The following is a 72,089-nucleotide window of genomic DNA, read 5'->3' on the forward strand; positions in this document are numbered from 1 at the left end:
TGAATACGTAGTCACTAAGCGATATCAGATGAAACTAACTCAGGATGTGGTTCTTGATGTCTTGATTCGTCGAAAGTTTTTTCACCTTCCCTGGGCATGTGATTGTGTAAACTCAACACCGAGCGCACGCACTGTCGTGACTGTGGAATGACAGGAGTGCCGAGTTACGCACGTACATGTATAGGGAACGAGAGGAGGTGGGAGGAGGCTAGCATGGGAGGCATGGCGGATGTGTTGCCCTGGTAACAATCTTTCAACCGATTAACTATCGATAGAGATGAGATCGTGCCATCCTCAATGAGCCTGTCTGAACACACAGTTAGCCGCCACGTGCTTGACCTTCTTCTCAAGGGAAAGGTAAAACGAGCATCGTGCTCTCAAACTTACATTTTTATTTCTTGCGTTGTTATCGATGACAATGGTATCTGTAAGAGAGTTACCGTTTTCTTTATGTGATGGATTTTATACAAGCTGCTGTATAGTTACGTCGCATTAGTTTCCGTTGAGATTTTCTTGTACTAATGTGCTTGTATACTAGTAGTCTTGTACATCATTATTAATGCTTATGTCGGCTTTGGTCGAGATAAGATATTACGGTAACGTCCGACTGGTTGATAGTTTTCTTCTTCTTCTTCTTCTTCTTCTTCTTCTTCTGCTGATGATGTCGGAATATCATGCCAAAACTGGTCTCAAATTAAGTTCGAAAGATACCATGGTGATGACAGGGACGCATAGCATTCGTCATCAGAGATGGTTTGCCATTCTAACAGATACAATTAAAGATAATTCAAAGCTGTTTTCAATCGATAGATTTTTATGAATATTGTTGCCGCATATCGTCATTTCTCTTGTAGCAGTCTTTGCTTCCACGTCCTCCGAACAGGATATTCATCAAATATCTCACGGGAATCCCGAATGTTCAACCCCGACCCCCCCCCCCCATCACATTAATATAAGAAAATATTAGTTATGAGGTAAATGTGATGCTGTAACCGTGCACATGGTGTATGATATAGGCCTACACAATTATCATGTCGATCGAGACAGTTAATACACATTTTGCATCATGTCGAAGTGCTTATGAGCAAATTTCTGTTACAGACCACCCCCAACAAAAGTTTCTGTGTGCTAAGTTTGCTTTCGAGATGTCTAGATACTGAGCTCTTTCTTATCAGAATGCATGATAGAATGAAAGAATGGTCCTGTGTAAATCTCTTCGATTATCAGTGACTGACATGGCTTCAATTTACAACACCTATAAGCAATCAAAATGCCACTGTTTCAGAGTGGTGCCGTCACCTACCACATTATGCAGATTAAGTGACGTGGTGATGACGTCAGGGCATCAAGTCGCCTATTAACCCTCATTCTGATCTTCACTAAATTTTGCTTTTGAACATGAAATCAAATTTAAAAATGTGTAACCTTCACATCAAATTTCAGTATACTGTATAATATTGCAATAGCCTGATTCAAGTCGGTAAATCATATATAAGACCAAAACGTAAGTTTATATAGGTATTTACATATTTTGTAAATTTTATAACGGAAGAGACTTGTGACTTGATAGCACCATTCCCACATCTTGTTTGCATAATATGAAGAGCTAGCAACGAAAAGGCGCTAAATCCATTGAAATGTTGGATTTAGCGCCTTTTGGAAGCAAGTTCTTCATATAGTGATCGCGACCAGTAACACAATCACTTTGTGGTTGAAAACGTGACTGCGAACATTGTAAATTCTGATTTTGTTTTTCTTGCCATGTACGATTTGGACGAAACTAATTCAATTCTGTTTTCCTTAGTTTACCCTAGTTGCATGTAGCAAACAACTATATAGAACGTACTGGGGAATTGCATTTAACTTCATATGGTATATACATGAATGCATTTCCAGTGATGTCAGCCTGTGTGTAAGTTTGTATGCATGTATAGTGAACATATACGAAATTTGGTCTCAAGACGTGAGGTATGTTTTCAACAGTCTCCCTTTCCTTCAGTGATAAAAAGTATCAAACATCGCGCTGACGCAGTCTCACAAAATCAGTATCACTTATATTCACTTCTACACATCGTCGCTTGACTATATTCACTTAGTTTGTCTCTATGACAAATTATCATCATAATTATTGTAATAAATTTTTGAATTTTTGGTGACACAACATATGCTCCTTCGACAACTGTTGCTCCGGTCTTATTTTCTCCAAGGACTTAAGGTCAGTGTTAGGGTTGTCATGGGTTTTAGGTTTTGTTTGATGTGAGGATTAAAGGGATCGTATAGTCTTGGTTGAGACCTGATTTCAGGTTTCTAACATTCTTTTGGTGAGAATGATAATGAGAAGCCTCTTATGAAATATGAAAGAGCATGTGATTCCATGAGGAATTCAATGTTTATTTGATGAAAATTGGTTTTGAAATGGCTGAGATATCCAAAACAGAGCAATTCTAATAAGACTAGTGTGGGACCCACACTTTATTACGATCGCTTTGTTTTACTTTGTTTTTGGATGTTTCAGTCATTCTAAACCCGATTTTCATAAAATAAACTTTGATTTCCTCTTAAAATGGTATGCTCTGTACTATTTCATAAGTGTTTTCTTGGTATCTCGCAAAAAGTTAAAAGCCCAATTCTCATCTCCACCAATACTGTACCATCCCTTTAAGGTTAGGGTTATGTTTGTTGGTAGGTTTATTTTTGGCTAAGCGTGCAGATATTTCATTGGAACAATTGTCGCAGGAGCAAACTAATGTCATGGAACCGTTGAATTTATGACCTCGATGTCATATTTTGGTTTCAATCAATCTATATAGTTACTTTTATTTGTTTACTTCGACGCGATTTGTAGGTATACGATTGATCACGTATGTGTATTCTATTCATAATTCCTTGCAGTCAGGAAAACGCTTAGTGTACAAATTTGTATATCTGTCTTTTACATTAGCCCATCAAAGTGGTGTTAAGTCATTATTCCTTCACTAAGCTATCTTCGTCCAGATATCATTCTTATTGGGCGCTGCTCCAGCTTGAGATATAACGCCTTCTTGGTTTGCAATCTTAAGCAATCATTTTGTGACCATCCGTTCTGCAAATATGGAGAAGAATCAATAATGGCGTGAGGGGGAAGCTAAGAATATCCTTGTCGAGTCAGAAGAAGAATTGAGGGTATCCTTACGTCCTTAGGACGGATTGTTTTGTTTGCCCCCTAGATGAGCAAATGTTGACCAACTGGACACCTGTACACCATATTGTCGGTAGAGGGCTCAATTTTTTCTATCTTCGTTAGACGCGGTTACGTGCATGCTGGTTTTGCAAGGTTGTGGGGATTCGATATTTGCACAGAATAATACACCGGCAGAGTTTGCTGGACCAGCACGCATCGATTTCTTGTTCCTAACACAACTTTTTGATTGTCTCTGAAATAAGACAACCCGCAACATTCATGAGAAAGAATTGACTGAAAGCCAAAGTTGAACAAAGGATACAAGCTTTGCTTGTTGGTGACCGATCGATTTGTTGATGGTACATTACTGAATAATCGAACACTAAAATGCCCTTGGTTCTGCGCTATATCAACAACATCGATGAGAACTCCAAATAGGTATTCATTATCAAGCAATCACCAGATAGCAACGTGATAGAAATTTGCCAATTCTTATCAATTCGAGGATGGTGCGACAAAGCGTTCCCACTTCCCGAGGTCAACTACTTTAAAATCCGGTGTTTCAATAATTTACTCCCGTTTCTCTCGTCGACAAGTATGAATATCTGACAGACTGAGCATAAATGTGATGGAAATATCGAGTTTTTCCACGGCGTGCCGATTGACTTAATTAATCAAATTACACTTTGGTTGATACGAAACTTTAGTTTTTACACAAAATAAAAGGACTTTTCCATGCCAGTCATGTTGCTTTATCAGCAAAGAAAGTGTAGGCCTAGGAGCAAAATTTGTTAAACTACTTGACATTAATTTTGCTCAGTTATTTTTTTTTTAATAAAGTGGATTGGAAAGGTGAGAAGAGAGAAAACGAGAGAGAATTCAAACTGTGGGAATCTTCTAAAAAGGAAAGGAGATTCGTGCAAAGAAAATAACAATATTTTTGATGTTGAGGAATCGTTAAGCAAGCTGTGGAATTGTCCGAAATGTCCGAGCGGAGTTGGATCAAATGTGTATGTGTGTGTGCGTGCGTGGGGGAGGGGGGGGGGGGGGACAGAATCGATACTTGGACAAGACTGGGCATTAACACGAGAGGAGGTCACCAGAGTGATGAATTTAAATGTCCAGTCTCGTCCCCGGGAATTCATACAGCTTTGGGGCAGAATGTTGACCAGAGGTAATCTGTTTGAAGCTCACTGGTGGGCACGTCACTCACCCATGTCATGTTCTTCTGACATACGATGGCTGGAAATGTTTGAATTCGTCCTGGTGTTAGGTAAACATTGCCCTAAAAGGTAATACAAGAAGTCTTCATTTGTCTAACACCGCAGGCATCTCGAAAGGAATTGAAGCGTTGAATGTTTACTCTCAAGGTAAATTACATCACACCTGCTACCTTTATAGTTATTAATGCAACATCAAGCTAGTTGGCGGGGGGGGGGGGGGTCCTTACGTGGTGACAGTAACATGATTATTTTAACTTAAAAAAAAACCACACGCGACATTACAATATTCCTTTATAGCCATGGACCGGTAGTTTGTTATTATCATTTCAAAGTCGCCTATACAATCAAAGAATCACGTATATAAAAGATGACTGCATGACATGTGATGACATAAGACAAAGGATATAAGTAATTCCATCATCGATTGCTGTGGGCGTAATTGCATTAATTTTTGTATATACGTTAATATGAAACAATTGTACGTCTGAGTGAGTATAGTGGGGTTTTTTTTTCTCATGAACAGTGTCAATCAATGGAAATTTATCAGTCAAAAATTAACCCTTGCCACAGTGCACGATTAGTCTTTGAAGATCGAATTACTACTGGGTCTATCTACTTGAGCCGCTGCTAAGAAACGTTTTCAATACATTTATCGGTGTTTTTTTTAATACAGAGTATGTGATAGGAGGTCTATAAACATGTTAAAGATTTTTGTGTGTGACGACAAACAAAGTCAATGCAACTGATACTACTTCATACCATTTTAGTAAATCAGTTACAGGAGAAATACATGTAGGCTTACGTCTTGTTATGTTAACTGCTATATCTGTTGGAGAAGGGGCGGTAATTGTTGTCTTGGTCGAGTACCGCAGGTAATCGATGAATTCGGTCGAAACAGAATTTCTCTTCGTTGTTACTCACTAATCCTTAGAAACCTGAAGAACGTTGTTTAGTCTGGCAGAGAAAATCGGAGACTAGTCACACAACGCATGAAGTAACTTTTAGTGACAGAACATTGCCGCCACTGTTATAATTGCTAGAAAGTGAGTTTCTATATTATACACATTCATGTATGACAAACACGAGAGAGTTTGACGGTATTGTATTATTTTGCCAGCGTCATTTCTATAACAATGTTTGCATTTAGCAATAGTAAAACGAGCCTTCACGATAATCATTTTCATGTGAGGATTTTAAACTCACCAACAAGGAATAAACGACAATTCTGGAAAAGCAAGAACGAGCCCTTTACTCCGCAAACAAGCCCGCTTTATAGAAATCTCCATATATTTTGGATGAGGTAACCACCAATATCAACTGTTTAGCTGAATTCATTTCCACTTTGTTCATCTTGTCTTCCCCAAAACGGAATACACAATAAATGAAAAAAAAAAATCAAAATACACACGAAATGCTGAACTCTCGCTTTCGGCATGATGATACCCAAAATTTTGAGTAAAAAATTCTACGCAATATATTTTGTGTACAATGATGATATTAATATATCTGGTGGAAAAATGGAACAACACGCGTCTGAACCCGAAGTGCTTGTGCGATTTAGGTCTCCAAAAGACAAAACAAACCTCTAGAGAAACGCTTACATAATGCATAAAAAAATGAGTTTTAACAAAATCAAACAAAACTAGACTTAGAATTTGTCAACACTGACAAATTAGGTGATCCGATTTATTCGGAAATAAATGTTGTGACTACTGACCCTAATTTACCGAGAAAAGACATTGTCTGATGAATCACTTACTTTATGAGAAATATATGTGCTTGACATGTACTAAAATTTCCAGAAAAAATGTACTCCCATAGAGATAATACCTCATTTGCACAACCAAAATGGCGTCAGACCAAATCGTCGTTATTTTATGAGATGATACATCTATCGAGGTCCATGTGTGTGTGGAAAATATTTACATTTGACCTTTGATTCCACTTTACACAGCCAAGATGGCATCTGAGCAAAAAGTTATTTTATGAAATGATTCTTGCAACATGTTCCTTACGTGTGCAAAATGTGGGAAAGATAGGACGTGCATTTATCAAGATACACGATTAGACATTTTTGACCTTTGACCATAATTTACCTACCCAAGATGGTGTCTGATCAAGTAGTTGTTATTTCATGGAATTATGTTCGTGACATGAACTAAACATGTGGAGAATGTGTGGTTGATAGCCATTGTTGTTGTTGATTTATTGCACAGAAAGTGGAAGAAAGAAAGAAAAATAAAGAGCCCTCGGAATAACGAACTTTCGGATATCGAGCTGATCGTAAATTTGAACTGTAGTTAATGGTTAGGAAATACACTCGGCTTGCCATAGTTTGAGCGTTTGTGCGTGACAACGTCTTCAGCCCACAGAACTCCTTGTAAGACTGATGTTCTGTGCTTCCGCCTATGTACCTACCAAACTGCGTGCGCTCTATACACGTACACACATGTTCTCCGATCCCTATACCGTGTACGTGTATACAGTACGCGTGTTTACAGTGGTACGATGTGCTACAGTACTTTGTATGCAATCACGACGTACGTAAAGCTATGGTGTGATGGTAACTGTAAACTTTCTACGACTACTCTACGTCTAATTTCTTCCTAGCCTAAGACACGACCTTTGTTTGACACTGAGTTTTCAGCTCGAGTACCATACCAGGTAGGTGCACAGGCATGTCTAAACACAGACTGTCCCCCTTACTCGATTCTTGGTATCTGGCCCCACCGTATGCACCACATGCAGGCCCCCGCAGCTATTAAAGTAAAATCAAGGGAGATACCTCCCTGAATGTACGTTGTAGTGCGTATGAGGCTGTTGGTCGCAAGCAAGGTTTCTAACGTAGTTACGTAGAATTTAATGTTAGACCATGTTACCTGAATCTATGGGCAAGGTGAGATTTGTAAGAAGCCTAAGTTCCATTCAATTCCAAAGAGATTGTGATTTAGGGGTAGTAGTAGAACTAGACAGAAAGATCCGTCTGTCCGGAGGACTCTTTTATATTTTGCCATTAACGCTGTCCCCCGTAGACAGACGGAAGGTTGCAGTACCCATTGCTGTGTGGATGTTCTTAACCACTGTCTCTATGGAAAATTGGGTGAGGTACCTCACCCTTCTCGATTGCGTCTAATTCACGGCCCTAGGTCGGCAAATTTAAGCTTGTATGGTGAATTTATTTTTTTATGAATAGGTTACACTCACCAGATTAATGAATAATCCCAACATTTTAGGAGAATTTTCAACGTAAAAACACAGCCTGTCGCGTCGTCACATTCAAACTGCAGAAACATACACTATGAATCTATTAGCCAATCACATGCGAGGTAGTTTCTACGTGTTTGTTTTACTAAAACACGTACCTCGCATGTGATTGGCTTAGCAATTGTTACAGATTCAAAATGGCGACTTACTGCTCGCGAACGGCGATGTTGCGATATCGATAAAATTTCTGCATTATAACCGAGGTTATGTGAGTATTTCGATTGCACAATGTGAGAAATTTATCCCAAATATTGCTGCATAATGTGTCATGTCATGTCATACTTGTTTGAATGTAAAAAAGCTGTCTGAAATTTGGTTTATCGTAACGTTTGATCTGTGCGCGACTGCTCCACACAGGAGCCGCAATCATTGACTTCGGTCTGTATACGGAGGGGATCCGTGAAGCCAGACGCAGTCTCCGCGGAACATTCCCCGACGGACAGATACAGACCGATCTTTCGGTCAATAGTAGAACGTACGTCAGTAGGTCCATGGGCGAAATACGGACGCCATTTCTTAGCTAACAGATCGATAGAGGGCGTATTTATGTGGTGTAATAGCAGTGATTTCTGTGCATGATATGAATACAGAGCTACCAAGTCTCACGCATTGTGAGTGAGACTCAAGCATTTAGGGGTCGTCTCACGATCTCACGCATGGCACCCATTTTTCTCACGTATGGGGCAAAGTCTGGAATTAGGGCCCATAATAAGGAGCATGGTTCAAAGGATTAAAGTGATAGTTACAATTGAAGGTAGACATAAGGTCTAGGCCTATATTTTCCTTTTGTCTTTCAAAATAAGTAAAAGAAAAGATGGTCGCTTTATTATGCACCTGATCGTGCCATTAAGACTAGAACGGTCTAAGAGCTAAAAATTGAACTTGGCATCCCTGTGAATAGATGCTCTGTACATATGCACTGCACACACTCCATTATGGTGGAGGGAAATTTATCTTGTACACTGCCACTTGACAAGGGATGCCAAGTTCAAACAATTTTTATGAGTGAGATTTTCATAACTTGGTATCTCGGCGTGCGAATGTGCGCGCGAGTGAGGGTGTGGGAGGGTTTTTCCTTCCTGTGGCCTCCCACGGTAGGGAGCTTTTTCAATTTTTTGCTCTTAATGGTGCGGTCAGGTGCACACTTCAGTGATTATTTTTTTTCTTATTTTGACAGACAAAAGGGAAATATACCCTCAATTGCAACTATCACTTAAATCTTTTGAGCTATGCTCATTATTATAGGTCCAAGTTGCAGACTTCGCCCTATGCGTGAGAAAAATGGGTGTCATGCATGAGATTGTGAGATGGCCCCTAAATTCTAGAGTCTCGCGCAGCATGCGTGAGACTTGGTAGCTCTGCTTGACAGAGGTAGGCACGTAAGCAGAAACCTAGAACAGAGTGAGCGTGACGTGATCAACCTAATATGATGAGCTCAGTCATAGACTCTTTCATGGACTCCTTAGGGTTAGAGGATGACGTGGCGCAGATAATCAGAATGATTTAAAAGTGGTAATAAAATACGAAAAACAACATTTCTCCCTTTCATTTTTCCTTTTTTTTAGGGGGCATACAGGGGAAGAGACTACATTGTACTTAGGTACGAGTTCTTAATTGTCAGAAATGTATCTTTATTGGAATTGGGATAATTACCGTACCTAAGATTCTTTAGGAAATTTGCAAACTCCGTTCCAGTCTTGAACTTCCCCTTTAATGGATAATTAGGGCAGTTTCAGGGTGGTACACAATTTCTTGGTTTTTTTTTTTTTTTTTTGGGGGGGGGGGGGGGGCAATTGCCTGATTAGGCTAGGTAATTTTGATACTTGCAAAACACTTGCCCGAAAATAGATATCATTTGCCCGAATTTTCTTACTGTAAAACAAATTTTTGCGTGCACTTTAATTTCGCGAGCGCCAAGAATCGCGAAATTAAAATGCACGCGAAAGTCCTTGTTTACACTACATGCATTGAACGCCAGTGGCACTTCGCGAAAATTTCATGCCACGAAAAAGGCTGTCGGTTCCAATTCGCGAAAAATTCGTGCCGCCAATATATCATGTTTTACAGTATTTAAATATTATTAATAATTATGAAACAAGGTTTTATTCTTTTCTGTTTCTGTCCTAATATCCTTCAAAATGTTTGACATTATTTAAAGAGTTTTGGACTAGTATTTTTGTTAGGTATCCTATCAAAACTGCACAAATTTTCAGGTAATTTTTCATTGTTTCATGCGAATATTGTCAAGTCAGAAAGGCATGAGTTGCAATACTGTTACTTCATGTGTTTCAGTAGCAAACATTGTAGAAGTTTGGGCCATTCATCATGCGATACATTAGAGACAGTCTGTCAAAACCAAATATGCTGGAATGTTAATTATTTATGATTGTTATGATATTCAAAGATTACTTATGTTTGCATGTTATATTAGAAAAGATATATATTTTATTGCATAATAACATTTTTGTTTTTTGTTTCAGAATTCCTATTCATCATTTGGATCTGTGGAGGATTTGGTTTTTCTTTTTGTGGACGGAGCAAAGTGGTCATTTTCCTGGTATAGTGTTTGGGTAATTCACTTTAGCGGGCTAAATTACTGTGCAATGCCAATTATCTTTAACACTTCAGGTACAAATGTTGTTTTTTGGAAGAGTTGGGATTTGGTAGTCTGCTGTGGAGATAGCAGTATTTTTTTTTTTAGATGATGATCTGATTTTGATGTGAAATGCTTTTTCCTTAGACCCCAGATTGTGTATACTTGGGACTCATCTTCAAGAGGCTAATGTATGAAGGACACAAGTGCAGTTTTGGACTGGGGTACATGTGTTAAAAGACTGAATAAAGCACACAGTGACATCATATTAGGGGTACAGATTTCGATCTGTGTGCAGCAGTTGGATGTTATTTCATCAGTCATCATCCTAGTTGTTTAGGGTGCATTTTGATAATTTCTCATAACTTCTGACGGGCATGTCTGTTTGGATCCAAATTTAGGTGGTATATTGTCAAGTCAGAAAGGCATGAGTTGCAATACTATTACTTCATGTGTTTCAGTAGCAAACAGTGTAGAAGTTTGGGCCATTCAACATGCGATACATTAGAGACAGTCTATGTCAAAACCAAGAATACTGGAATGTTAATTATTCATGATTGTTATGATATTCAAACGTTACTTATGTTTGCATGTTATATTAGAAAAGATATATATTTTATTGAATAATAGCATTTTTGTTTTTTGTTTCAGAATTCCTCATCATCATTTGGATCTGTGGAGGATTCGGGTTTTTTTTTTTTTGTGGACAGAGCAAAGTGGTATAGTGTTTGGGTAATTCACTTTAGCGGGCTAAATTATTGTGCATTGCCGATTACCCTTAACACTTTAGGTACAAATGTTATTTTTTGGCAGGAGTTGGAATTGAGCAGTCTACTGTGGAGATAGCAGTATTTCTTTTATGAAAATGAACTGATATTGATATAAAATGCTTTTTCCTTAGACGCCAGACTGAGTATACTTGGGACTCTTTAGCAGGCTAATGTACCAAGGACACATGTGCAGTTTTGCACTGGGGTGTTAAAAGACTGAATAAACCACACAGGGGTGCAGATTGTGATCTGTGTGCAGCAGTTGGATGTTATTTCATCAGTCATCATCCTAGTGCCAAACTGCAGTAAGGTCTACATGGTAGCTTTAAAATACAGGCAATATGTGACGTAACACTGCGCAATATGTAGTATTCCTGTGAAGGAATATGTCTGCCATTGGTGTTTATGATAACTGGCATTGCACTATAGTATATCCCACTAAAGTAAATACTTGCGTATTGTTGGTAGTGACTAAAGGTTATGCAGGATGTACAATTATTCACTTTAGGAGAATAAGTTATTGCAGTTTTTTTTTTTTTGACAAGAATCAGGCTTGTGTAGTCTATTGTGAGGATACCAGTATCTTCAATAGACTAATAGTGCAGTTTTACCTTGGGTTCATGAGAGATGGAACAGGGCACTGAACGACTTCATTTGAGTTGTACGTGATTGCCTATTGTAGGTTTTTGTTGAGCCCATTGGAGGTGAGGGGCGGGACTAAGGGATTGTGTGCAGCGTCCGACCGTCCATTGTCGGCTTGTCTGTCGTCTGTCTGTAACGCTACAAAAACTGGAATATCTGTACTGAGGGGTTCAATTTTAATGAAATTTGGAGGGTAGAGTGGTTATGGAAAGTTACACATTTTACTAAACAGCAAGGTCACCTTAAGGTCAAAGGTCACAGGCAGGGGTCAATGAACTTTAAGGGCTGAAGACAAGTGTTTGATGGCGTGTTTCGATAATGGCTCATGACTTTTGATGGACATGTCTGGTTTGCAACCAAACTTAGGTGGTAAATGTTTCCTTGGGAGATGAAGGTCACCACAAGGTTGAAGGTCACAGGCAGGGGTCAATGATCTTTTAGGGGGCCAAAGTCATGTTTTTTAGGGTGCATTTTGGTAATTTCTCACAGCTCTTGACGGACATGTCTGTTTGGAACGAATCTTATTTGGTAGATATCTCTTGGAGAGTTGAAGGTCATTACAAGGTTAAAGGTCACAGACATGGGTTACCAAACTTTGAGAGTTAGAATTTTTTCTATTCTGTGCAAACGGACAAGAGACATTTTGGCAATTGTCTTGTTTATAAAGGAAATGTTTCCTTCTTCAAGTTGTTTACGAGGGTTTTAATGTACTCTAAGGACACAAGTGCAAGTTTTGCAGTGGGTGATGACAAATGGAATATAGCACACATTGACATCACTTAAGTGGTGTACACTGTGTTGTGTGTAGGCCCTACACCAGTTGTGCTTGTTTTCATCAATTTTTTATAGCCTACTGCCAAACTACACTACTGTTGTATGGTTGATTCAAATTACTGGCAATGTGTACTGACTTGAGATTACAAAATCCCTTGTTTATAGGGTTAGTATTGCTGTAAAGGAATAGGGAAGACTGGGGTCAAGTGGGACAAAGGGTGAAGTGGGAGACTTGTGTAGCTCTAAAACCATTTGGCTAATTAAAAATTATGTCATATTAATTAGTAAAAAGGTGTGTGTAAGCACAATTCAGAAATATGCCAAGAGTTTGTTCACATTCCTGCTGATATGAGTAGTACAATCCAAATGTATCAGCACACTGCTTCCTAGTTTGCTGTGTGTCACTTTGGATTGTTCAGATCCGTGAAGACTACTGTAGCACTCACAATAGATGCATTGTAAGATGGAATATACTTGCCTTTGCCATTATACCAATACCTTTTCCATTGAGACCAATTACCTTTGCCATTGATACGAATTACCTTTGCCATTGAATTGATACCAGTAACCTCTGCCATTAAATTGATACCAATTACCTTTGTCGTTGATACCAATACCTTTGCCATTGGTACCAAAAACTTTGATTGAATTGTTAAGATTGTGACAAAAGGACCTTATTTTTACTTTATCATTTTGCATAAAAAAGTACTTTGACTTTGTCATGAAATTGGCACTTTGTTTAAGGCCTGTCCTTAGTATTCATAAATTCCATCAAGGTAGCATGTCACCATTCCAGTCTATTCATATATTATTTGAATGTTTATATCTTAAACAACTGTGAGGGGGATGAAAAACAAAAATGTGTTTACGGGGTTAGATTTTGCAATTTTATATAACAAATAATTTTTGCTGGCATTTCCAACAAAAATAATGAAAGCTTCTCTTTGCCATAAAATCAGTTCGCTTGCATGGAATGCGTTGAAAATTACAGAATATAGTCTTCATGTAACTTATGATATTCAGTTGGTAAATTTGTAAATAAGTGCATTGATGTCTTTAAAATATTTTTAAAATACCGTTGAGAGAGGGCGCTAGGGTCTGGAAGACAAACTGTTTCAGTACCTCTCAATTATTTATTTCTGCATGAATCATGTTCTAATGTGGTACGGTTCCATGACATTTGCTCTCGCAACAGTAGCTCCGGTCTACTTTTGCCATGATAACCCTAAACCTAACGCTAACTGTAATGCTAACCCTAATCCTAAACTTTGCATTGTTCTGAACAAAAAATGAAATCATGTCCTTGACCTTACCCTTTAATGTTTCGAGATATGTAGACTGGAGCAAATGTCGTGTCACCCTTGGTACATTGGTATACATGATCATGGTCATTATATCAAGTGTGCTGATGAGGATGAGGAAAAATAGTCATGTTGAGGTCATGTGTTCCCAATTATTTGTTTATTGCTATGTCAATTTTGTTCACAATTGATGAGAGTGATGAAGTCCACATTTAGTGTCCTGCCAGTCAGAAGTCAAATTTATCTATTTTTTTATTTTTGCATCAGATATATGTCAAAACTTTATGCATCTTTTGGTAATACTACATGTATATTGATGAGGAATATATTGTCAAAGGAGATCTAGAAGACAAAACATTATATTGGAAGACAGCAAGTGTTATTGCGTAAGAAAGTCTCGGAAAATTATGCTTCCCTCAGGTCACAAAAGGAAGTAACTTCGAAAGCTAACTTTGAGTGAATGAAGAAAATGATATTAGTTTTTCCGCTCTAATATAATGGCTACCCCTCCCGGTTATATTATAAAAAAAAAAAAAGAAATGAAGAGCAGATATCATCAGTTTGATTTTGCCACCATAATTTCGTTACCCATAGTGACCTCTTAGTAATAGTGCAGTCAAACTTGAAAATTTCAGAGTTTTAGATCGTAGGGCAGCATAATTTTCCCCTGACTTTGGGAGGCAGGATCAGAAACCACAATATAATTTCAACAAAGCTTATGTTCTTTTTGTTTTCTTTCTTTACAGGTCTGTGAAACCCCTGGATAAGAAAACAGGATACAGGTGAAACCCCTGTAAAACAAAACAGGATACAGGTGAAACCCCTGTAAAACAAAACCGGTGAACAGGTGAAACCCCTGACAAACGAGAAAACAGGTGAACAGGTGAAACCCCTGACAAACGAGAAAACAGGTGAACAGGTGAAACCCCTGACAAACGAGAAAACAGGTGAACAGGTGAAACCCCTGACAAACGAGAAAACAGGTGAACAGGTGAAACCCCTGACAAACGAGAAAACAGGTGAACAGGTGAAACCCCTGACAAACGAGAAAACAGGTGAACAGGTGAAACCCCTGAAAAAACGAGAAAACCGGAGAACAGGTGAAACCCCTGTGTATATAACAAGAAAACCGGAGAACAGGTGAAACCCCTGTGTATATAACAAGAAAACCGGAGAACAGGTGAAACCCCTGTGTATATAACAAGAAAACCGGAGAACAGGTGAAACCCCTGTGTATATAACAAGAAAACCGGAGAACAGGTGAAACCCCTGTGTATATAACAAGAAAACCGGAGAACAGGTGAAACCCCTGTGTATATAACAAGAAAACCGGAGAACAGGTGAAACCCCTGTATATAACAAGAAAACCGGAGAACAGGTGAAACCCCTGTATATAACAAGAAAATTGGAAAGTATATATAACAAGAAAATTGGAAAGTATATATAACAAGAAAACCGGAGAACAGGTGAAACCCCTGTATATAACAAGAAAACCGGAGAACAGGTGAAACCCCTGTATATAACAAGAAAATTGGAAAGTATATAAACGAGAGAACAGGTGAAACCCCTGAAAAAACAAGAAAACTGGAGAACAGGTGAAACCCCTGTGTATAACAAGAAAACCGGAGAACAGGTGAAACCCCTGTATATAACAAGAAAATTGGAAAGTATACATACAATCAAGAAAACAAGAAACGAGTGAAACCCCTGTATATAAACTGGAACAGAAGCGCAGAGAGTCATAATAAATAAATGCAAAGAGTGATAGTACACAAAAAGTGCAACCAGTGATTTAACTGAATAAGTAGAAGGGGTGGAATTGCAGAATAAGTGTTAAGAGTAATATTGGAGATTAAATACAAAGAGTGATATTACACTAAAAAGAGGAAAGAGTGATATTAGGGAGAAACAGAGATCTGAAAGTATGAGTACTAAAAAACATTGTCATTTGTGAATTTGTCTTGGGATATAAATTGTGATAGAGAAAAAACGGGCTTGATTAGAGTAAATACAATCTTATAAAATTGCTATTACATACTTTAGAAATAGGCAAATTTGTAAAAAAAAGGGAACCAACCTGGGATATTTAAAGTTGCACAAATAGAAGACTGTGATTACAAAGATAAAACTCTATCTGCTCTAACTGAATTTGAATCTTCAGCAAACCTGAATCTTTGATCCTACTCATCTTGAAAGAACTTGAAATAATTTCAAAGAGAATCAGAGAGAGAGAGTCTCAGAATCAGAGGCAGAAAGAGTCGGAATCAAAGACAGAAAGAGTTAGAATCAAAGAGAGAAAGAGTAATAAGAGAGGAAGAGTCAGAATTGAGGAGAAAAAGAGTCAAAATCTAACAAAAGAGTTTTAAGGAGTGTTGAATAAAGAGTGCATTCTGTAAAGGAGGTGAAAACTATAAAGCAATCAGAATTGAAGAGAATCATAATTGAAAGAGAATTCTCTTACAGGAGGCGAGAAGTTTGCTGAAAATTTAAAAATAGAAATATAGTCTTGCATCACTTCAGAAACGGTGTCTTGAGTGGGGAATTTACGGTAAAAGAGAATTGAAGAGCGCCATCTTAAGACAAAAGCATTATATGTGATAAACGTTATTGCGGTAGACAATACAAGTCTTCTTCTGGTGGCAAGATAGGTGTACACAAAGATAAGCAAAGGTGCGAGTGCTATAATCGCATTCCTGAAATTGCCGCAGTAGCCATTACTAGCAGGTAATAGACAAAGAGCGCCACCTGTTGGTAGAAAACAATTAAGAATACACACATTGCACAAAATAATTTTTCTTGGCAGACAAAAAGCGACACCTGTTGGTAGTAACTAATTAAACAACACACCTTGTACAAATAATTTTTCTCGGTAGATAAGAAGCGCCACCTGTTGGTAGAAACATTATAAGGACTGGTGTCACAGCCTCATTGCAAGTACATTGTACAGTGTAATACAGTTCACGTATATATTAGCTTTCAAGGCAATACAATTCTACAATTTTGTTGTCAATTGCAATACAGAGTACCAGGGGTAGACCTGATTCATATAAGTATAGTGATTCAAGGAATATATTGATTGAACAGTACATTTATTTGGTAATAGGTACCTACTTTCAAAGCCCTGTAGTTTGACAATGGAAGCAAGTGAATTCAAGAATGTTATTGGTGATATCCTAGATATCCTCCATAGTTGTGACTTGAGAAATCTAGAGGTCAGTGAATGTGATGCATGTTGTAATGTGATCAATGAAAATGAAAGCAGAGTACCATGTGAGGATTGTGGCAAGCAGTTTCATGTGATGTGTACAGGAACTATTTCTGAGGCTAGACTGTGTGATGCAAGGTTGATTTGGATATGTTCAGCATGTGGAAGCAATAATATTGCCCATCGCATCTTTGACAAAATTGGCATTCCCTGTCATTTCAACAGATACGAGCTTCTCAAAGACATTGGTGATGAAGATTCTGGTGCTGATGTTTCACATTCATCATGCAAGAGCTGCAACCAGAGAAGGAAACCAAGCAAGAGACTGAAAAAGAGGTACCGGTATGTGAAAAGAAAGGACAATGGAATTCTAGAAATGACAAATGTGTGTGTGCAGAAAAGAGCAGATTGTGAGAGAGATGAATCAGATTCGACTTTCATGACAAATCTGACCAAGAGCCAATTTCAGCCATTAGAAACTGCAGTGGATGATGGTTGGATAACTGTGAAATCAAGGAAGACAAAAGTGACTACATCCCAAACAATGACTGACAATCCCAAGACCAAGACCTTTAACAAGAGCTCAGTGAGATCAGTAAATGGTGTGCCTCTCCAACCTGGTGTGACCTACATTGGCAAAGCAATGAAAGCCTACTATCTTGAAAAACAGAAAAGAGCCAAGACCAGCAAGGGCAAGAAATCAAATGCAGAAACAAAGCAAAAAGAACCTGGTAAACTCGTGAAGCAAAATGTGAATGCAAACTTGGACACAGAACGAAATGATAGTCTGCAGGTATATACTGAATCTGTATTGAATGTATATTCAAAGTGTGTTCAGTCACCTCATGTGATGGCAAAATACACTGAGCAGATCTATGCAAAAACACAGAGAAGTTGGGCTGATGTGGCTAAAAGCACTCCGAATATGAGTAATGAATGTTGCGTACCGAATGGTGATCAGACTACATGTGCCTCTGTCCCTTCCACAGACATTGAAAAAGAAGTTTGGAATGTGAACAGGCTCTATGGAGGTGGAAATGCACGGCAACCAAGAAAGAAAGGTCGTTTCACCAAGATCAACAGACAAAGTGTGCTACCGGAAAAAAATGCTGACTCACAGGTGCGTAATAATGGAAAGGTCAAACCTGACATTCCTGAAGGAGAACATGTAGCAAAGAATGAAAAGTTGTGTAAGAATGAAACATCTGACCATGAGGACAGTAATTCCACAAGTAGAGACAACACAAGCTCGAATGATATCTCCAAAGTGAAACGTGACAGAATGCACAATGTGCATGAACTGAACCCATGTTACAGTGAAAGAAAAGATGTTGAAAGTGACAGACAAATATCAGTGAAGGAATTGTTCCCTGTGAATTCTTGTACAGATGTAAGTGTTCACTCTCCATGTCAGAGACCTGTTTCAGCTACACAGTGTGCTGAAGTTTGTAATGAATCAATATTCTTGCCTGAAAGTGAAAAAACTACTAATCCATCTGACTGCATAGTAATGAATGATGATTCTGCGAAAAGTGCTGACCACCACAATTCATATGATGTACAGGAATCAATAGTACATGTATTAGATGATGAACCAGCTGCAAGTGATAGAGACTGAAGAACGCGTCTGTAAGCATGTTTCACTCTCAAGTTCTGAATGTGGTAGAAGGCAATCATATCCTATGACCAAAACAATCGCACAAGGAAATTTTAATCAAGGTGATCAACGATTTGGTTACACTGCTGGCAAACAATGTGCATGTAATTCCCTTGTGGCAGTTCTCTACACCCAAACCAAGAATGGAATCGAAATGAGATCTCGTGATCTTGATCAGATTCTGACACTTGGGAATGAGTTGTATTATTACATAAAGAAGGATTCACCACTGAATGAAGAGCTTGTAATGATAGATGAATTACCCAAGGAACTTCATATTCTGGATGAAAAATTTCAAATAACCTATGCTGAATCAAAATATGGAGTGTTGGATGGAAATCAAAACAATTTGTCAAATTTTGGTGCTTTGTCATTGAGCCAAGCCTTAGAACAAGAACTATGCAGATATGATGCATGTCTTATGAATTTTGCTGAGAGTACATTTGCAATCATTACACATGACAATGGTTATTATGTATTTGATTCTCATTCCAGAAGTCATGATGGGTACTTGGTACAAGATGGATGCAGTGTCTTGCTTAGCATTTCATCATGGCAAGGTATACAGGTACACTGTTTGAATTTGGCAAAATCAATGGCATGTGATTTACGTACTACTCAGTTTGAACTAACCGGTCTGGCATTAGAATCCAATTCTAAGAAAAATGCATTGACAACTAGTGGCTCCAAGAGATCAAACTCAGTAAATACTGCATGGAGGAATACAAATGATCAAAATAGCAACATTTCAAAACATTGTGATCATGTTAAAGGAACTAACAGTGATAGCTGTAAGACTCAAAATGAAACAAAGAAAAACAGAGTAAATGTAAACAGTGATGGCTATGGGAATGAGAATGAAGTTGAATTTGTTTCAGTTGAAAAGACAACAGAAAGAAGAGATCGAAATTTCAAATTTGTGCCGATTACATACGTAGACAAACAGTCTTTGTGCAATAAATTGAATTTCAGTTACAGTGGTACTGCCAATGAATCAATGGAGGATAGAAATGAAAGTTTGTATATTGGGAAACCTGTAAATATCAAGAGAGTTATGGGTGATGGCAACTGCTTTTACAGAAGTATTGCTCATGTAGTTACTGGCAGCGAAAGAAACCATTTCATTCTCAGGAAATCCAATGTGGCACATTTACTGGAAACGGGTGATTTATTTAAAAATGTGATAGACACAGTGAAATATCAGAGTGTCAGGGACTTTGTTCTTCAAGAGAAATTGATGGATTTAGGAACATGGGCTGGTCACACTGATATTAGCTCAATGGCACATATGCTAGATCGTGATATATATGTGTATGATGATCGAACAGAAAATTGGCAAATACTGTCTGCAAGGAAACCTGGATACTACAACAAAGTAACAACTGAGAGAGCCATATATATTCTGTTCACTGGAGGCAATCATTTTGACGCAGTGGAAAGTGTAACTACTGTTCTGTCTAGTACTTTGAATGGGAAATTACCTGTATTCCATGTGAATTCAGATAGAAGTGTAGAAAATAAGAAGGAAAGTCATGATTTATCATGTGAGATTACTAAAACCCTAACATTAAAGAAATGTAGTGTTAGAATGAGGAAAATGACACAAAAACAAATAATGGTATCAAACCTGCAAGAGACACAAATTCCATTGCAAAACACATGTGATGAGACAGTAAATGCGGACATTGATGCATCTGAGGTGAGACAAGTGGGAGAAATAAAAAAGATTGATCTCATGTACAGACCTGTGAATAAATCTGATAGAGAGAAGCTTTGTTGCAAATTAGGTATAAAGGTTAATGACAAATGTAGCAGTAATGATATGCAAAAAGATATGGTAGAAAGGGATGATATTACTATCCTGTCACAACCATTGACTATCTATAGAATTACTGGTGATGGAAATTGCTTTTACAGAGCTATATCATATGTTATATGTGGCAAGGAAGATTCTCACCGTGATGTTCGAAAAGCAATAGTTAAACATATTTTACAAAACAAGGAAGATTATGTAAGTCTTTTAAGATCAGGATACACAGATATTGTAAAATACATTGGAAAGGAAAGAGTATTCAACAATGGCACATGGGCTACAGAATTGGAAATAATGGCCTTATCAAATTTGCTAGATACTGATATATATATATATGAAAATAATGGTTCAAAATGGAAATTATTTGGTGCGAGCAAACTTCAGTTTGGAATTATTACATCACAAAAAGGTATTTACTTGCAACACACAAATGGCAATCATTACGATGTCGTAGAATCTGTATGTCCAACGATCCAAAAATCAGGTTCATGTCAAAAGCTGTCAAGATCACAAAATATTACTGATATGGAAACACCTGTGACAAGAAAGAGAAAACTCACAACAAAGAGGAAAGTTACAAAACCTGTCAGTGATTGTCAAATCAATGTGTTAAACAATGAAGTATTAGAGGATGACATGGAACCTGCAGTTGAAATGAGTAGGCACACTGAAGAATCTGAAGAAGTTAAAACTACTATGCAGACTACAAAAAGGAAAAAACAAAGAAAAAAAAGGAATGCTAATGTTACCCGACAAAGAAATAGAGATCAAATGAGAGCACAGAGAGAAAAGAAAAAAAATGAGCAAAGGCAGTTAGAAACAGAATTTTTATCAGATGATCAGCCTTACCTATCCCGCAAACTTAAAAAAGCAGCTGCAAAGAAAGTAAAATATCAAACAGATGTAACTTATAGGTTAGAAAAGAACGAGGAAATTAAGAAGAGGCAAAAAGACAAGTACTCCTTGGATCCCACATTCAGAGAAAGGCTTAAGAAAATGAGGAAGGCTAGTTATCAAAGCAATGCTTTATTCCGAGAAAGGCTTAAGAAATTGAGGAGAGCTAGATATCAAAACAATGTTTTATTCCGAGAGAGGCTTAAGAAACTGAGGAATGCTAAATATCAAAGCAATGCTTTATTCCGAGAGAGGCTTAAGAAACTGAGCAAAGCTAAATATGAAAACAATGCTTTATTCAGAGAGAGGCTTAAGAAGCTGAGGAGAGCTAGATATCAAAACAATGGTTCATTTAGAGAGAGGCTTAAGAAACTGAGGAAAGCTAGATATCAAAACAATGCTTCATTTAGAGAGAGGCTTAAGAAACTGAGGAAAGCTAGATATCAAAACAATGCTTCATTTAGAGAGAGGCTTAAGAAACTGAGGAGAGCTAGATATCAAAACAATGCTTTATTCCAAGAAAGGCTTAAGAAACTGAGGAGAGCTAGATATCAAAACAATGCTTTATTCCGAGAGAGGCTTAAGAAACTGAGGAGAGCTAAATATCAAAACAATGCATCATTTAGAGAGAGGTGTAAGAAAATTATGAGAAAAGTTTCAAATATCAAGTACAAGACAAATTTTGTGTACAGACAGCAGGTTGCGTTGAGAAATGTGAAACAAAAAAAGCGAGAAAAAATGAATATGAGAAATTGTGATCATGTTTTGAAAAAATTTAGGGAAATAATTTCACACGGCCCTGAATATGTATGTTGTGTCTGTTTGAAATTATTATTCAGAAATCAAGTATTGAAGTGCACGAAGGCAAAATATAATGATTCAAAATGCTTAAAAGAGGAGTACTTGCATACATGCAGTGATGACTGTGATGTTGACTGTCAAATAGTAAATTCACCTAGAAATTCTTTATGGATTTGTTACACTTGCCACAGGAAATTATTAGCTGGTAATATGCCTTCTGAAGCTAGCAGAAATAACTTAGAATTACATGCTATTCCTGCCGAACTTGAAAATCTGAATCAGTTGGAAACACATTTGATTGCACTAAACATTCCATTTATGAAAATTTTGAACCTGCCAAAAGGAGGACAGTATGGAGTACATGGCCCAACAGTTTGTGTACCTTCACGCACAGATGAAACTGTAAAGATATTACCTCGACCAGAGACTGATGATCAATTAATTCGTGTAAAACTGAAGAGGAAACTGTCATATAAAGGACATTATGAATATCAGTTTGTCAAGAAAAAGAATGTGCTAGCTGCATTGGAATATTTGAGGAAAAATAATAAGTGGTATTCTGATATTGCTATAAATAATGAATGGAGCTCTGATTTATCAGAGAAAAATAGTCAAGCAGCTTGTGTTGAACCGCTGGATTCAAGTGAAATTAATGATGATGACGATGATGTAGAGGATGATCAAGTTGGACGGTTACAGGGAATTCAGTTAAACACATGTTTACAGAAGGTTGATATGAGGCAAGAAGTGCTTGATCAATTTTTCGATGATATTATATGTTGTGCACCTTGTGAAAAGAACAGTCCTGTATCACTGCTGATGGATGAGAGTAATGAGGCAAAATGTTTTCCTGCTCTATTTCCAACAGGCCAGCCAACATTTCATGATACTAGGTACATTGACATAACACTTGGTCGTTATTTACATAATCGTCTGATGCATGTAGACAACAGATTTGCAAAAAATACAGAATATATCTTCTATGCTCAGTGTATTTATGAACTGCAACAAATACTTTCTAATGTTTCTATAGCTGTCAGAAAAAGCTCAGAGGAAATAGATAATCCCACATCGATGCAGTCTTCAGATCTCAAAGATGCAAGAAAGGTTCGTGAGATACTGGATTCGAATAAAGGATACAAATTTCTGAAACAAATACGGGGAACACCTCCATACTGGCAATCTACACAGAAAGATGTATTAGCAATGGTTAGACAACTTGGAAAACCTACATGGTTTGCATCATTTTCCTCAGCTGAGATGAGATGGCCTGAAGTTATTAATACATTGCTACATCAACAAGGTGATAGAAGAAAAGCAAATGATCTAGATTGGACAGATAAGTGTAATTTATTAAAGTCAAATCCAGTGACAGTATCTCGTATGTTTGATAAACGCTTTCATGCATTTTTGAACAAAGTGATTCTTTCCGAGGCAGAACCTATTGGCAAGATAATTGACTACTTCTACAGAATTGAATTTCAACAAAGAGGATCTCCACACACACACTGTTTATTCTGGGTTGAAAATGCACCTAACTTGGGTATTGACCAAGATGAAACTGTCACAGATTTTGTTGATAAATACATATCCTGCAACATTCCATGTGAGGATGAAGATGAGGAACTATATGAAATAGTGAAGAATGTTCAGCTTCACTCAAAGAAACATTCAAAATCATGCAAGAAAAAGGGAACTTCTTGTAGATTTAATTTTCCAAGACCACCTTCTGAGAAAACATTTGTTGTGAAGCCTGATGATAATCCAGAAGTTACTGATGAAGCTCAAGATATTCTGTCTACAGTAAAGAATTCATCATGTATGGAAGGGAAATGTGATAATGCGAGACAGCTCTTTGAAGTTCTTGGCATGTCTCAAAAGGAATTTGAAGATGCCTATAATGCTGTAGCTACAAAAGAAGATATAGTCATGAGAAGAAATCCAAAAGATATATGGGTGAATCAATATAATCCATTCTTACTCAGAGCTTGGAATGCCAATATGGATTTGCAGTATATAACAAATGAGTATGCCTGCATTGTTTATGTTGTGTCATACATGTCAAAAGCAGAAAGAGAGATGAGTTTGCTCTTGAAAAATGCAGAAAGTGAAATGAAAGAGGGCAATGAAGATGCTCGAAAAAGTATGAAGGAAATAGGACATGTGTATATGCAAAACCGTGAAGTTTCAGCACAAGAAAGTGTGTATCGTGTTTGTAGCCTGAGATTGAAAGAATGCTCAAGAAAAGTAGAGTTTATACCTGTTGGACCAAACCCTGTAAGAATGAGTTTACCATTGAGTATTATTCAAAGCAGACGAGACGATGATGATAGGAGTCCATGGATGCCAAACAGAATTGATAAATATAAAGCCCGACCTGATAGTTTTGAATTTGAAAATATGTGTTTAGCCACATTTTGTTCAAAGTATAGACTGCTCAGTGAATCTGATATGAAGGGTAAGAAACAGAAACAGAATGTGTTCAAATTGAGAGATCAGCTGGGCTTTGTACAAAAACGATCAAGAACCAATGATGCTGTAGTGAGATATCCTCGTTTTTCACCGACTGTAAGCCCAGAGAAATATTATCAGAGTATATTGCAACTATATTTGCCATTCCGCACTGATAAACAGTTAAAACCTAATCAATTTTTGACATATCAGGAATTTTACGAAACTGGATCTGTACGAATGTATAATAAAAACCTGGAAAGTGTCAAAGTTATTGTCAATGAAAATCTCAGGCAGTTTCAAAAAAATGCTGATATAATTGATCAAGCACAAGAATATCTTGAGAAATTTGGTCCACAAGAAGATGCATGGGGATTACTCTGTCCAGAAACAGAAATTGAAAGACATGAAACAGCTAAAATCCATGAAGAAGTTGAAGATACTGACAATGAATTTAGAATCCCAGATCTTGAGTCTAAATCTCAGGAGAAAGAGTCATACGGCATAGAATTTCGCTCATGTAGCATTTCGAAAGAAGACAGTAATGTCTTATTAAGAACTATAAATAGCAAGCAGCAAAAAGTGTTCTACAAAATACGACAATGGTGTCTTGACAGAGTTAATGGAAAAGAACCTACACCATTTCAGATATTTGTGACAGGTGGTGCTGGAACAGGAAAAAGTCATCTTGTGAAATGCATATGTAATGAAGGGACAAGAATTCTTAGCAGAATGATGCATAATCCAGATGATATTTCAATTATGAAAGTAGCTCCAACTGGAATTGCAGCTTACAACATTGATGGTAGTACTATTCATAATGCTCTGTCCATACCCATTTCTGCTACACTGCCATACCAACCGCTTGGAGAAGAAAAGATAAGTCATCTACGTAATCAGCTGGGTCAACTGCAGATACTAATAATTGATGAAATATCAATGGTTGATCAGAAGCTATTGTGGTATATACATGGACGTTTAAGGCAAATAAAGCAGACACGTGATGATGCTCCATTTGGAAAGGTTTCAGTTATTGCAGTTGGAGATTTCTATCAGTTACCCCCAGTAAAAGGTACTCCTTTGTATAAAGATACACTGCAAAGTTCTTTATGGACAGACAACTTCTCTATAATTAACTTAGATGAAATAATGAGACAAAAGGATGATGCAAAGTTTGCTGTTCTTTTGAACAAATTAAGGATAAAAGAAAAGAAAGATGAATTATCTAGTGATGATATAGCAGTTCTTCAATCATGCCAAACTGGAGAACAATGTGAGGATGCATTGCATATATATTCTTCAAACAAACAAGTAAATGACTGGAATAAAATAATGCTTCACAAGAAATGCACAAATATCATCTGTATTGATGCAGAAGATTCTGAACTCAGTGATGAGGGTAAAAATAACACATGTGACAAACCACGGAGATGTACAAAAGCTTCTTTGCCAGCATATCTTTGGATTGCTGAAAATTCTAGAGTGATGCTTATCAAAAATGTGAATGTGAGCAAAGGTTTATCAAATGGCTGCATTGGCACTGTAACTGACATAGTAAGAGTAAATGAAAATGCACGACCTACAAGTGTGCTGGTAAAATTTGACAACGAAAGAGTAGGAACTCAGTCAATAGAAAGGCAACAGGAATCAATTGGAAAAAAATATACTAGGAAACAATTTCCCTTGAAATTAGCATACGCATGCACCATACATAAAGTACAAGGCATGACGATGGAAAAAGCTGTCGTTTCTCTGAAAAATATATTTTTGCCCGGACAAGCATATGTAGCTCTGAGCCGTGTTACATCATTATGTGGACTAACAATTGAAGATTTTGATCCAAAAGTTATGTATTGCAATCCAGTTGTTAAAGAAAGCTTGGAGAGCATGCCAACATTTGTTGATGAAAAGAACATTGACAAAGATGTCTCCATTGCAAGTATGAGTATAATGTTACATAACATTCAAGGTCTTAAAGCACATTTCAAAGATATGCAATCAAATTTCTTATTTGGAAATTCTGATATTATTTGTTTAACTGAAACTTGGCTTAATGATGACATTTTTGATGTGAATTTAGATCAGTTTAAAATGTACAATCAGCCTCGGTCAAAATCTTATTCAGATGAAAGTCCTTTATTTTCTGCACTGAAAAATCAAGCACATGGTGGAGTTGCAGTGTACAGTAAAATCAAATCTATTAGTAGGCTGGATTTACATGTCAATAATCTAGAATATATTACATTTGCTGTAACTTGTCCTTCATTTCTCATTTCAGTGATATATAGACCTCCTAGATATGACAAGAAACAATTTTGTGAGAAACTGAAGAGATTACTCATAGAATTGCAGCAAAGAAGTACAAAATGCATAGTTATTGGTGACTTCAATGAAAATCTGAGACAAGGTTCAAGTGATTCATGTGTGCATAAATTGATGTGTTCTTATGGATATCAACAACATGTACTTGACGCTACTACAGAAGGTGACACATTGATTGATCATGTATATAGCATAGGTATTGATGTACTTCACACTGAAGTTATTCCACTCTACTACAGTTATCATGAGGCTATTAGAATTCAGTTTTAATGAATTTTCTTTTTATGAGTAACATTGTCTGTGTATTCAAAGTAATTTCACATACAATGTATACTCAAATCACTTAGAATGTATTTTCATTATATATATACAAATTGTATTTCATTTTGTAATACAGAATAAGGTAAACAGAACAATGTGAGATAAGTAGAGTATACAACAATAATGACAGCCAGACACGTTATCCATTGACATGTACGCTTGTCCATTACAATGTCTGCTACTAATAATATGCAATGACCAAAAGTGCAAAGAATTGAGGGATGCACTCAAAATATGCTTGTGAATATGAAACGAGACCTGAACAACGTAAGCAAGACTAGTGAACAGAAAATAGTAGCATTACAAGACAAAAAGTGACAAGACTAACTTCAAAACAACTGAATAGACAAGACATAATATGACAGAAACAATGATCTTTGATTTTTCTTGATTTATTCCTTTTTTGGTAATGCATGACAAGGTGAAAGAAAGAGACAACAATTGTAGCATTGCAGAAATGACTGATAGATACTCTAATCCTAAACTGAAATGTATTAAAACTAAATGAAACAGGTATAGAAATGAAATAGAACCGACAAAGAAGAGACATAACAACTGATGTAGAAAAGAAATATAACATTGCCCATAGAATTATTGTTTTCACTTTTTGAAACTTGATTTTCCATTATGATTTTTTCAAAAGTGTAATGTAGGCTCCTTTATTCATTCAGAAAATCAAATGCTTCTAAGGAAAAGCTTGTTTTATGGTATGATAAGTATAAAGAGCAGAAGAAAATCAATGGAAAGAAAGTAATGTAAAAAGAATTGTGTATCTTATGCAAAATCGTGATGTGCATTCACGTGTTGTAATGTACATTATTGAATACTTCATACATGTAAGACTGCCAATACACAGAGTGACACCTTTGACTGATCACGTATAACAAGATTTCAATCTATCATGTATGTGGTATATGTGTAGCACAGCTTTTGAATTACTTGATTGCTATGATTTAAATTAGTCTTTGCCAGCCATTGTAATGCAAGGAGCTGATGAAATAACACCTTAGTCTTGGACTATTGCATGTAATATTTTAATGGCTTTCCTTTGCCTGATGAAGGTTGAACTGGTCTGTGTTTGTGCCTGACATGTCCATGCTTTCATCCAACTGTCTTAAGAGGTAAGTTTTTCTTTTCTTCTGCTATCCCATTTATATAATATCTTGTAAGATAGGCACTATAACTTTTGTAAAAGACATGCTCTCAATGTTACTCAGTGTTCAGCTACTCATTGTAATTATCTCTATAGAATGTGTATTTTGGAGTTTTATGAAATGCAGTCCATTCAAAAATGTATGTACACCTGTACAGAATTGTTTTGAATTATTCAGTTTTTTTTTAATCTTTCTAGTCATGTTTCTTTTACTGTAAGTGCTTGTCAAAAAAATTTTTTCCATGAGATTCATTGGGGCGGCCACATATTACCGTCGCTTTTGCCATATTTTCTCAGATGTTGTGGCACCCTTGACTGATCTCCAGCTGAAGAATATGAAGTACTAGTGGTCAGCCACATGCCAGTCTGCGTTTGACCAAGTGAAGGCAATCCTGTCGAGTGGTCCTGTATTGGCAGCGCCGCACTTCAAGAAAGGCTTCAGCCTAGCTGTCGATGCCAGCGATGTCGAAGCAGGCGCCATGTTGATGCAAGCTGATGACGATGGAGTGGACAGACTAGTCTGCCACTTTTCAAAGAAGTTCAACGCCCACCAGCGGAAGTATTCTACCGTTGAGAAGGAGACCCTGAGCGTTAATTCTTTCGCTCAGCTATGTTGATGTATATGTGGGCAGCATAACTCAACCGGTTGTTGTATGGACTGACCACAACCCACTGACATTCGTCAACAGAATGAGAAACAAAAATCAGAGACTGATGCGATGGAGTTTAATCCTACAGGAGTATAACCTTGACATTAAGTACATTCGCGGAAAGGAAAACATTGTCACAGACACCCTTTCTCATGCTTAATTGAGACATCTCAATATTTTGTCTCGTTGCCAGATGCAACAATTGTGCAAGTGTATTTTATATTTGTAACACTTTCAACTGGTGTAATTTTGTTTTTGCAAGTACTCAGGACAGTGTGTACATCAATATGTATGTATGTTGCATACACTATAATTGTGATGCCAACAGCATGAATGGCACTTTGAGTGTGTAAATAACAATAATATGGAAGTATTTTCAGACATGTTTGTGTAAGTGCGGAAACACAGCAAGCTATATTTGTGCTTTAAAAAGTCACTTTCCAAAAGAAGACATTATGAAGGCTGTGTTAAGTTACGGTAGCCATCAATAGTTGTCAAGAATGTGAGTTGTTGGTAAAATAACTTCAAACAGGTAGTGTTGCTGTTTGTATAGAGAATGTGGTGTATTGAGTAATGTAGGTTTAGTTCAGGTATTTGAAGTTTCATACTTGTACATGTACAGGTATTGGTTGAATTTGTTGTGGCATATACCCTAAGTTGATTGGATGTTGCCTTTTGGATCCATTTAGCATGTATATGGTACTGTAAAAGTGTTTTCTTTCGCATACAGAAACTTTTGCGGTTTCCATCGGTGCCAACTTTTTCGCGTGTGTTTAAATTCGCGGTCGGTAATGTAGCGTTGTAACAAGCGACGAGTTCAAAACATTTTCGCGTGATGTTAAATTCGCGGTTCGACCTCAAAGCGCAAAAAGCGCGAAAATAAAACTACTGCAAAAGAAACCACTTTTACAGTATTAGGTACAGAAATCATATAGTTATACATGTACATAGCTTTTGCTCATTGTTATAGCTCAATCATGGCCTTGGTAAAGGTGTCCAGTATTTCACAGTTGATCCAACATACCAACCAGCATATATTTAAGCTGACTGTGTTATACCAGGATGTATCCAGGTATACACTCACTTATTTGTACACACAGGTTATCATCAAGGATATCTCATTCAGGTACATTTGAAGCCTTCACAAACATGATCAGGTATGAAGTTTGTTGATGTTTCGACAGTTTCAATAGATGCTGACACAACATCTATAGGTAATTGGGATATGCAGGTCACATATCATGGAATATGATATTTTGGTTGTAGGTAATATGATTACATTAGTTGGATTATATGCAGTTGCTTTTAGAAGAGATGATGTGTTTATAATCTTTGTACACAGGTTAATCATTTGATATGACAGTGTAAAACTGATTTCTATGTACAAGTATGTTCTAATGATGAAACCATGTAACTTTGTTATATTGTGCATTGTTTGTATGCATGACATGACATTGCAGTATTCAGTGTTGCTCAATTACATGCAATTCCAGTATGCTGTAATTAACAAAGCAGCAGTAACTCACGAGAGTGTTAGATTGGTATAAGTTGAATGGTACTAAAGTCGTACATGTTTTATCACAGGTTCTGATGATGATATAGCCATAGCATACCTTGTTTATGTTTTCTTAACAATACAGCAACCATGGTTAACTCATGCATTTGCAAGAGTGAATTGGAAGAGGAATGTACAATACTGTTCCAAAATATTGTGCCAAGGTAAGAGTCTGTGTTTGTGTTGTAAATGTAAATGCATTCTTTTTTTTTGGGGGGGGGGGGGGGGGGAAAGTGTTACAGATACATGTGCATAGTAGGCCCTACTATCATTTCTAGGCACTTTATTGTTTCGCGGAGGAATATGTAAATACAATTTTTGTACAAGTAACGAGTTTGACAAGATGACCGAGATCGACCAAACACCTTGTTTGAGAGTCTGGGTATTTTTAGTGGTTATGATGGTTCGTTAGGCCAAGTTAACCTCCGTAACACAATGTGATATAAAATGAATGAGTGATTATCCCCGCGTTCACATTGGTCCCCGCGACGCGGGGAAAGTCCTGAGCTGTGGGATTTTCTCCTCAAAAACCATAATGTGAACGCTCGCTGGGACTTGTCCCCTCGTCCTCGCGAAGCAAGTTGGGTACGGGGACAAGATTTGGAGGGGAGAGTGACCTTGGGGCGCAATTGATAGCGTCCAGCTGTGGTCATCAAATGTGCGCATGCGCTATGCCTGGATTCAAGTGGCAGAGCTCGCTCCAAGCCCCAAAATGCCCCCACAGCTCGGGGACAGATGAGATACCAATGTGAACGGTCAGTCATAAAAAAGATAAGATCTCTTGTGGCTGTCCCCGCGACGCGGGGACCAATGTGAACGCGCTGACCAAGAGTATGGTTGATAATGACCACCCTCATTGAACCTCACAGACAGTTAAGTCAGTTTCTTCAAGGTGGCCACAAGTGAGGCCAGTAATTCTTTGTGCTTTGATGATAAAAGAAATGCTGGAGTAATGTCTTTAACAGTGACTCATTTTCAAAAGAATGACATATATGCTTATGCAAGTGCTATAGTTTGTTTGACACACCTGTTCAGTGACGGTTCAAAAAAGGAATTGGGGGGGGGGGAGGGGAGGGCGTATGGTAGAGCACATCGGGCATGTGACCTGCTCTGCATTATTTGTTAAAACAAAAGAAATAAAATGGCAAAAATGAAAGGGACGTGCACCTCCCCCATTTCGTTTTGTGAAAGCGCCCCTTTAAGGAATTCCTGGATGTGCCCCTGCTGTTAGTGTGCACACCCTAAAATCATAGGTATTCAAATGTGTATATTGTATGTATCCAAAGAAAGAGGAATAAATTCTGTGTAACCAGTGACCTAAAACCGATGATTGCTTTAGCCTCATTTTTGTTGCAGCAAGTACAACACCTAATGAACATCACATGACATTCAACCACACACAAAGGCTACACAAAGAGGTGAATCTCTATTACAAAATTTACTTGAAAGCACACGCAAATGGAACACATTGCTGTACATGACTGTGGAGACATTTGCTTTGTCTGGTCACACCATTTGAAATAGGAGTAAGAAACAGACTCTTATTGTGACAGATTTTGTGTGAAGTGAAAGAATGCATCATGACATTGCTATGCTGCACACGTGTCATTTATCAGCTCTCCCTTTACCAACGTCAACGCTTGATCATGAGATTGATGTGAGAAAGAAGAGTGAGAACAGTATGAAGGGTTTTATACTTATTGATAAAGCTGTTAGGTTTCTGAAACAGTTTGTGTGTGTGTTGTGTGTGTGTTCACTGGACATGGTACAACTGTATAAGAGTTACAGGGTATTTGTCCGCACTTAAAGGGGAAGGCTAGTAACTGATCAGTGGGAATCAGTGGAAATGCTGGGAGAAGATTGTTCCAATCCTTATGGATTCATTCAAGAGTTCTTCGTATATCTATTCTTGTGTGAAAATGATTTGCTTTAGAACGGTCTCATATTCAAGTAATGTGCAGATTAATGCTCCGTCACTGACCAGGGACGCTAACCTGGAAGCATTAAACTGCACATTACTTGAATATGAGACCATTCTGAAGCAAATCATTTTCACACAACAATAGATATACAATAAACTCTTGAATAAATCCCATAAGGATTGGAACAATCATCTCCCAGCATTTCCACTGATTCCCACTGATCAGTTACTAGCCTTCCCCTTTAAGTGAAATAATTATTGTTTCTAACCAATGACTTCGTTACATCCCATACAACACATGTATGCCTATCACAAACTTTGTCCTTACTGTACCTATCAATTCTGCACCACTCTGAATCATGCTTGCATGCGAGGCACGCAAGAGTTCGTTCCAATCTGCATACACATGCACTACATGTGTAGGCAAAAAAAAAAAAAATGATTGTGATTTCTGAGGCTATTAGTTATCATGTTACTTGCAAAACTTCTTAGAAACGTGTCTAGAAGGTTAAGCAGTACATGGAGTAAAGATGAACTCAGAATGGAGCAGAACTTGAGTGTGGAAGAGTGTATATAGCACATCCACAGCTAGATATGATTTAAGACCAAACCACAAAAGTGAACTTGCTTAGAATGAAACATACTGGGGAAGAATGATGTTTAAAGGCCAAGGGGATGGCTAGTAACTGATCAGTGGGAACGTACGGGATGATTGTTCCAATCCTTGTGGGGTTCATTTGAGAATACATTGATATCTATTGTGTGAAAATTGTTTCCTTCAGAATGGCCTCATATTCAAGTAATGTACAATTTGATTACCCGTCACTGTACAGGCATGCTAACCTGGAAACATTAATCTGCACATCACTTGAATATGAGACCATTCTGAACAAACAAACAAACAAAAAAAAAAAATCACAGAAGAATGTACCAAACCATCTTTATTTTACAAAATGATCATCTGTCGTGGCCCATGTGCAAAATATGGTGATGATGGTTTACACTATAATGAGGATACGGAATGAAGAATATTTGACCTCTGACCCCATTTTACACAGCCAAGATGGCATCTAAGCAAAAAGTGGGTAACTTGTGAAATGATTCTTGCAACATTGTCCTTACGGTTGCAAAATATGTGAAAGATAGGACATGTATTCACAAAGATACAGGAAAAACACTTGACGTTTGACTTTAATTTACCTACCCAAGATGGAGTCGGATGAAGTTGTAGGCTAATCCTATGAAATCATGTTCATGACATGAACTAAACTTGTGCAAAATATGGGGTTCATAGGACTTAGCAGAGGAAATACACGAAAGAAAAATAATAAATTCGAGGATTTGTATAGCCTGACAAATTAGATGATCTATAGATTTAAAATGGAAAGATCTTATCGAATCAACAAAGACAGAAAAAGAAAATTTTGTATCTTTGAACCTCATTTTGAGATACAAGGTACATGGCGTCTGAGGAAAAAGCCATTATCTTTATGCAATGATCCTCTTGACAAGGTCTATATCTGTACAAATTATGGGACCAATAAATATGCAATATATTTAAGAAGATACACAACAAAATTCGTTTCATCCTTCACGCTACTTTAGACGACCAAGATGGCGTCTGATTAGAAAGTTGATTTTTCATGAAAAGATCCATATGCCATGGGCTAATTGTGTGCAAAATATGGGAGTGAAAGGGCATGCATTTACCAAGATACAGGACGAACCTAGTCTTGGCCCTTGACATACCTCGCACAGCCAAGATTGCATCTAACGGAAATACAGAATGAAGTATATTTGACCTTTGACCTCACTGTGCACACCCAAGATGGCGTCTGAGCAAAAAGTGATTATTTTATGAAATGATTCTTGTAACATGGTCTTTACGTGTGCAAAATATGGGAAAGATAGGACATGTATTCACCAAGATACAAGATGATACATTTATGACCTTTGACCCTAATTCAAATACCCAAGATGGTGTCCGATCAAGTAGTTGTTACTTTATGAAATAATGAACGTGACATAAAGTAAATATATACCAAATATGGGGGTGATAGGATATGTTTTTCTTGAGTTATTGCAAAGGAAGTTGCAGAAAGAAAAAAATATCTCAATACATCGGAGATAACCTTATTTCAACCACGTTTTTTGACATGATTCTGTCTTCGTACGAAAAACAAATGGCACACTAGCTATAGCGCAAAGTCTCAGCTACAACATGTTAAAATCTGGGAGGAATTCACCGAAGGGTAAGTGAGCTTGTGCTCGATAAACACAATCATGTCAATTTTCACATCTAGAAAAAATCCCTCCCATAGAGATAACACGTCATAACGAAGATAAAGAAAAAAATACATATGACCTTTGACCCCAATTTGCACAGACAAGATGACATCTGAGCAAAAAGTGGTTATTTTGTGAACTGATCCTTGTAACATGGTCTTTGCGTGTGCAAAATATGGAAAAGATAGGACAGGTATTCACCAAGATACAGGATGAAACATTTATGACCTTTGACCCTTATTTACTTACCCAAGATTGTGTCTGATCAAGTAGTTGTTACTTTAAAATATGGGATTGATAGCCATTGTTGTTGTTCATAATACGATATATTGCACAGAAAGTAGTAGAAAGAAAGAAAAATAAAGAAAAAATTATGTTATTTTATAGAAATTTGAAGGAGAAGCATAAACAAATCAGAGAAAGATAAAGTTAAGAAAGGGAGATTAAGACTAACTAAAGAAAAAGAAAAAAAAAGTGTTTGAAAAAAAAAAATTATTGGCAGGGGTGAGCCTCGAACCAGGGACCTTAGGATTACGAGTCGGATGCGCTATACAATGACCTATTTCATGCTCCATAGGCCCTGTGTATTAAGCAAAATGACGCTGCATCGAAGCCGCGTGCCATTTTCAACCAAGTTTTTCGACGCGATGCCGACGTCCTATGAAAAAATGGAGGGCACACTTACGATAGCCCAAAGTCTCAGCTACAACATACTAAAATCTGGTAAAAATTCACCGAAGCATTAGTGAGCTAGTGCTCGAAATAGATAGTCATGTCAATGTTCACTGCCAGAAAAACTGCTCTCCCATAGAGATAACACGTAAACTGGTCAAATCTTACAAGGATACTTTCAATCCATTTTTACGAGGCAATAACGTCATCCAATCAAAATATTGTTTTTACATTAATGAAAGAGCATTTCATAAGCTACAACATACTGAAATTTGGGTGAAAATTAGCAACGAATAAGTGAGATACGCTCGAGTGAACTTGTAATTTGATGACGTCATTTTGAAAATTTACTTTTTTTATTTTATTAAGAAATTTGATATCTTTTCATCATTTTTCAAGCATCGCCAACCCATGAAATGACATGTACAACTCATCAGCTTTCAGAATATGTAAAGAAAATGGGGGATCACCGTCCATCCTGACGAGTGAAATCGGATTTAAAATGGGCGGTTTTTTGGCATTGTTGCACTGTATATCGCCATTGACGCGCGCGCGTAATTTCAACTTTGACGGGTCCGTATGACGTCATATTGAGTCGGATTGACTTGAAACTTCGTAGAAATATTCCTTGACATTTCAGGCAGCCGATATGTGTGAAAAAACGGGAAATTTCCATTGCATAAGAGCTGTGCGTGCGTATATGCGCGCGCGCGTACGCGTCCGTCTAATTTTTTCAATTTTTCAAAAAATGCTCTAAATGGTCTGAAACGTGTGCAAAAAACATTTGAGCTCGATTTGAGCATGCAAATATTTCAACGCGCGCGTACGCGCACGTTTTAAGGTATAGATGAATTTTGAAAATACAAGTAGAATGCGCTTGACTTGAAATATATGTGACGAAAATTTCATTGAAAAATTTCATTCCATTAATGAGATATGATTGAGAATGTGTTTTCATATAATGACGTCATAGTGACGTCACGGTCGACTGATCACTTTGATTTTAGTTCGATTGCCGTCTTTGGGAGACGATACATATATGGTGTAAGTTTGAAATTGATAGGAAAAGGACTTTCTGAGCTAATCGATACACAACTTTTGGGGAGAAATAAGAAGAAAAAGAAGAAGAAGAAGAAGAAGAAAGAATCCGTACAGAAACAGAAGGTGATCCGAGAGGATACTCGGATCACCTAACAAGCAAAAATGGAAGAGGTTAAAGAGGAAGAGGAGTTCCTCCTACTGGTGGCTAGCGAAGACTATAGGAGGGGCTTTCCGGGGCACATCTACATAAATATTGTATAGTGGAACAATACTCTAGATATACACATTATGATACATCATGTCAGTAGTAGTTCACAGAAAATGTCAGAACATACAATGTACTACGTGTCAGCTGCCATTTTCATGATTAGCTTGAGAAATGTTTATTTTTCATCTCGTTTGTTTGAGGTACAGTGTATATATATATAACTTGTTGTTAATTGATGCTGGTTTTTTTCCCCCTGAGCATTATACCCATGTTAAGTCTTTTCGATCCCTCCAACAATTAGTAATTGTTCTCACCTCGCAACACGTTATCGACACTGAACTTAAACTATGGATTTCCTTAAGCCCATAGATTCAAACGAGTAGAGAAAGGAAACGCCATATTGGCGGGGTTTTCATATGACGCACGCAGTACTAAAGCATAAGTAATAGGTTCAAAACCGAGTATTCTTTGCTGAATACGTTCGAGTTATGACATAAATCATTTGGGATTGAGTAATATTATATAACGATTTTACCCACTGTGTCTCAGAAGCTACATTTCTGTGGTCATGGTGCTGCTGGTTGTTGTGACTTAATTATCAGTTTTTACTATTAATGGTTAATGTTCTCAAAGTATAAGAGTGAAACATTAAATTCTACTCGAATCCTTTATTGTTTATTGATTTATTGTTCAGGTTGCAAAATTATAACAAAATCACTTATATTAATCTAGTTTATATGTATATTTTCATTATTGATCTACAATTGATTCTTAAAACGGCAACTCGTTTTGGAAGACTAAAGTTCATGTTTTTCTCTCAAATTTGCATTTTTTATGTAAGACCACTTTTTTTTCTTTTTTCTTTTTTGCTGTTGTGCGAATCTAATGAATTCAAATTCAATTTGACATGTTTAAGACCAGTTTTAATCTTGTATAAGATGTGTAGTAAATTACAAGGGTATTAATATGACTGTGAGAATAATTAGAATGGTTATCATTTGTGCAGCAAAATTCTGCAAAAACATGATGAGTTAACCATCAAGCATTCATTTGGGTTGAGGAAAGGAAAGACTGCGCACTATGTATGTTGGATTAGGACATTTGCTGAATAATCTTTGTATAACCAAAATTTCATGTCAACTGGTTGTATCGTGTCCGGTGTTGTCTGAGGCAAACGGAGGACCTGAGCTCGATTCCCGCTCAGTGCTTACGTCCTTGAGCAAGATGTTTTTACCCACATTGTCCCTCTCGACCCAGGTGTATACCTGGCAACGCTGGGGGTAATGATAATGGCAGGCCCTCTGGTAGAACATGGCAACACTGAAGAGGCTACCCTGGATAAAGAAGAAGACCTCATTATGAATAATGCATTTCACACCACAGATGTATATCACGTGACCAATACATTCTATTATTATATTCATCATGGCGCTACAACTGTTATAGCTCTATATACATTCATCTAGTACACTCAGAAAAAAATATTTTATGATCATCTCTATAAATGTTTCTCAGGGTATATTGGAGACTGGCCAATCCGAAAATAGTTTATGGCTGCGTGACAACTTTTTTATCATCTCCTGTTCCCATTGTAAATTCCAAGGGCGGGAATGTGATTAATGTTAGTTGGTGGATGTATTTTGAGTCCACATCAATATAAAGCGACGTTCGATCGAAATGTACGTTTTGTTTACGTTGCTGTTCAATGGTTCTTTACTCTTTGTTGATTGTAGTGAAAGAAACTCATTCTCTCATTCGACAGGTGGGTATGGGATTGTAAGGATCTGTTAATAATTGATCCCGTCGGCTGATCCCCAAACCGGGTGCAATCGAAATCAACTTAGGGGGGATTCGAACCGAATTGATTGCGATCATTATTTGGACGTAGTTTCTTCTTCGTTCACGAGGAAACGGACAATGGAACCATTCTACACGGGCTACACGCATGGCGACATTTTCAGCTCATACCATTGATCCTACACAATACACCTTACACCTTCTAATCATGAACTGCAAGGCAATGGCTATGTAGATTATTTCGGAAAGTTAAAATGTAGGCACATTATGGCCAACAGCTATAGCCGCCATCGTGGGACTACGTAGGCCTATGAGGAGCATAATTCACGACAGCTTTCGTTTGTTTGTTTGTTTGCTTGTTTGTTTGTTTGTTTTTTAGAGTGTCTCGCCGTACAGGTTATCTTTGAAAACATGCTCCAAAATCCTCGAATAGGGATGGTTCCTAAAGACATGGATTTTTCCGTGTTATCACCGTTTGGCTTGATACAGTGCTTTCATAATTATAATTTTCTCTCTGGGCAATCATCAAATAACTGCGTCCTTCGAGCAACGAGGTGGTCGTATTGTAGGATTATCTGCTCAAAGGGGCGAACAATTGTCTTCAACGCCACCGCGACCAAACGACTGGAACAAGACACTCCACAAACAAGGGAGTCCAACTAACAGAATGTTGGCTTCCGTGCCAGTGCCCCCGCGAAGTATCGATCGAGAGATAGCGATTAAAGAGAAGGGGCTATACACTAAGTCAGCGTAAAAGGAGATCGGGATTATCTAGACATCGCTAGATGCAATCGATAAATGACTACACGGTAATCGTGACCACAGTCCAATGACGTACATCTTGTACATCAGAGGAACAAGCAATGAGGTGTTACGCTTCTTAGAGATTCATAACCTCACCTATAGCCTGACGCTCCTATCATTGTCATGTATAGTTGGACACGCCATCTTTCGTTCGAAGATTTCTACGGTCACCTTACTTTGATGTTGTTAAACGTTACAGAAGAGAAGAGAGGGAATATTGGTTGGATTTCTGTTGACAAGTTGATGTTTGCTGAAATACCCCTCAGGGATTGTCGGCCGATCACCAAGACAGCAGCGCGAATTGTATGCGCAGCCCTGACATGCAATCAGTTGGCCGTAGCACACTGAACCCGGATGAGGTCTGTGCAGCTTATCGGATCTACGGATGAGTCCCTGAAGACATTCAGTTTCCAGGAGCTCAAAGTTAATCTCGTATATACATGCAATTGGAAACATTCCAGGAGGAATTCGTCGAAGAACGACCAACACGACCAACTCTTCCTCAAAGCAAAGGAAATTTGACGAGCAGACAGCCTCATGTCAACAAGTGTGTCTGCCTTTACACGATAAAACATGACAGCTCTTCTTGGATAGATGTGACATCATCGGAAATGAAGAAACGGTGATGTTCTGAGCCATAAACTGTCTTAAGACACACCATTGGTCATCTGCGGGACTGGGGACTACACATACCTTTTACTCGTCATTTCCTCCAATGAATGAAGTCGAGTGTGGAATGGTGTCAGAGTCATCACACAATGCACCTCTAGAATCATCTGCAAAATGTCGGCAGACGTTCACTCGACAAGACATGCTCGGCTCGTCAAGCTCAAGGTATCAGGAAGTGCACTTCAGTGCTCATTGAGTCTCACACGCCTTTCTTGTTCGTAACTATTCAACTGATACCACTAAATACACTTGATTCCGTATGAATTTTGAATGCCGAGCTCATTATCGAAATCATGTTAAGAAACGCAAAGCTGCAAGTGTTTGTCATAATGATGATAAAAAAATAGATACAAAACTCCTTGTATCATCATTCCTCAAAATGATTATAGAAATGTTATCTTTAAGACTCGAGCCGTATAAATATAGTGTCTTCGTAATCCAAATTATCATTCCTTTTTGTTCCTAATATTCCATTTGATACCAAGTTGTCGATGGGCAAATAATTCAATGGCTGGAGACGTGATATTACATAATATTTATCATACCTATCATGGTATTTACAAATAAACTACTGTAACCACATTCAGTTACAGTGATCACATCGAAGAAGAGATACATTCATGAATGGATTTCATCGTTATCACTCGTGTGTACGATTTTATGATGTTCCATCAGGCATGCACAGAAGCCGTCTTAGCATTTTCACTTAAAAACATCACTGTCTTGAAAGACTCACACATGTAAAATTAATTTCATCCGTTTAAATAGTGTTCTCCTTAATCATGTCTATTTTCAACGCGAAACAATTTTGTTTACCCTTCCTTGCTGAGATTTTAGTCAACGTTCGATTTCACTTTACATCCAAACATACAATGGAGTGCAATCGTACATCGATGGATATCGTTGGTTATGCCAAGGAGGCGAGGTTTCATACTTCGCTCCCTGGGTATACCCTATAGTTGACCCAATCTTGGAGTATTCCCGTGTTGCTGTCAGCGGCACACCTGACAACGCTATCTTTGCTACCTCCCATGTCTCCGGAGAATCCGTGTATCGCCTAATGTTCGGCGACATTTTCGCCCGCCCGATCGAGTTCATTCGTTTTCCGTGTTGCCGTCGTCGTGACATACTAAACATGTTTGGTCTCCCATTCCGTCTGTCGAGTCAGATGTAATCTGACATTTCGCGGCACGCCGTAGAGCTCTGCAGGGGTGTAATTTGATTTCGTCGAGTTATCGCAGGACCATAAGATGCTAGTTTGGCAGCGCGTCTCTCCGGTGGCGACTTCTGACACCTGCGCGGTAGTTTTCTCACGCAGGCAAAGCCTAATATAAATCTGCTGCCTCCACCCCACTTCCAGATTTTGCCACTTGAGAAATCACATCGATGTTTTACATTATTGTTTAACCCTGGATCTTCTTGCATATCCATTGTCTTACACGCAGGAAGTCCATATGCCTACCAATGATGGCGCAAGACTTTGTTTTCCTCTATGTCATATTACTGTCTGTATCGTCTTACAAAATTTTTCCTGTTGGTCCTCACTCACACTGGAGCGATATTGACAGCTAGGTTTTAGATTACATAGACTGTTATAGCGCTTTTTGTTACCCCTCTGAAATTTTAGCAAGTTTGTCTGGCGATGCCGTTAGGGATCAAGATGGCACGTATGAAATTCCTGCCCAGAGAGCCAGGTGTGAGAAAATATTTTACTGAATTTCTTGTCGTTTTATTGTAATGTACGATTATATAATATTAGGTTTTCGTCCACTCGCCTGAAGATGAAGACTTTTCAGTGAAATGATGACAATAAAGAATGATCCAAGATGATGATGATGATGGTGTTGATGAAAAATTTTAACTAGTTCGGGTCCTATAATGATTCACCTTGGGTAGCTTCTTCAGTGAAAGCACTACACTGCCAGAGCGCTCTGCCGCATAGTAAACCTACGGAACGTTATAAGTGCCACCGAGGAGATGAGACAGTTCCTTGTCTTCTCGACTTCTTCGGCTCCGAGAAGGCGAAAAGACGAGATGTGAGGATCTCGTCACCTCGTCCTCGTGGGGTCCGAGAAGGCGAGATACGAGATCTCGTCTCCTGGACTCCTCGGAGTCAGAACTTCTTGGGTGCGAGCTTAGCGAAAAGACGAGCTTTGGAATCTCGTCTTCTCAACTATTCGGGTCCGAGAAGGCGAAAAGACGAGATGTGAGATCTCACTTTCTCGATGGCATGCCTCCGTATTAACCCCTAGTCCTATGGAAGAGGTGTCAAAATATCCTTGTTTTACACGGGGAAGGGGGAAATGATTGTGGGTCAAAATCTCGTCCCAGAATGGAAAGACCAGGCAGTAACCACGACGCCACACTTACGTTCACATCACTAATTGTACGATTTCTTCTTCTTCTTCTTCTTCTTCTTCTTGTTCTTCTTCTTTTTTTTTCTTCTTCTTCTTCTTCTTGTTCTTCTTGTTCTTCTTCTTTTTCTTCTTCTTCTTCTTCTTCTTCTTCTTCTTCTACTTCTTCTTAGGGTAATTTGCCTCCTTCAATCCTGAAGATTCTTGCAGATATGCATATCTGCCGGTTCATTTGTTTGTTCATTATCTTTTTTTAAAACTGACCACTTCACCGGGATTTCACTGTGCTCTTTACGAAAGAAGTGAGAGGGTTTTTTTTTTACGTGCATAGGACATAGCTCTCCTATACACATGAGACCGACGGCTTGTAAGTCTCCTACGAAAGAAAACTTAACAACGACGATAAAGTGCTTTGCCGTAAGGCGCTGTACTGCCTGGCTGGCTGCGGGATTCGAACCCCACGGAAACCCCGCTCAGCCACGACAGCTCCCCCTTGGCGTAAGATCGTAACCAGTAACAGTTATGTGTTAATAATGACGTTCGATACACCAAACGTCATCTCCATCACACGCTAATATCTCGCAACTCAACCTTCGAACTGACGTCGTGATTGAAATGAAAACAGTCAAAACAATTGAGATAAAAATCTTCATTTCATGAGGATATACGTGCGATAATGTCTAATGTTTTTCCTACAATAATTTTTACCATTTGTTTTTCAGCTTGCCGGGCCTGCAGCCGGGAGTTACGATGGCGGCCAGAAGATGTCCACTCAAAAGCGCAAGGTATGTACAGCTTCTAATCAATGCTAACCTGTTACTATATTTCAGTGTATTTGGCACGGAGTCTGGAGAACGCTCTTCTTGATCCAAACTCACAGCCCATACAGTTTATGTTGGTAAAAGGTTTATGTTTCAAACGGTGCGTACCAACCTGCATAAAATGACTTGAAGTAAATCGATGTCGGTATATGTGAATCTATTTTACTTCTGTGGTGACCATGCAAGTAACAACGTATGCAGTGAATATATTTGTGCTCTTTTATTGTCTCGCCAAAGGTGTACACAGAACTGGTAATTTTATCATGTAGTATTATGTAGGATTTCGGAGAAGAGCCCACCAACCTTTATTGAGAATGTGTACAAGAGGTTCAATCTATAACGTATCAAAAATTGTGTTATTTTATTTTTAAGTTATCACAAATAATTCAGATTGTGACTGACAAACAGCAAGCTAAAATTGGAAGAGGCGGAGAGAAAGAAGGTGAAAGTGGTCAGTCGATACTGGAGAAAAGAGATCCTCGCTCGGCTTGGCCTGCATCCAGAGGGTCAATCGACCTGAAAAGCAAGACTGACCTGTTCGTTGAAACAAAAACTAAACCGGGTGGGATACGTGCGATTTCGCCACAAAGAAATCCGTGTCAATCGCGTGGCCAAGTTCATGCGGCCAAGGGAATTAGGGTACAAGGCTTTTTAGTGGTATCGCAAGTTTTTGAACCATGTGCAAGGCATCAGTAGGAAGGGATATGTCGCGTAAGGCGGTCACGTCACACAGAAAGTTCACTATTATCTTCCAGGGGGTTAGACCCCACGCGCTCGTGAATCTGTCCCCGGGCTTTCCCCGTCACTCACCCGCCGTGCGTCCGGCGATGAGTAATTACCATACCTCCCACAGCTGATGCGCTTTTATGCCAATAATCCCTCCATGGAAGAAGGCTGTATGATTTCGTTCTTTGTCAGTGTTATTGAGTCTCTTTCCAAAAATAATTGATACCATTCAATTCCCTCGGGTCTGATACAGCCTGTCTAGTGTATCAGAGGACAACGGATCGGCAGTCAATACTAAATCAGAATCCACTCAAGCCCGTATATGCAGCTTCTTTAGGAGTTAACACCAATATCGTCTCACCGACATTCTATTTGTTAGTGAAATGGATTACAAGAAGATGATCAAATTCAAGCACTGCTGTTTTAGCCTCGTTCTAAGCAACGAATCTATTATAATAATATCCAATATGTTTCTCTCTTCAACCTATCTGCAATTGAGTCAAGTCTACTTATATTTTATGCATCTATTGATATCCATGTCAAGTAAATTAATATAGTGCTACGATACTTGACACGTGTATTCTTCCCTTTTCTCCGTAAATTCAGTTTCTACACTAAGCTCCTCTCTATCAAATTAGATAATAATATGCAAAAGCCGTGGCTGATATCATTCGGACTATAATCCACATTGGCGATTCAAAGTCTCATCAGATATGATTTGAATGGTATGTGAGTAAGGTCCCCTTAAAATGCTCCCGTTGCACATGATCCGCGCCGACTGCGTTTACTATCTGGATGCATAATAATTTTTTCCCTCCATTACCTGCGAATGAACTACAATGAACTTTTTAACATATGTTCAAAAAGAACCGTCTGGTTAATCCAGTAAGCCCTATACCACACATCCCACTCCCGAGAGTGGTTAATATGTATCATCTTCTAATGTCCGTTACATGTACAATGCTTACGCACGCAACTCAAACAGTACCTGGACAACGTGCCGCTTGATATGTTTTAGAGGAGTAGATAACTTTAGGTGAAAAAACAAGGTCACGCTAGGACACTCGAGCTAAGTTGGTTTCAATACTGTAACATATTTGATGTTGAATCGAGGCATAAACATAATTCTCCATAACGCCATATGTTCATAAAATGATTATATTCAATATGGGGTACAGGACATTTTTCCATTGTTGGAGAGTTGATGGTGTATATAGTGTAATCATAGTTCTACTTTCATTTTAGATGGGGGGGGGGGGAGTTGAAAAATCACTCAAATTGACTTTCGGATATGTTCAATGACACAATATAACGCGCAGAACCTACACATATGCATTAAACGTCATATCTTGATTTTTTATAAAAAGTCACAGTTCCCAAAGGTAAACAGGACCTTTAATAGATATTGAGACATGATAGAACAAACATCGAGAAATTCAATCTACGAATACAAAATGATTCCGAGGTGTACTGCTATTATTCTCTTTTGCGAAAATCCCTTTGAGGAGACGAAGCTATAATTATCTAATCCGACAGCCTAGAAGAATAATTCCGTCTGCTCGGTACAGCGGATAAGATTCTGAGTTAAAATTAAAGGGTCCTGTGTTCCAACAAAACATTATCATTGACAATTATGCTGGCCGCAAACTAAATGTCATTCCAAAGAAATTGTATTGAATGTGTTGAGTAAGCTCGCTCATCATCTTACAGCCACTTCTGTCACTCTGGCAACAGTAGAAGCTATTACGGTTACCATGATCAAAGAAGTTATGGGAAACGACAAATTTACTGTAACATTAGCATGATAAGCATGTCATGTCTCGCCAAGTTACCAGCAGACCTACTAAAAAGTGCAAGTACACAACGTTTCCTATTTCTAAAATAAGACGAGAATTTGACTTACCTTGAGAACCAGTTTTGAAATGAGCGTATATCGCGCATCCCTTATTATAATACAGGCTGCTTGATTCTCTGCGCACTACACAGTTTTTGGCGAACAGATGACAAAGACAGGGTGTTACAAGAGTGAAGAGGATCCCAAGTTAAAACAATCGAATTCACCATAAGCCAAGAGCCGCCATAAGAGTCCGATCATACAAGTTTTTATTGTTTTGCTGATTTTAGGCCCTAGAATAACTTTTTTTTGTGCTGATTTCGTACCAAAATATTCATATTAACCTTAGCAATATTTAAGGAGCCTTTTGGTTCTCTCTTGCCTGCTCGGGGATGTTGTTATCGGCTTGTTTTTCACTGAGCTATTGGCGGCTGTAGTGTTAATGTTGGCTACTGTAGGCTGCTTTTAGTAGGACCGATTTGGGGTATTGAAATCTTACAAGGAATTGTTTATTTTTATGCATAGAATTGAAGCAAAATGGTAGCCAAAGGCTAGAAATAGCAACTGCTAAAAGTTAGACATTTTTGCTTTTGCAAAAAATTGCGTTCGGCCCAATGAGTCTAATTTACCGTTAAGTTAGACCCTCTCTCTATTCAGTTGTCGGAAATGCATTTAATTAAAGTACATTCCAAAAATATAATTTATTTCGGGTTAGAATTCATTATGCGTTTGTCCAATGTTAGATTTTAAGTCACTTTTAGCTGTAACACGCTCGAAACGCTATATCTGATAGCGTTTGATAGTATCAATGAACATCAAGCTTCCAAGCCACACACACTCACTCCACCGTGGCCTACGTGAGATACCATACCAAGCCCTTGTGCGGACCGGGCCCTGACCCTTCAACATGCGTGATTGTTCACTGGTGCTTACCTCTTCACAAGCATCCTCAAGGTCACTGCGAACAATGCCTTTTGGCATCATCTTTTTTTTCGCGTGAATTCCATATTTGAAGAGTATGGGAATCATGCTGTCCTCGGCCTCCTTTTCGGAATCCATGATTTAGCTGTTAATAAGACTAAGTTGGTAAAGAGACTAACTTGTTAGACTGACAAGCCGGCTGACAAGTTAATAGACTTTGTTAGTATTGTAATAGATCACCATCTTCATGAGATCTCGACAACGTGCGCGCATGGTGTTGACAAATTTAATAAAAACAGTCATTTAAGTCGACTTGGCGAGATAAGTTATGTCGCCATGACTACATGTAATTTTCTGTAAGTCAACTTGGCAAGATACCTTATGTCACCATGACGACATGTAACTTTTTAGATGTCGACTTGGCAAGATACCTTATGTCACCATGACGACATGTTACTTTTTTACGGAAGCTTTAAAGTGTCATTCGACTTGGAGACTTGGCGAGATAATCTGTCTTGTCAAGTCAACATAATAGCTCTATCATGTCGACTTATCAACTTTATAAGTTGACATGGAGACAAAAATTATCATGTCAAGTCGATTTCTAAAAATGTAAATGTCGTCATGGCAACATAACATATCTTGCCAAGTCAACATCGAAAAAAGTTACATGTCGTCATGGTGACATAATGTATCTTGCCAAGTCGACATTTAAAAAGTTACATGTCATCATGGTGCATAAGGTATCTTGCCAAGTCGACATCTGAAAAGTTATAGTCATCATGGTGACATAAGTCATCTATCCAAGCTGATATCTAAAAAGTTACATGTCGTCATGACGACATATGATATCTTGCTAAGTAGACATATCAAAAGTTGCATGTCATCAGAAGATATCGAAGTTGACTTTCTTTGTGAGATTCGTTTTCATCATTCCGTACATGTGGTCTGACTTATTATGGTTAGGAGCTTTTTCTACGGTATACAGTCAACGTTCCGGTGCTAAGCTTGATCTCCACCTCATTGTAGGCGTAAATCATGGATTTTGTCTCCGTTTTGTGGGTAAGAATGTTTTTTATTGCCTTATAGGGAAAAGAGAATAACACCGTCCAATTTTTACAGCAGCACTTAATTCTAACTCCCATCATTCTGGACGGGTTGGTTAGATTCTATTAAAGGGGAAGGGATTGGAACCCAACAGGCGCGCCGGATTCTGGATTGGGGGGAGGGGGGCAAACACCCCAGGAGGCTCACTTTTTTGGAGGGGGGGGGGGGGGGGGGGGCTCGTGTCAAAAATTTTCGGAGGTGACCAGAGGTGTGTGCAGACTTTTTGGAGTTATGCTGAGTCGAAAGGAAGGTGCATTCCAAGGTCTTTTATTAAACATTTCAGTACATTAGCAATGATTGACAGATGAGGTCATCTCAAGAATATTGGTGTTGAAGGTTTTTTTGTGGGCGTTCCCAAGTAATCTGAAGACAAATAGAAGAAAAAAATAGTTAAAAAAGATATGGAATGTTTCTAGATATTAGTTCCACCGCAAAAGTGATGTTTAGGGTATCATAAATCAACACAAATCAACATGCATTTGGATTTCAGGACCCTTAAGTTTAGCAACTTTATCATCAAGTATATATATACATTTTTTTGAAAATGTTTATTTTCCGTTCACATCCATGACACGCATGATTTCATTTTAACTAGTTTTTGATGATTAGGCATGTGTTTATTTACAGATAATACCAGTTTTTGTTTTTCTCAAAATGGAGAGCTACAAGTACTTCATTCTACATCCTACATACAAGTTGAGGCCAGCGTCTTTCATTCTTCTGTAAGTAACTGTACCACGCGTTTTATCTCTCACGTGACATTTCAGAACAAATAAACACACACACACAATATATATATATATATATATATATATATATATATATATATATATAATATATATATATACAGTTAAACTCGCCTAAGTCGACGTCGCATATGTCGCATAATCGCGCAAGTCGATGATTTTAAAAAGTCCCGATTTTTCCCCATTGACTTGCGTGTATTGATTCACTCACAAGTCGAATTTTGTAAGTCGAATACTCGCCTAAGTCGACGAAATTGCACGGAAAAACCATTGAATTCACTGTGCCTAAGTCGAATAAGATTTTATTGTGTAATAAATCACTGTCAAAATTACGAGACGCCAGTTTTTGTTTACATACAGTATATATACCAAAAGAAACTTTGCGTTGATAAACATTAACGTTTCATTAACGCAGGCGGTTTCACCTGAATCGTTAGTAACGCAAACTAACGATAGGGAAAATTAACGTTTTTAGTAACGATGAGTAACGATGCGCAAATTAACGATGTTTCGTTAACATTAACGATAGGTAACGCAAGAACTCACGCGAAATTTTGGTTTTGTAACGAGACCCGATGAAAGGACGACGAAGCCCCTGCCGAGTGTAGCGATCTATGCCTCATATTTAGCAGAGTCTTTTCGCGAATCGAATCACGATTTCGCGAATGGTTAATTTGCGACCGGGGTCACCAAACACGCACGCCGGGCCACCAAAAAAGCCGGATGTGTGCCTTCAGTTTTGGAAATTAACAGCGGTAACAATCGGCTCCATAAGATGCTAGAATAAATGTCAGATGTTTGCTCTTAATTTTGGAAATGAATAACGGTAATATTCGACTCCGTATGATACTAAAATGAATGTCGGATATTTGCTTACACTTTTAGAAATGAATAATGGTAAGATTCAGTTCCGTACGGTGCTGAAATTAATGTCAGATATTTGATTTTGCGTTCGGAAATGAATAAGGATAAAATACGGCTTCGGAAGATGCTGAAATACAAGTCGAATGTTTGCTTTGACGTTCGGATATGAATGATAATGATATTCAACTCCATACGATGATAGAATTAATGCCGGATGTTTACTTTTACATTCGAAAGTAAATAATAACATTCAGCTCCGGAAGATGCTAAAGTAAATGTCGAATTATCTCTTTGACGTTCGGAAATGAATAACAATAATAATCAATTTCGTACGATGATGAAATAAATGCCGGATGTTTACTTTTACGTTCGAAAGTAAATAACAATAACATTCAGCTCCGGAAGATGCTAAAGTAAATGTCGAATTATCCCTTTGACGTTCGGAAATGAATCACAATAATAATCAACTTCGTACGACGATGAGATAAATGTCGGATGTTTGCTCTTACTTTCGAAAGTTAATAGAAATAACATTCGGCTCCAGAAGATGCTAATATAAATGTCAGATGATTGTTTTTACGTTCGGAAGTGAATAGCAGTAATATTCTTCTCCATACGATGCTAAATAACTGTCGGATGTTTGCTTTTAGATTTCGAAATGAATGATAACAGTAACATATAGCTGCGTTTGATGGTAAAGTTAATGTTTGATATTTGCTTTGACGTTCGGAAATGAATGACAATAGTATTCAACTCAGTACGATGATGAAATAAATGCCGGATGTTCGCTTTTACGTTCGAAAGTAAATAGCAATAACATTCAGCTCCAGAAGATGCTAAAATATATGTCGACTGATCCCTTTGACGTTCGCAAATGAATAACAATGATATTCAACTCCGTACAATGATGAATAAATGCCGAATGTTCGCTTTTACGTTCGAAAGTAAATAGTATGTAACATTCGGCTCCGGAAGATGCAAAAATAAATGTCAGATGATTGCTTTTACGTTCGGAAGTGAATAGCAGTAACATTCTGCTCCATAATTAAGATGCTAAAATAAATATCAGACATTTGCTATTCAACATTTCGAAATAAATAACAATAACATTCAGCTGCGTTTGACGGTAGAATGAATGTCGGATGTGTGCCTTGACGTTCGAATATGAAAAACAGTATAACATTCGGCTCCTTACGATGCTGAAATAATTGTCAGATGATTCATTCACTGTCGGAAGTGGACAGCAGTAAAATTCAGCTCCTTACGAATTTGGAGATCGAATAACGGCAATATTCTGCTCCGTACGATGCTAAAATAAGTAACAGATTGTTTCAGTTAGATGATGAAATAAAAGGCGGATGTTTGCTTTCACGTTCGGAAATGAATAAGGATGATATTCAGCTCCGTATAAGATCCTAAAATAAATGTCGGTTGCTTGTAACGGTAACATTTGGCTCCGGAAGGTGTTAAAATACTTGTAAATGGTGGATGATTGCTTTTGTTGCTTTTACAATCAGAAATAAATAACGGTAACTTTCGGCTCTTTACGATACTAAAACAAATGTCAGATGTTTGATTTTGATTTGATTTTGATTTATTTCTGCTTAATTCCGTTACATCAGATATGATTATGTACATGTCATTTATGACAAACAGTATATCGACACATAGTTTTTAGTAGAATTATACAAGACAAATACAAACAGCTTATGGAACTTAAGCAGAAGGGTCTCCAAAATAAGCCGAGGCTTGACGGTATGGAGACTATATGCTTACCTACTCTGAATAGAATAGGGAATAGAGAAAGAGAGAAATAGGGAAGGGTAGGGGGAAAAGGGAAAGTTACAGAGTGTATGGGTACCACTCCAACTACTTTACAATAATAGTAATGATGATAAATACAATAATATAATGATATTAAAGTTAACACGTTCAATTGCCTTTGCCGGATTATTGACCGAATATGCACTATGAAAATAATAATGTGTGAATACAAAGTATCCTATACATATTGTTATCTGACATGGAATAAAATATATCGTGCTTATTTTATGTACGCAGCAAATGGTAAGGCACATCGTACACATACATGCTCATATAATATACATGATGTACCTCTCCTATACATACATATACAAACTCATATTCATAATATGGATAGATAGATAAATCGATATATGTATGCACACATACATGCATTATGTATCACGTACATATTCATATACATTTGATTATAATACAATAAAGGAATCAGAATGTTATCCTGGGGAATACTGCTTAAGGAGGTGAAGTTTTACAGCCTTCTTAAATGAATACATAGTGGAGATGTTTACAAATGTCTGCAAATGCTCCCACTTTCTCATTTAAAACGTAAATTTTGACCACCTAAAATAGTCATCAACTTTTATAATAATTGCTATAAGCCTATTTGCTAAATCTTAGAGCTCAGAATAAAGGTATAAGATGATTAAATTTTCTATTTATTCATTTTAGACGTGGGTACCGTCCTGTATCACTTCAGTAATATTTAATATCTATTTTTCTATGTTTAGTAGGACCGATTTAGTTTTGCTTGGTTGTTGTTGTTTTTTTCGGGCCACCAAAAAATGAAAATCAATCATTTTGGTGGCCCGGTCGGGCCACCGAAATAAAAGTTAGTGTGGAGCCCTGGCCTGCATCAATGTGGATAAAGCGTCTTGCTGAAGGGCAAATATCGGGTACACCGCTCCAGCTCTCGGCTCCAGAGTAGGCAACATACATGTACATTAGACATATGTACGTGTGGTGTAACTGTAAGTCGATTTTTTCGACTAACGCACAATTCGAAAATCGGCTAAGTCGATGTGTTTTGCTCAGTCCCGAGAAGATCGACTCATGCGAGTTTAACTCTATATATAAAACGCTATTTCCAGCCATAGGGGAAATACGAAATAAATGATAGTTGGGGGAATTTAGATAAAAAGCATGAAAATATTCAGGAAAAAGCAAAGATTGCCCTTTTTGACAAATTATGCATTAATATGGGCTCAATGCAGAAGTGAACTGACAAGAGCACAAAATCAATCTTCTACACGTGTACCACTAAATTCTGTATGTTAATGAGAAAGTGCAACTCGTTGTTAGAAAAATCGGATATAGGCCTTCATCGTACTTACATTGCCTCAATGACCAGTTTTCTAAGGTAAGCACATCCAATATATACACCCATATTTTTTTTTTGCCATCCCTGACAATCTCCCCTAAATTGTATTGATGGTACAGTCCTCAATCTATACACTGATATGCCATCTGTACATTACAAGGCCTCCTTTATTCCTGTTTCTATCTTTCTGTAATACTCGATAACCTTCAATATAGGACCGTACATATCTCTATATCAAAAAATACCGTCATCAAATCGTGTTTCATGTTTCATTCAATGATGAAACAAGATTATGTGACTATTAATGCCATTGTTCACAGTTATTCCGATACGTGCGAGTAAGCTGCAAATTCCAGGCATTTGTTTCCGTCCAGCCGCAACCTGTGCATAGTCCTCTTTTTCACCCTGTCGCATAACTTTGGTGTTAGGTCTCTATGGTTGACACGCAGTACCGTACGGGCAACAGAAGAAGAAAGGAGAAGAATTCAATTCCGCCGAGTGCCATGAATGCCACAGTGAGGGTGAACCTCTGCCCGAGAGATCCTGTGTAAAAGATAGCATATCATGATAGTTGTGATGAAAGATTTCAAGATATTTTTAAAAACCCTCAAAAAGACTATAGTCGTTCCATTCCTTTCACTGAGCAAATGACGCCATGCTGATAAGCATGGCGCATAATTACTTTATGCACTAGGAAGTCCCCATGGTCTCAATTTGACGTTATGTTTCGCGAACATAATACAGAAACAGTAAGATTCAACTTCGTCATGCAACGTAAAGCAAAGAAAAAAAGACAAAAAAGACAAAAACAAAAACAAAACAAAATACACTCACAAACAGACAACAAAAAATATTGATAAAAGAATTATGGCAAAGATTTGCTTACACAAAAGACATGGGAATACACCTTTCCATGAACTGAGCGTATCTTGCATGTTTTTATTGCACATGACATTGTAATAACATACATTGCAAGTTATTCTCAGTATACAGGAAGGTGTGTTCCAATGTCTTTTGTTAATCATATTAGTACTTTGTGAGCAATGAATTGACAAAATGATACCATTAACAGAATCTTGTTTTATCTTATTTTTTATTTTTTGCTCCTGTGGGCGTACTGCGTTTGAAGAAGAAAGACAAAAATTATTTTGAAATCATTGCTATTATCATTACTATTTCTGTTAGGTATTAAGATTCAGTTAAACGCTTTATGAAACAACACAACATAAATATGCATTTGACTTGCATATATTTACTTGAACTTAAAACTTGGTGTATCGAAAACCATGTCTATATAACGCACTATGACTATCTCACCGTGCTAAACCAACAGTCAAACAACAGAGATAAATGATAACATGCGTCTTCACATGTTATGACTTTTGGCTCATTGAAGTATTTGGAGATTCTTCCTATATTTTTTTTTTGTCCCAGCAAAGTTTCCTATGCTAAAATAAATGTATTGTATCCTGGGTTATAGTTAGTGCTGGGTAACACAATCACTGATCGAGTTTAAGTGTTAGATTTGCTGTCTAATTTGATTATAAGCGGGTTTTGCAATCATTGCGATCTACCTACCAGCCATAACGCCCCCTAAAGGTTCTCCAATGCCGTATGCCAGACAGAAGAATACAAACGCCGAGGAGAACTTTTCTGGTGGGACGTACTGCCGCAGTGTCACGACGTGGAGCGACATCCTGGCTCCGATAGTCACCCCTGTGACGAACGAAGCAAGCCCTAGATGCCAGAAGGCTAAGGTAAGGGGATCGAATGCGAACACGATGCAATTGATGAGACTGAGGAGCAAGTTGAGATCGAGACTCGACAACCACTTCCTGTCGATGATTGGGCCCTGGATGATACGGCCAACCCCGTTTCCAATTCCTCCAAAAGCCGCCAAGAAGACGACCGTGGAGAGAGGGTATCCCCTTTCTACACCGTGGGGGATTAGGAACACCACCCAGGCAACGTTGATGAGACCGCCAAGTGAGAAGAATATGTAGAGCGGAATTGTGTAGGGTTCCTCGAAGACAATAGATAATCCAAACAGCTTACAGATCCCTCGTCCCAATCTCAAGCACCAGGCAGTGGCTGATGAAGATTTGTCGGAGTCCCCGTTTTTGGTCAGCCTTGATGTTTCGTCCACGTGGTCGTCGTCCATTTCGTAGCTTGCGCTTTCGGTTGGTTCAACTTTGCCTCCATTCTGACTCACAGACGTTTTGATTGGTGCCCCGATACTTTCGATTGCTACGGCGAAGAGATACATGAACATAGACATGTGAAATCCGATGGCTCCCAGCAAGAGGATGGCTCCTCGCCAGCCGAACACTTCCCTCATGATCTCGGTCAGGATTGGAATGAGAATCATCCCGAAGGCGTTGCCACAGTGACCGATGCCGAACTTGAGGGCGAAATTCTCATGCACGTTTCGTTGAAATTCGACGACGATGCAGAGAATAACGAATGCAAAGGATATCCCTATTAACGGGGGGAGGGGGTTGAAGAGAGGAAAAGGAAAAAAAAATGTTTTTTCATCTTGAGGCATTCAAAACTCGTGTCACGTACTATTGTCACTACGAGCTTGTTCCAAATGAAATTCAACTGGAACGCTGAAAGGCCACTCCATGTTCACTCTGATTTACATTCTTTAAAAAAAAATGGACAAGCCTAAATGGAGAGGTTTAATTTGTATCATACAGTAGTTAAAACAGCGATAGAAATAAAAAAAAGCAAGCAAGCCAAACGAAACAGCAGTCACAACGATGATGCTTCAGCTTCATGGGATGACGATTTCATCCTTCTTCAACTTCATGTCTAGTCTTAACCCGCTTCTTTTGAGATTCTCAGATCACCAAATAGACGTGGCACTGATCACGACAGATTCGCATGGTCGGTGGGTTAAGAGAAGTCGTGAGGAAAACATTGATCGACAATTAATTTTCTTTCAACAACCCTCCACCATTTCTCTTTCCTCCAATATCCTGCCATCCTCTTCCATTCTCTCCCGTCGTATCCACCTCCCTTCCAATTCTTTTTCCCATCATATACCCACCTCACTGTCAACTTCAGATATTGGTCAGAAAATGATATAGTAATGCGATTGATTGAGGAAAGTGGGGCTGAGAGTTTTATGATCTATGATATACACAAGGGTTGACAATCACTTTTTTTTTTCCTCTGGTCACCCGTTCGCACCACTAAAGTCTTTGATTCTGAAATTTTCCTGGCCCGAAAAGCAGATGTCCTTACCTTATAAGTAAACGAAAGTATAAAAATTCATTTTTGTTAAATCGTTAGTGCTCGAGAGGGCTACCAAGAAAATGCTTCTTTTTTTAAGTTAAATTTGGTGTCCAAACATCAATTTTCAGTGGCCCCGCGACACTTGGCCAGCGTTTATGTATAGCGCTGTCATGCCTGTATAAGATATCTCCCTCCAATTACACTCCACTCTTCCTCCCCTGCTCCCCTTGTGTACGCTTCCAATCCTTCCCGCCCTCTACCCCACCCCTCAGTCTGTTTGCAAATTGATATACTTGCCGGATATGAGGAGCGACACAGTGAACAAGAACAGTCCTCCAGAGAAGCTCGTTAGGCAGAGACTCGCCCCGCTGACGAAGGCAAGGACAGCTACCATCTTCACTCGAAGTTTCTCCAAGATAGGTGCGACGAGTGGTGCTGCAGGACACGAAAGACACAACTTATTTCAAATAAACACACACACACATACACACACTTCATTGTCAAGTTGTATCTACCCAGTACAGGTAGAATCAAGCAAGGAGAATAATGATATACGAAGTGTTGGTGAAATAGGATATAAAACATGTAACTACAGTAGATTTAAGCTGCAACTAATTTCATGATGTGGATAGTTCTAAACGTTGTCCTTTGTATTGCAATGTTGGCTTTTACGTTGGTATGAGTCATATTTTCTCCTAACCCATATTTTTGCTGGTATGTGTACAAATCTATGATGGGTAGTGATCACCTCATCTAATTTCCACACGGGCTTGCCCCTACGTGCACTGTTTCGTGAAAATATGTTAACGTAAGGATTCATTCACTTCAATACACTTTTCGGATTCTTGAGGAAAAATTGTAGGCAAGAAAACTGTTACCCCCCCCCCCCTCTCGTGGGCAAAAGTTTTATACACCTCCATAACTGACTCTTGTGTTAATAGAATGAAAAGGCACCATTTTGCGTTGAATATGCTTTTACTCAGACATGACTCAACATATTATGCGGAATTTCTTTTTTTTTTAAAGATTAATGAAGTCGACATTCAGAAATACCCCTGTGAATTGAAGCTGCTTCTCAAAACCATTTCTGTTTCTTTTAAAAGGTAAGTTCTGTTGATGAGGGTGCATATTTATTGTGTGTAGATAAGAAACATATTCTCCAATCAATGATCCATCAACCAAAAGAAAAGAGAGGGAAAAAAATGTGCGAGGTATATTAAAAAGAAGAAGAGCCTCATTTTCATATTCATTTTGCCTACATAAAAAATATTGAAAATGACTGAGAGTGAACAATAATCAAGTAAAACAAAGACACGCTTTTTGTGAGGGCGACTGCTGCAAACCATTTGAAGTACCACTAACGCTACTTTGATTTTATCGGATTTGGAACTCACACATTTTAAGTCAGTATGGATCTTTTGTGACACTCTCAAAGGCCTATTGTTATTATGGCTGGATGAATTACCTAATCAATTATCTACAGAAAAAAAGATAAGCGACGTATTAGACTCTGTGGAAGTTGTACAGATCTGTAATTTCCTTGAGCCCACAAATCATGTCCGGCTTACGAGAAAACTAACCGATGACGAAGGATACACCGTGATAGAGTCCGATTACGGTCCCGAGGGTTCCGTAGTCGGTGTCCAGCTGGTAGACGAGATCGGCCAGAACGACGCTGAAGCTCTTAACTAATCCCATCTCGACGAAGGAGATGAAGAAAAAACATACAACGAGTATCCACTCCTTCCAGCTGGCTCGGGGGCGTGGCTGCTTAGAGTCACCCATTGTTATCACTGCTATGTTTACCTTTACACCTGTTTGGCTTCCTTATGGTTTGTCTCCGTAAGTTACAATTCTGTGCAAGCATAGAGGCGTAAAAGAAAGTATAAGCAAACCACACTTAAACTGTTTTCACATATTTCTTATTTTGTTAGCTACGTTGTTTGACAGAGCCTTCGCCTAATCATCCGTACAATGCACTGTATAGTTATCACGGTCATGATGGTAATACCAGGAAATCACTTACGTGGAGAGTAGATGAATATCTAAAAATATTGTTATCTTAATGCAAATATGATCAACGATATCCCTTTAACCAAACAAACATGAGTTACGTCCTTTCCATCATAATTGCAGAGTTGTATTAACGTAAAATTGATGATTGTTACTGGAATAAGGTGTCCTTATAATTTAAGCACTTTGATAAGAAACAGCGATGGAGCTAAAGCGCAGTACTCCCTGGTCTTTTGCATGGCCATATTTGCGACCGATTTTTTTTTTCTGCATTTCATGAAACATAATAATGAAATATGTTTCTCCCTTACATTTTGACTATCATAGGGTGCGCGGTGAATTGTGCCGGTTATTCATTCCTCAACATAACCTAAGGCACTCCTCAGTGGAACATGAATACAAAGATGCACAATGACGGTGTACACATTCATATCTTAAGGAGATGTTCGGAATTCTGTTGGATCTTTTTTTTTTCAATTTACAATATTCATCGCAGAAATTCAGAGGTACCAACTGATGAAGTAAAGAGACGATTTCTGACTCAAATCTAAACTTGCTGAATTATGTTATATTATGTTACGCCTGTAATGCTCGTACCTTAACCCTATAAAGCCCAAGGGGGGGGGCACATTGTGCCCCCCCCCCCCACCAGATTTCCATTCGCCACTACTTCGCCAGTAATCCAATTTTAACCAAATTTGGTGACTTTTCCTAAAATCTTATTCCAAACATTTTGATATATAATTTAGCTATATTTGATATTGCTGGTTGCCATGGCAACCATAAACTGACAACCATGTCAGTCCGATTTTGCATATTTTTCTGTTCCAATTCCAATTAACAATATTATAATGTATAAAATGGGCGTTTCTTGGCTGAAATTTGCTGAAGAAGCAAAATGTGTAATTATGTCCCTGAAATGTTTTTCCTATTATTTCCTTTGTTTTTCTGTAATAACAGCATAAAACAATAGATATAATAGAGATACTTGAAAATAATAGTATTTCCAAAGATTGCCGTTCTATTTTGTGTCATTTTGATTCCTTCACCCAAGTTATACCTCTAATATCATTTGTTTATCACATTATCAATCTGCAAACTTAAAATTCCAATATTATGGGAATATGAAATATGATAACTATGCATGTACCTATCCCAAACAATACATCACAGGTCTCATAATGTATTTCTTTATTTTGTTATGAATAGCGCCCCCATGTGGTGACCTTGAGAAATTTCAACCATAACGAATAATGAGCTTTGACTTGCACATCATTTGTGGCAAATATGAAAAATATTTGTAAATGATAAGACATATATACAGGGGATAAAGAAATTATACAGAAAAATCATGTTTTTAGCATATTTCCTATGTATTTCTTTATATTTTGGTAAATAGCGCCCTCTACAGGTGACCTTGAAAAAATTCAAGTATGCGGTCACGTAGAGTATGAGTTGCTCTACCCAGGTGCCAAATATGACGATTAAACATCGAACAATAACAAAGTTATATAAGGGCCCCCCCCCCCCCCCCCCACCCTTGGGCCTGGGAAGGGTCAAAATAGCTTGGGCTTTATTGGGCTTTATAGGAAATCATGCAGCAGTATAAAACTGAGAAGTGCAACAATTCTGAATCCCCGAAAACTTTTCCTGCCTCGAAGACCCCCCCCCCCCCAAAAAAAAAAAAAAAAAAAAACAACAACAACAACAACAACAACAACACAAATGTCTCCGCGAATTTCAGGAAGTATTTCATGAAATGTTTTGTCAGACAAATATGTCGGGAAATTTTTCTTTCAGCCATTCAGCAGTTCAGAGGGAAGGATTTCAATAGCTCATAACGGTTTGCCAGAAGAAATCTGACAAAACGCTTCATTAAATTTCTTTTCCTCCGTGAGTTTTCATTGACCTTTATCTCTGGGCAGACACCCCTCTAGTCACCTCATCGCATATAAGCTGGCGTTACAATACTTTAGGTGCATTTATGCCGTCCTCAAATTGAGAGCTCATATGTCATAAGCAACAAAAACCCCAAAATGAAGATTTTATGACATAAAGGTTTACCAATTTGTTAGGGATAACCATTGGTTTCAGGTTGAAAATAAACAATTTGCAAAACTAACTATAGGAGCTTTGCAGACTACAAATTATCATCAGCTACTTTATTTGAATTGTTTGACTTGGCGACCGGCGAAATTATTAAAAACAAAAAGTGGCAGGCAATATAGAGGTATGGGCAAGTTTTGGGATATTGGATATAACTCTTTCACATGTGTTTTCAATCAGTTGAAAGTTTTACTTTCCGAGTATCCCTTGGAACTAGGACTGCTTGTATCAAACGCAAACAATAAACTACTACTTACATCAATTACTATAGTTATGCATGTTTTGGTATAGTTTCAACACTATTCTTATTGAAGTTCATGCATTTATGCACGAATCAGATTCAGGTTACTAAATCAAAAAATAATTCGTGCTGATTTACATTAAAAAAAATGATTTGTGATTTCATGTCCACAGATTCATAGATTCAGTGATTTTACAAGTGATATTAGGTAAAGACACATCTAGACATGCCAATAATGTTATGGGCACTATATAAATCCTATCCATTACACCTATAGGTCTGATGGATAGGATTTCTTTAGTTTCATGACTAAATTTGCATGGTTTTCCTCAGTTTGATTTGACAAACTGATTTGATTTGATATTGTTTATTCTTTTGTGACAAGTCATTTACATTTTTTTCCAACTATATTATCAAACATTTTCAGTTCTTTGATATCTCTGGGAACTATAACCTCACACCGGGTTCGGCTCCCGGACAAGCCCCCAACTGTTAGGGACCCTCTTTTCTGTAACGCTAGAGAAGAATGAAATTTAATGAAAACATCTCCAGCTATGAAATTCGTCGGTCATTCTGGCAAACGATTCCTGGCAATCCGCCACCATGATAATCACGTAGGCCTATGCGGTCATCTTGTGTCTCCCCGCGCACATGTTTCTCTATGAAATACACAGGTTAAATGTAACACAAGTATGGAATGGCACATGTGAATCCGTGCCGATGACATGCTCCTACCAGTCTTAAGTAATTTTGCTGGCGATATTTCGTCCACTGATCCTTTGGACTTCCTCAGGCCTCATACCTGCATTTTTGAATAGAAGTCAATATAAACTAGTGAAGGTAAATATTTTGATGAAATTATTTATGAAAACCTATCTTTAAAATTAATGCAAACATACATGACCAATGTCGAACTGACATGGGTTGCATAATTTTGAATTATTCATACTTAATCTGTTTTTCGGGAAGGGCCTATTTTTTTCCTCTCTCTCTCATGTATTTTGATGAACTCGCAAAAAGTAGGGAAATATAATTCAATAAAGGTTTGGAGCATGGCACCATACTTTGCTGCTAAAAGATATGATAATAGCACTATGATATGTCATATATACAGCGCTCATATAAGAGCACAAAATCCAAAGGATTTTTTAACCCTTCGCACTCGGATACTTTTTAACTGCACAGGCCCAATTAAAGAAAAAAATCCAAAGCATTATCTACAATCAAATAATTCCTAACTGACATTGTTAGGCCTACATAGTGTATTTATGAACTTCTTCACCCACTTCGTAAGAGAAAGGGTTATCTAAAGATGAAGACCATAGCAACTAACTGCATGGTCAAACTTGTTGAGCCGCTATAAGCGTTCCTAACAACTCTGTCGCACTGCCGTGGTCACTATTTTTTCCTTACTCCCCTATAGTAGCGATTCTTGCGATTTTACCTGAATGCCAGCAAATTTTCACAACATATTGAACATAAACCGTTTGGTTCATACACAAACCCTACACAACTTGACAGAGTGATTTATCACCTTTCACGAAATACAGGTTTCGCTCTGTATGTTTGCAGGAATCAAACAGTACAATGAATTGTCCCTTGAAATAACTATAGGAGTACATCTCTTTGTGACTTCAAACTTATATTAAAATGTATTCTTTTAATGCTTAATCTGTTGCATTTTTTATAACTCTTGAATAATACTATTGCAACCCGCGTTCCATGACGACATATTAAAGGGCATGTTGTGCTTATTGTGTGTAAAATACAAGGTGTTTCAAAAAACATTTCCCACTTTTGATTCTTAATAATTCAAAAACTATATATCAGATAACACTGTCATTGATATAGGAGATAGCTGAATAGTGTAGAATTTGGTTGAAGGTGGTTTGAATATGAAAGCGTAAATCAGTTTCATGAAATCCATGATTAATTTCACAGTTAGGTTCCAGATTTTGCTCTATTTTCAACCCTCTGTACAAAATTTCACTTTGCACAGGGGTCAATGGGTGTGTATGGGAGTGTGTGGTTAACACCCTGACAATGGTCCTGAACAATGGCCAGGGTTTGAATGCTTCATTATTTATTCATCACAACTAGTCTTTATTCAGCCTCTGGCAGTATTTGTGTAAAGTCAAACGCCTGCCGATACTGTTTAGTCGCGACAGTGCTCTCCCTACTTCTGAAAAACGAAATTACAATGAATACCTTCTGTTCTATCGTAAACATGGTGACAGGAAGCAAAGAAGATCAATTAGAGTATACACTTGTGTATATGGAACCTTAGATTTAATCTACTGTAAAACAAATCGCCCCAATGATAAATGCTGCTGAACTCTTTACCAAAAATGATCTCATTTTATCGAAAAAGCGAAAAATTTGTCAGAGTACATGTGTTCAATTAGTAGACAGTTGTATTAAAATGAGGAACTTTTGATCATTTATGCCTATTTACACCCCAAATTTAGTGATATGTGAAGCAAAATTTAAAAATGATTGCCAGCTGGAATGAAATGTGGTGTTTGCAAGCACATGGAAACATTTGCTTACTTTTTCCATGTGCATACATTTTACCCTTTACCGTGCGTGAATTCAGACTAGCAGTGCCCAGGGCAATCCATATGAATTATTGATTAAGCATTCATGTGCAAGGGAGCGCGAGACTGACGCCTAGTCAACAGGTGGTTCAGGCATGTCCATTGTTCAGGACCATTGTCAGCACACACTCACATACACATCATTGGTTCCTGTGCAAAGTTCAATTTTTGTACAGAGGGTTAAAATTTGACCAAAATCTGAAACCTTACTTCAAAATCAGTCTTAGATTTAATGAAACTGATTTATGCTTTCGCATTCAAATTACTTCCAACAAAATTGTACACTATTCAGCTATTACTCATATCAATGACAGTTTTTTCGGATGAATAGTCTTTGAACTATGATCAAAAGTGGGAAATGTTTTTTGAAACACCTAGTATTGTACTATATTGTCTAGCATATTACGATGTAGTGAGTTATCGGAAACCAAAGTACAAAAACATGCATGAATGTGGACTGAATGAAACAAGCAATATAGGAGAGCAGATAAGCCGAAAAATTGTGTAAAATTTGACTAAAGCATGAAACTTTCACCAGTGTTAGTATATGTTATAAGATTCATTTTAAGATCGGAAGGTAAGTCTGAATTGACCTCTGATGACCTGCAAAGGTCAATGACCTTAAAATTTGATAAAAATTGATATTTTGCGTCATTGATTAATGTTGAATATGGTAATGATGTACTAAAAACTCATTTTTGTTGCAGTGGAATTGTCTTCATGTTCCATAGAACCCTGACAGGTTTCTACCTTTGAACTCTGATGACCTCCAGAGGTCAATGACCTTAAAATTTGATAAAAATTGATACTTTGCGTCATTGATTAATGTTAAATATGGTAATGATGTACTAAAAACTCATTTTTGTTACCGTTGAATTGTCTTCATGTTCAATAGATCCTTGACAGGTTTCTACCTTTGACCTCTTATGACCTCCAGAGGTCAATTATTGACCTCAAATTATCAGAATTTTGACATTTGGTGCAATTGGTTGATGATAAACATAACGATGTCCTAAAAATTCAATTGTGTTACAACTGAATCGTTTCCCTATTCCTCAGATCAAGGGAAATTATTTACACGTCTCTGCCTTTGACCTCTGAGGACTGTGACAGGTCAATGACCTCAAAATATCAAAATATTGATATTTGATGTATATTCAATGGTTAACTGTATACCTGGTGTGTAATCATGCATTATGCTATTAGCATTTATACTACATTGTACAAGAAGTGTCTTCTCATTCCACAGAACATTGGTCATTACCCTGTGTATATCCAACTTTGACCTCTAAGGTCAATGTGAGGTCAGACTTTTAGAATATCACTAAAAATTTGTGTAGGATTGCAAATATTGATGTTTGGCTTCATTGCTTTAATCCTAAATGTTTAATCATGTACAATTAATCATGTACAAATCACGCCTTGACGTTATAATCAAAGTATGTATGCACATTCCATAAAGCATTGGTTCATAGTAACAGGTCTCAGGAATGTGAGCGGTCAATTACTTCAGAAATGAAGCTTATAGTAGACGGCGAGTTTTAATGTTCTTAAAATTTTCTGTAGATTTTGATTTTTTGTGCTATTTCCCCTATTTCAGGGGTGCTGAACACGAATCCACTTGTTGCCATTTTTCTACCCGACGTCTTCAGCCGTTGCCATGGCAACGAATTATTTTCCTTAAAAGAACATGTATTTTTCATTAAACATCATAAAAACATGTTGTAAACACCAAAATATGTCATTATGAACCCTCTTTAATCAAATATTAAAAAAATTCAATTCTTATAATGTCATGGTTACCTCATAGCAATGACAGTTACCATGGCAACAACTATTTATAAAGAAAAATGACATTTTCATTAAAAAGCAAGAAAAATGACAAGATTGAGTGGAATATTTATCATAAATTACTATCTTGATTATCAGCTTATTTTTACACTATGTTCATTTCACCTCATTTCTGTTGCTATGGCAACAACATGACAAAAGCTACCTTTTAAAGAAAAATAAGCATTGCGATTGAACGAAAAGCAAGAATAAAATACGTCGGTAGATAATAAATTTGTGTATAGTGAGATTTTTTTAGGTACTATTTCCTTTATTTTTGGGGTGCCGAACTCGAATCCACCTGTTGCCATATTTCTAAATGACATCTTTTGCCGTTGCCATGGAAACAAATTATTTTCTTTAAAATAACATGTATTTTTCATTAAACATCATAAAAACATGCTATAAACACCAAAATAAGTCAATATAAACATATCGCTTCCATCATATTATAAATCACAATTTCCGACTGTTACGGCTACCTCATAGCAATGATGGTTGCCATGGTAACAGCTATTTCGTAAAAGAAAATTATTTTTTTCATCAAAAAGCATGAAAACATGAAAAGTTTGAGTAGCATACTCATTACAAATTACTATGATAATCATCAGCTTTTTTCACCATGTTCATGCCATATTATTATCGTTGCTATGGCAACAACATGATTTTTTCCCAGAAAGGAGAAGTATGTCATTAAAAGGAAAAAAATGAATAAATGATCAATTTTTGTAGAGTTTAATTTTTTTCGGCTCTTTTTTTCTATTTTGGGAATGCTGAAAAGGAATCCACCTGTGGCAACTCTTCTAAATGATGTCTTCAGCCTCTACCATGGCAACAAATTATTTTCTTTAAAAGAACATGTGTTCTTCATTAAACATCATAAAAACATGTTGTTAAGGCCAAAACATGTCAATACGTGAATATACATTTCTCTTCAATTAGTTAAAATCAATCCCTTTTTCCAATTTCATTGTTACCTCATAGCAATGACAGTTGCCATGGTAACAATTCTTAAAAAGAAAATGCTGATATTTTAATGAAAAAAAAAATGAAAATATGACGAGATTGATGAGCATTTTCATTACAAATTACTATCAGCTTATTGTTTTCACAACGTTCATTCCACATCATTTCTGTTGCTATAGCAATAACATGAGATTTTTTTTCAAGGATAAAAGTTCTAGAGCAATCTGTTGGAAATTACTATAGGGGAGGTATCATAGTCATTTAAGGTTTACAAATGTCTTGGAGGCATCAATGCTGAAACAGAGTACATCATGACGAGAAATTTGAACTTTTTTGTTAGGTTTTACACATTTGAATTGCTTGTTATTTGTATTTTATATTCCCTAGGTATTTCTATGGTTAAAAAAAAATCTATTCCTTAACAAGGTGTTGCGATAGGAACAGAAATTATGTTCTATGAACAGAATTATGTATGGATAATAGTCTTGTTCATTTGTAATACTTCAAAATTTAGGCCTCAATTTCAAGATTTTTTTCTTGAAGATATTTTTTTCTAAAAAATTGATGCATTTCCATGGCAACCATGATAAATATTAACCATCATTACGGATATTTAAGGTTTGAAGGTGCAATGTGATCAGAAATTCAGGAAGCTGACTAAACTTTTGTGTTTTTACTTATTTGTTTTTTTGTTTCGTATATTCGTTCCTTCCTTATCTAATGATTAACGTGATTTTTTTCTTCAAAAAGCAGGGTTTTTTTTTCATGTTATTGCTATAGCAACAAAGACGATGTGGGATGAATATAGTGAAAAACAGAACTGATAGTAAATTGTTATAGATATGCTACTCAGTCTTGCCATATTTTCATGTTTTTTCATAAAGATATTATTTTCTGTGATAAATTGTTGTTACCATGGCAACTGTCATTGCTTTGAGGTAACCATGAAATTGGAAAACTGTGATGTTTTACTAAATTAAAGAGACATGTTTATGTTGACCCATTTTGGTGATAACAGCATTATTTCATGATGTTTAAAGAAGAATACAAGTTCTTTTAAAGAAAATAATTTGTTGCCATGGCAACGGCTGAAAACGTCATTTACAAAAATGACCACAGGTGCATTCCTGTTCAGCATCCCCAAAATAGAGGAAAGAATCACAAAAGATTCAAACTTTACAGGAATTTATCATTTGTTTATTTTATTCTTTCTTTCCTTCTTAATGAAACAGTTCTTCTTTCTATAAAAGAAAGTCTTCCTCATGTTGTTGCCATAGCAACAATAATAATGTGGAATGAGCATAGTGGAAAAAAAGCTGATAGTCATAATAGGACCCTAAATGGTAATGAATAACTACTCAATCTTTTCATGTTTTTATGCTTTTTGATGAAAAAAAATCACTATTTTCTTTTTGAAATAGCTGTTACCATGGCAACCGTCATCACTATGAGGTAGCTGTGACATTCGGAAATTGTAATTTTTAATTCAATCAAAGAAATATGTTTATATTGACATCTGTTGGAAATTACAGTATGTTTTTTATAATGTTTAATGAAGAATACATGTTCTTTTAAAGAAAATAATTTGTTGCCACGGCAACGGCTAAAGATGGCATATGGCAACAGGTGGATTCGTGTACGGCACTCCCAAACTAAGGGAAAGAGCACAAAAAATCTAACTCTACAGAAATGTATTATATACCGATTTATTTCATTCTTGCTTTCCTTTTAATTGAAATACTTATTTTTTTCTTTAAAGCCGGTCTGCACTGGCCATTATTTTGATGCCAGAACTTTTTGTAAAGAGCGCCATCTATCAAAACTTCCGGTGGCCGGGTTACATCCATAGAACTCTAGTCAGAACTCTAGTTCTGTGGTTACATCGTTTGTAGCTGATCGCCGCCTGCATGCCGGTCAGCGCACGATCTCACAGCAGCTGTGCGCAGAGCCGAGAGAACACACACAAGCAGTGCGTGCATAATATGGTGGGGTACCGAGAGCCCAGCCCGCCCGGCGCGGCCTCGATCTTTCGGCCGATCGCGAGGGAATGGGCTACTTGTCGCGAGAGAGATCCATGTTTCTTACCAATGCAGACCCACTTTAAAAGGCAGCTTTTGTCATGTTGTTGCTATAGCAACGAAAAGGAAGTGAAATGAACATAGAGGGGAAAAAAAGCTGATAATCATGATAGTAGGTAGTAATCAACATTCCACTCGATCTTGTCATATTTTCTTGCTTTTTCATGAAAATATCACTATTCTCTTTAAAAATAGTTGTTACCATGGCAACCATCGTTGCTATGAGGTAACCATGGCATGATAAGAATTGTGATTTTTAATTTGATTAAAGAGATGTTTATATTGACTTATTTTGGTGTTTATGGCATGTTTTTATGATGTTTAATGAAGAATACACGTTCTTTTAAAGAAAATAATTTGTTGCCATGGCAACGACTGAAGACGTCGGTTAGAAAAATGGCAACAGGTGGATTCGTGTTCAACACCCCCAAAATAGGGGTAATAGCACAACAACAACAAAATCTACTGAAAATTTTAAGAACACCCCAATATTGTGACAACTCGCCGTCTACTATTACGTGTCTTCAGTGATGGCAGTGACCTCAAATATAATATTTATGTTTGGGTTAGTTATGCAGACTAGCTTGCATGAAATTATGTGCAACATTATCCAATTTGCACTGGACAAAATTTGTACGCTTAAACATGGAAGGTGGGGAGAGGAGTACCATATTTTGGGTTGATGCTTAATAGTTTGTTAACAGGCATATGGCAAAGTCCCTTGAACTGGATGAAAGGGTGACAGATGCTAACCAGAAAACAACAGGCCCACCTCATCAGATGTACGTCACGAGTCAAACAACCCGAGTCGTACAGCCCATGATCGAGTTACGCAGCCCACGAGTCATACATCCCGTGACCTAAACACTAGATGAACAAGGTCAGTGAGCTCGACATCAAATATAATAGGCCCACAAGCTGTGCAGTCCACGAGCTCGACACTCGAGGAAAACAAGGCCCACGAGATTAATACATGTATTACATCAGAAAGCTTAATCTATTCAATGTAGGTCTTGAGGACCTCCCCCTCCCCCCATGTGTCGGACTCTTATGGGCCTGGTTTGCCTAAGTGTCAAGCTCATGGGCAGTGCTACCTAGTTTCGAGCTGGCGGGCCTGTGTTGGTCAGTGTCAAGCTCGTGGGCTGTATGGTTCCGGTGAATGACTCATGGTCCTGGAGCATACAGTGACGTCATGGACCATCTGGAAAGCGACATACTGTGAGGCATAACATGCATTCCACATGAAGCAACCCTGTGTCTTGCAACTTGCTATTGTCATCCAATTAAGTTTGGGTCATTACGTCAGGCAATTTTGGGCATTTTTTCAATGACCTGTTCACAGTATATTGGCATGTTTAACAGACTGTAACTCACCAAGATGCCTCTTGAAATGTTTTGAAAAACTTCTGCTTGATTTTACATGAGCGGATGATTATCAGTTGTCTTTCTGCTTTTTCATCTTGTGTGAAACAAAGTATTGTTTCTCTTCAAAAGATAGCGTGTCAATCAATCTGCACTTACTGTTGGTGCTCTATCGGCCCTATAAGACATTCAAACCCACCTTCATCCTAGACATCCGTAGGCGTTGTGGTGTCGAGCGGGATCTGAACATCCCTTATGAAGCGAGACTTCTCTTTTCTTTTCTTTTCCCCACTAACAATGTGAAACAAAGATATCCGTAGGCGTTGTGGTATGTATACGTGGTAGAGCGAGACTTCTCTTCTCTTTTCTTTTCTTTTCCCCACTATCAAACAGATTTAGCAGGAAACATAGAAGCATTCGCACATACTGTTTACATTTCCCATCACATGCCTTTAACATCGGAATTTTCATGTACACATTTTGCCTGGAAAAGAATTACCAAAAACATTTCAACACAATACATGCTCAAAAGAAGCCATTTGGTTCATATATAATTTACTCGACAGAGTGATTTATAGGGGCCTACTTATCACTGTCCACGTACTCGAACAGTTTTCGCTAAAGATACAAGTATGTTCACAAGACTGCAAACAGTAGAATGATTTGCCCCTTTACATATCAGACTACTACATCTCTGGAAATGTCTTCAAACGTTAATGAAAGTCATTCCTCTTAAATGATTACTCTCGGTCGACTAATGAGGTCCTCGTCTGCATGTCATTGTCGATCTCGTTAGTGTGACTGGGCCGTCCGTTGAGCGGTCTGCCGTCACGCTGTCAGTAGGCCTATTCTCTTCGTCACCATCACTCTCCACTTTGTATCAGTCTGACAGGGCGCTTCAACATCTCCGATGACACCAGTTGACTATTTGGAGTTTGTAATTGCACTCCAAATTGGCGTAAACCAAAGTTTTGTGTTATCGTGACTCATAGTTTTTCTTAATGTCCTTCTGCTCGCCGGTTCAGTCATGACAGTCAGATCCTCATCACATTCACAGCGTAGGTCGATGGAGCATTCAGCGTCGATAAAGATTAGTTGGTTGAATTGGAAGGGGGGGCACGATGTACCAAGAAAGGGGAACTCCTGACTTTATCTCTGTGGTCTCCAACTATTCTCAAAGTTCCTCAAAATTCCAAAATTCTCTGCAGCCTTTGATTCACTACATAGTGTGAAGCCGCTCCCACTGTGCTTGCCACTCTAACTGATTTCTCGGCTGAGACATGTTTTTTTTTTGTAACTAATGTACTAAGAAACTTCCTTTCCCTAAAGCATTTCATTGGCTCAATCTTATATTGGGGTGTGGCGTTCACTATTCAAGAAATTAATTTCTTTCTGGTCAAATGTTCAATTTGCTCCTCCTATTCGTTTCTGTGAAAACTCACTTTTCTATGATTCATCTCAATTTCTGATTAACTCGCCCACTGTCTTTAGTTTCTTCATTCACTTGTTCTCTGTAACTACTGGTAAAGACTTTATTGTTTCTTGGATATCAAAATGATAAACCAAATGTGACCCGCTACAACAAAAGGATCCGAAAGTCGGTGGAGGAAAATTTTCTGAAAATTGCATGAATTCATTCCTTTACTCTTATACTTTATTTTGATATATAGCACAACTCATAAAAGTACTCGGTTAGGGAGATATCAATGATTTTATTAGCGCATGTCAAGTGGTTGAGGAAATCAGTGTTTCGAGAAAAACGCCTTCAAAGTTATCCTTCCGACGCTGTCATGATCAAGGGGAGGCATGACAGTTTTCACCGCCTGACAGTAGAAGATAGGCTCCTAGCAACCTCCGCGATGTTCATTCAAGCTTAGCGCCAGCGGTCTACGCACGACCAATCAGTAATCAGGATGCCACGCACTGACCAATGAGATCACTCCCTTGTTGCTAGGGGCGGAGCCTAGCTGCGGCGCTAAATCCAAATCTTCGGACACGTTTCTGTTACGTTGAAAGTCGAAAAATCACGGCCCAGAAAATCTCTGATTTCTTGCCTTCTCCTTGATCATTTAGCTTCGATATTTCGGCAGATGATAGACAAAACAAAGTACAGAATTATGCAAAAAACAGAAATCCAATTGTTTTGACCAGTTTTGATGATGAGACTTCAAACTCGATTTTCCCGGCTCAGCCGTTAGCGACTTTAGGATCCTTTTGTTGTAGCGGGTCACAAATGAATATTAGTGTCCTTATGGCAACCAACGTCATCGTTGTTCTGGGTCATTATCCCTGAATTTGTCTTTGGAGTTCCTGTTTGACCCACTCCACTAAACTATAAATGCTAAAATAGAGGAATACATTCTGGCAGGAGGGCCACCTTCCAGCTCAGAGGGTCATTTCCCTCCATTACCTGCGAATGAACTACAATGAACTTTTCAACGTATCTTTATGTTCAAAAAGAACCGTCTGGTTCATCCAATAAGCCCTATACCATACATCCCACTCCTGAGAGAGGTTAATATGTATTTTCGTTACATGTACTATAGAATTATGCTTTACGCATGCGACTAAAACGATACGTGGATAACGTGCCGCTCGATATATTTTGGAGTAGATAACTTTATGTGAAAAAACAAGGTCACGCTGGGAGACTGGAGGTAAGTTGATTTCATATACTGTAACATATCGGATAGTGAATCGAGGCTTTGACATGTATTCTATAACGCCATGTATTCATAAAATGATCGTATTCAATATGGGGTATAGGACATACCTATTTCCATTGTTTAAGGTATGGTGTATAATGTAACCATAGTCCTACATTCCTTTTGGATGGGGGGGGGGAGTTGAAAAATCACTCAAATCTGAGTTTTTTGATGTGTTAAATGACATAATATAACGAGCAGAAAACGTATCTAAACTGAGTTGCCATCTACGGCACTGATGTTTAAAGGCATAATTTAACATTTGCAGATGAAACAAAAACCCAGCATTATTAATGCTTTGAAATACTTCTAAAATGTGAGTTAGGGATAGAAACAACCACTGTAACATATTGAAGTGGTAAAATGGATATCAAGTATTGCTAAACATACAAAATGAGAAAAATAGTCATGATTAAAGTGTTTTCAGACTAAACACCTCTACAATTATGGTTTATTGAGAAAAATTCAGATATCTCCTAATTTAGATTT

General features: G+C 37.8%; 2 protein-coding genes across 6 annotated transcripts; one reads left to right on the forward strand and one right to left on the reverse strand.

Moving 5' to 3' along the window:
* The first annotated feature begins 14,985 nt into the window (after window positions 1–14,985).
* On the forward strand, window positions 14,986–30,718 carry LOC139719111 (uncharacterized). Of its 5 annotated transcripts, none has more exons than XR_011710064.1 (4): window positions 14,986–18,052; window positions 19,085–19,157; window positions 28,253–28,312; window positions 28,642–30,718. XR_011710064.1 is itself a non-coding variant. In XM_071630545.1 (2 exons), exons 1-2 carry the CDS (start codon window positions 16,862–16,864, stop codon window positions 19,091–19,093), a joined length of 1,200 nt encoding a protein of 399 aa, XP_071486646.1. In that variant the 5' UTR covers window positions 14,986–16,861; the 3' UTR covers window positions 19,094–20,952. The 5 variants fall into 5 exon arrangements, 1 of the variants encoding a protein (XP_071486646.1); XR_011710065.1 differs by having other exon boundaries at window positions 19,085–19,149; XR_011710067.1 differs by lacking the exons at window positions 28,253–28,312; window positions 28,642–30,718 and having other exon boundaries at window positions 14,986–17,274; window positions 17,922–18,052; window positions 19,085–20,952.
* Window positions 30,719–52,886: 22,168 nt separating this feature from the next.
* LOC139719132 (monocarboxylate transporter 7-like) lies at window positions 52,887–57,487 on the reverse strand. Its single transcript, XM_071630564.1, has 4 exons — window positions 57,283–57,487; window positions 56,000–56,137; window positions 54,041–54,940; window positions 52,887–53,005 (listed from the first exon to the last, which is right to left on the reverse strand). The coding sequence occupies exons 1-4, from the start codon at window positions 57,485–57,487 to the stop codon at window positions 52,887–52,889; spliced, it is 1,362 nt and encodes a 453-aa protein (XP_071486665.1).
* Window positions 57,488–72,089: the final 14,602 nt, after the last annotated feature.

The sequence above is a fragment of the Diadema antillarum genome, unplaced genomic scaffold, assembly GCF_040938485.1.
Source record: "Diadema antillarum isolate AM-2024a unplaced genomic scaffold, OU_Dant_1.0 scf00000104, whole genome shotgun sequence".
Lineage (NCBI taxonomy): Eukaryota > Metazoa > Echinodermata > Echinoidea > Diadematoida > Diadematidae > Diadema > Diadema antillarum.

Coding starts and splice junctions, on each gene's coding strand:
- LOC139719111 (XM_071630545.1), top strand. CDS start 16,862: ATGGAAGCAAGTGAATTCAAGAATGTTATTGGTGATATCCTAGATATC.
- LOC139719132 (XM_071630564.1), bottom strand. CDS start 57,487: ATGGGTGACTCTAAGCAGCCACGCCCCCGAGCCAGCTGGAAGGAGTGG. Junction 56,138..57,282: donor CGGTGTATCCTTCGTCATCG/GTTAGTTTTCTC, acceptor CGTGTCCTGCAG/CACCACTCGTCGCACCTATC. Junction 53,006..54,040: donor TTTAGGGGGCGTTATGGCTG/GTAGGTAGATCG, acceptor TCTTTTACACAG/GATCTCTCGGGCAGAGGTTC.